This window comes from Lolium perenne, chromosome 3 (assembly GCF_019359855.2).
Source record: "Lolium perenne isolate Kyuss_39 chromosome 3, Kyuss_2.0, whole genome shotgun sequence".
Lineage (NCBI taxonomy): Eukaryota > Viridiplantae > Streptophyta > Magnoliopsida > Poales > Poaceae > Lolium > Lolium perenne.
Genome location: NC_067246.2, coordinates 305087457 through 305159545, shown reverse-complemented (window position 1 = coordinate 305159545; position 72089 = coordinate 305087457). Strand labels below are relative to the sequence as shown.

The following is a 72089-nucleotide window of genomic DNA, read 5'->3' as shown; positions in this document are numbered from 1 at the left end:
CTTTACTATGTTAGTATTAAATTGTATGAGGTGTTCACCTCATTTAAATCATTTTCTTGAATGATAAGTGTGAAGAGGTTGACCTGGGTCCACCTAGGTCACATATTATGCATAAGAGAAATTAAATCTTAATAAGATGATGAGAGGAAATTATTTCTCTAAGTATTTAAAAGTAACCCCTTATGTAGTATGAGAGGAGATTATTTTTCCTAAATAAGAAAACAACACCTTTACCCACTTAATAGTAATGAGTGGTGCTAGTTTACTTGTGTAAATTATATGAAGTACCTCACTTCATTTAAATCTTGTCCCAAGTATTTTCATATGAAGTTTGAACCCCTGGTCAAATACTCTCACATGAAATACTTGGAGATTTTAAATCATAATAGGCCTTATTAAATGTTATGAGGTATCCCTACCTCATTTAAATCATTTTCTCAAATGATGATGATGAATGGTTGACTTAGGTCAACATAAATTCATGTGTGATGATTTGAGAAATTAAATCTTAAAGAAGATTCAATGAGAGGAAATTATTCCTCGAGAACTATATGGAAACTATCATTTACATATAAAATGAGAGGAAATTATTCTTCCTCAAAGCAATACCACCAATGCACCAAATCGTATTAATTGTGTGCATAGAATAGTTTGTGTGAATATATGGGATGTTTGGAATAGCCAATGAATTGTTTGGTGATTGTATCCTCGTATTCGTATTTTAGACGCTAGTACCGGGGACTATCAAGAGGAGGAGGTTTTCTACCAAGAAGAAGGAGAAGAAGACCACTTTGATCAGTACACCACTCAAGGCAAGCTAACATCCTTGCAAACCATATTATGGCCAGCAAATATTCTTGCAAGACTACCCAAGTGCAAAGCTCCACAAGAGCAAGGCACCATTACTTTCTACTTTATGCTTATGATCCTATTTCCCAGTTTTACTTTACAAGCTTTTATTTTTGATTATTTATAACTTGCTTTTATAGTTAACTTTGGTCTAGAGATAGAATACGACAAGAGTATCAAACTTAGCCTAGCAAGCTCCAAGATATTTAGCACCCCTCAGGACTAGTTGCTAGTGCTCAATATCAAAAGTGGCTACTCTAGATGGGAACTTGTGAATTGAAATGACTTTGAAAACCTTGGAATGATGAGTCATTCTATTGAAAGATTTTGAAGGTGAATGTGACTGGTGAATGACTTGGTGAATTTTACAAAAACTGATGGTTGGGTTTGGATGCGATACCTTTCCAATTTTGCAAGTACCCCCACAATACCTGATATGGGTAGGGCTTAACTAGAAGTTTATGTATCTTAGTATGGGTTCCCTCTAAACAAGCGTCATCGGGGTTATGCCAAGGGCTGCCTCCAACCAAAGATGAAATGATGTGATATGACGTGAATATGAGGTGAATGTCCGGCCCAAGCCCTGTGCAGTTCCCAGGCTGACAGTTGGTCTTCACTGGGAGGCCAAGCTCATGGGGAGAGGTGCCTATACTAGGATATGTAAGTGAAAGGTTATGATTGGTAGTCCGCACACGGAGTGTGGTAAATCAGGGCCAGTTAACCCTGACGGATTATTGCAAATGTTGTGGCACAAGTGTACGACCTCTGCAGAGTGTAGATCTATTCGAATAGCCGCGTCCTCGGTTATGGACGGTTGGAATGGCCATACTGTTCCGTCATCAGACCATTTTCAAAATGTGACATGTGAAGGGTGACTTGAGTTTTGAACTTGAAAGGTGAATGGTGAACTTGACTTTGAATCACAACTGAGTTGTGGGAATGACACTAATGTTCCCACTTGAGTTAGTTGAGCAAATGAAGGTTTTTGATTATTAAAGTGTTTATGAAATAAAACTGGCTTTCTGCAAATGAAACTAGAGCTTAGCATCCCCTTCTATAGTTGATAGTGCTTACCTTAGTATTAGTTTGCGAGTACTTTAAAGTACTCATGGCTTTGTCCCTGGCTATTCAAATGGCCAGACTATGAAGAGGAGCACCAGAACCCGGAAGAAGGACATCAGGACGTCTACGACAACTAGGATCACTCCTGACGTCAACAGTTGCCTGTGGAATAGATGGACTACTACTACGCTACTCACTTCCGCTATGTGTTTTGTAATTGATCAATAGATCAACTAGTATTGTAATGAGACTGGATCATGTGATCCCGTGTTGTAAGACAATTATGCGTTGTAATAAATGATGTGTTGTGATATTAATCTATTATGTCTCGCAAAAACAATATTCCTGGGATTGCGATGAATGGCATAATAGGCATCTGGACTTAAAAATCCGGGTGTTGACAGCTCATCCAGCTGGGCCTTGACCATGCCAAGGCGCTAAAGGCTGCTGAAGCCGACGCAGCGGCCAAGATGCATGAAGCTCTTGAGGATGCCGGCAACTCCAATATGGTGTTGCAGGCCGAGCTGGAGGAGGCCGCCAAGGCGCTGAAAGGTGTCGAGGACAAGGCCGCGCGGCTGGAGGCGGAGCAGAAGGAGTGCAACCGGCTGGTCTTGCAAATTGACACACTTGCCTACCGTAAGTCCTTTCCTTTTGCACTTTCTGACTACTGCCCACAAGCCTTTTTTCTTCCGATCGCATTTTCTTTCCGTTATATTTCCTTCCGGTTGTATTTTCTTCCGGATTCCTTTCCTTAGCCTTTTTCTTTCTTTGCACAGGCCTCTTACCGGACTCTCAGAGGTTTGCTGTCAAGAAGGTGGACGAGCACCGCACTGCCCAGGGCCAAGAGAATCTTGGCGTGCCATGGACCCCCTACGACCATCTGGTCGCGCTGAGCGCGCGGGTGTCTCACATGCGCGCCATAGATCGCAACCTATCTGACATTCCTGATGTAGCTACCCAGCTCTTCAGGACTCTGTGGCCTGGCGAGGAGGTGCCGGATACTTTCTCACTGATCAGCGACCGCCTCAAGGGCGCCGGCAAGAGGATCCGCGAGTGGCAGTGCTCCGCTGCCCGCGCTGGAGCAGACTCTGCCCTCCGCGTCGCTTGCTCATGGTATCCGGAGCTGAACTTGGATGCCCTCACCGGAGTGCGCGAAGGCGCGGAAACCGATCTGGACCCGATTCTCACCGCTAAGCGGCAGGATCGCGCGTACCACATCGCGGAGTATGCTGACATGCGCACCTTCATCCCTCCCCCTCCTGATGTCCAAGATTATCTCGATGAGGAGGAGGATGAAGCCGAGGAGGAGCCTCTGGGCGATGCCGGTGCTGGCGATGCCCCTCCCGAAGCCCCCGCTGCCTGATCATCCACTTGGTTGAAAATTTACCTGTGTTATGTTATTTGGTCCTGCGTATCTCAGAACAATGTCCTGTTAAATTCTGCCCCGGTATGCCGGGGCTCATGATGTAAAACTTTAAGTTTGCTTTTGGTTGCTGCACAACATTTTATGCCGGTAAGTTATACCGGTAGTTAATTATCTTAAGTTTGCCTTAGCATATTTGCTTTTGGTTTTGCTTTTATCCTTCACTGCAAGGATTTCCAAATTGTTTCCGCATCCAATTCGATGCACACTTGGTTCTTTTGCCTTGGCTCTGCCTGCCTTCTCTGGGCGTTCTTTGGCGTATGAGCACAAGGTTCTTTCACCAAACAAGCATTTTCTTGAATTTAGAAATAACTTCGAAATTTTGCAAAAAACCGGTTTAACCGGGGTTAGTTAAATTTTTCCGGATTGTTTGTTCCCATTCTCTCTCTTCGCGGTTCGCGTGCTTAGTTGCTACCGGTTTATCTTGCTTGCCATGAAGCCGGTTTGCGGACAGCAGCAGAGTCGAAGACTCCGGTAGGTTTAGCACGCTACTAAACCTAAAAGAAAAAATGTTCACCAAGCAGCCGGTGAACTGAAAAAATAAACATGTTTCATGCAACTTAGGTTGGGGTAGTCCCCGAGATTCATTCAAGGTTCCGGCATCTTTTATTCATAGCAATTAAGGTACAAAAAGGAACTTCTTACACCACAACTTCAAGAGTAGAAAGGACGCAACAGAGCTACGTTCCACGGACGCTTGCTCTCCTCTCCGGACCTGTCCGCCTTTCCTTTTTTCCACTCCTGTGCATCGATCAAGTAATATGCATCATTGTGAAGCACTTTGCTTACAATGAAGGGACCTTCCCATGGTGGCAAGAGCTTATGCCGGCCTTCAGTGCGCTGCACTAGGCGTAGCACGAGATCTCCTTCCCGGAAAACCCTCGGGTTAACCTTCCGGCTATGATAGCGTCTGAGGTTTTGCTGGTAAATGGCTGTTCTTGCCAAAGCCAGCTCTCTTGCTTCTTCTAGCAAGTCCACATCATTTTCTCTGGCCTCTTTGACCTCTTGCTCAGTATAGAGCTGTACCCTTGGTGAATCATGAATGATGTCAGTTGGTATGACCGCTTCTGCTCCATAAACCATGAAGAATGGAGTGTATCCGGTAGACCGGTTTGGAGTTGTTCTTATACTCCACAGCACTGATGGTAGCTCATCGAGCCAACATCCCGGTGATTTTTCCACCGCATCAATGAGTCTTGGTTTGATACCGGAAAGTACCAAAGCGTTCATTCTTTCCACTTGGCCATTGCCTTGTGGGTGTGCCACTGAGCACAAATCCAACCGGATGTTGTTGTCCTCACAGAACCTTTTGAACTCACCCTGAGCAAAGTTGGTTCCATTGTCAGTGATGATGCTGTGCGGGTATCCATACCGCAAAATGACATCTTTTAAGAACTTCACCACTGTGTGCCCGTCACATTTTGCGATAGGTTTCACTTCTAGCCATTTGGTGAATTTATCCACCATAACCAAGATGTGAGTCATGCTGCTCCTTGCAGTTTTGAATGGGCCGACCATATCGAGGCACCAAACGGCAAACGGCCATGTTAATGGTATTGTTTTTAAACCGGACGCTGGGGTATGATTTTGCTTGGCGTACCTCTGGCACCCGTTGCATTTTCTTACTAAGTCCTCAGCGTTTTCCAAAGTAGTGGGCCAATAAAACCCATGCCGGAATACTTTTGCTACCAGCGCCCTTGATGAAGCATGATGCCCACATTCTCCTTGGTGAATCTCCTCAAGCATTTCTTTCCCTTCTTCCGGTTCCACACATCTTTGAAGGACACCGGTAACGCTTCTCTTGTACACCTCACCATTGATGAATGTATATGCTTTGGACCTTCTTTGTATTCTCCTTGATTCATTTTCGTCATCCGGCAAGGTGCCGTTGATCAGGAATTCCTTAATAGGTTTAAACCACGACGGTGTCTCTCGAACCAAAAACACCGGTGCATCTATCTCCATGCTATCTACCAGCATCGTTTCTTCCGGTATGGGTACAGCAGTCCCCGAGCTTGCCGGAGCAGTCCCCGAGTTTACCGGTGCAGTCCCCGGGTTTCCTTCATCGATATCCATGGGTACTACATGCGATTCCGGTACGAAAATTGATTCCGATTCCGGGCTTGGTTTGATCGATGGTACTCTTAAGTGAGCTAAAGCTATTCCGGGAGGAATTTCTTGCCTGGATGAGCCCAGCTTGGACAAAGCATCCGCGGCTTCATTTTCTGCGCGCGGCACATGATGAAACTCACACCCTTCGAAGAATCCGGCAATCTTTTGCACGTGAAACCGGTACGAGGCCATGTTGGCATCTTTTGCATCCCAATCCCCGGAACACTGCTGTACCACAAGATCTGAATCTCCGTAGCAAATGATCCGGTGCGCACCGATTTCTTTTGCGACCTTAAGCCCATGGATCAAAGCTTCGTATTCAGCGACATTGTTCGATGCCCTGAAATGTACTTGCAAAACATACCGAAGATGATCTCCTTTTGGTGAGGTGAGCACCACACCGGCACCTAGACCCTCTTTAAGTTTGGATCCGTCAAAATGCATCTTCCAGTATTCTATCCTCTGATCTGGCGATTTGTATTGCATCTCCGCCCAATCAACGAGGAAATCAGCCAAAGCCTGTGATTTTATGGCATCCCTTCTTTCGTACGCTGGTACATATGGTGATATCTGGATTGCCCACTTTGCAATTCTTCCGCTAGCGTCCTTGTTGCACATGATATCGGAGATTGGTGCTTCACTCACCACCTTCATAGGATGTTCTTCAAAGTAGTGCTTGAGTTTCGTGGCGGCCATGTACACGCCATAAGTCATCTTTTGGAAGTGAGGGTAGTTTTGTTTTGAGAGGGAGAGCACCTCGCTCAGGTAGTATACCGGCCTCTGGACGGTTTTTCCTTCCTCTTCTCTTTCAACGACAACTACTACGCTCACAACCCGGTTTGTTGCTGCTATGTATAATAGCATAGGCTCTCTTTCTAGAGGTGAAGCCAGTATAGGTGCTGTGGCCAGCATTGTTTTCAGTTCTTTAAACGCTGCGTCTGCCTGAGGGGTCCAGACGAACGTATCGGATTTTTTCATGAGAGCATAGAGTGGCAGAGCTTTTTCTCCCAACCTGCTTACGAACCGGCTTAGCGATGCCAAGCTTCCGGTAAATTTTTGCACATCTTTCAGTTCTCGTGGGATAGTCATTCTTTTTATTGCCCGGATTTTTACCGGATTGACTTCAATGCCTCGGCTTGACACAAGGAAACCGAGCAGCTTGCCGGCAGGGACACCGAAAGTGCATTTTGCCGGATTAAGCTTCATCCGGAACCGTCTTAGGTTATCGAATGTTTGCCGGATGTCCTCGATTAAGGTGTTCTTTACCTTAGTTTTTATCACAATGTCGTCCACATAGACTTGCACATTCTTTCCGATTTGATCGAACAAGCATTTTTGCATACAGCGCTGGTACGTTGCACCAGCGTTGCGCAAACCAAAGGGCATAGTGACATAGCAATAAGCCCCGTGCGGGGTAATGAACGCAGTTTTTATTTGATCTTCCTTTTTCAAGGGAATTTGGTGGAAACCTAAATACGCATCCAGGAAGGACAACAACTCACACCCAGCAGTTGAATCAATCACTTGATCGATCCGTGGCAAAGGAAAAGGATCTCTTGGGCAAGCCTTGTTTAGGTTGGTGTAGTCGATGCACATGCGCCACACCTTTGGAGCTTTTGCCTCCAGGTTCTCATCTTTTTTCTTTTCGACCATTACCGGATTGGCCAGCCACTCTGTGTGCGTGACCTCCACAATGAATCCGGCAACAAGTAGTTTAGTCACTTCTTCTCCAATAATCTTCCTCCTATCTTCAGCGAACCGGTGCAAGGGTTGCCGCACCGGCTTGGCGTCTTTTCGGACATTCAAGGAGTGCTCAGCCAGCTCCCTCGGAACACCCACCAAGTCATCAGTTGACCAGGCAAAGATATTCCGATTCTCACGGAGGAAGCTGACGAGCGCGCTTTCCTATGCTTGATCGAGTCCGGCACCGATGCGAACGGTGCGCTCTGGGTGAGCCGGATCCAGCACAATGTCCTTTGTTTCATTTGTCGGCTTGAATGCCGGTGAGCCCAAGCTTCCACTCATTGCCGCTAAACTCAACTGTGAGGACTGAGCCAGCGCAACCGCGGTCTGCATTCTTCTTTTTTCCTCCGCGATCACCAGCGATTCCGCTAGGTTTGATCCGGCAGATGCAGTTTCCAGTGAGACCTTATAGTTCCCCACCACAGTTAAGGGTCCACGAGGTGCCGGCATCTTCATCTTGAGGTAAGCTGTATGAGTCGTAGCCATGAAAGCTGCCAACGCTGGTCTTCCCAGCAACGCATGGTAAGGACTGTCTAGGTCCACCACCTCAAACTCAACATTTTCAACCCGGCAATTGTCACGTCCTCCAAATGCTACGTCCACCCGAACTTTTCCTACCGGAGCACAGGACAAGCCCGGAACGATTCCGTGGAACGTTGTACGCGTGGGCTGAAGCATGTTTTCTGTTATGCCCAGCGTATGCATGGTGTGCTTGTACATGATGTTTATGCTGCTGCCGTTGTCTATCAGCACCTTGCTGAATTTTACTCGAGTTTGCGGCCCTTTCATGTTTGGGTCCACAACAAGAGCATATCCACCCGGATTCGACATGATTTTGGGGTGATCCTTAAATGACCAGGTAATTTCCTGATCTGACCACAGCATGTATCTGGGAACTGCCGGCATCACGGCATTGACCTCCATGGAGCGGCGGTGCACACTTTGCCTGTCTGTTGGCTCAGTGACAAAGACAACACAACACATACGCGGGCCCTCGTAAACATTCCGGCCCAAAGGTGCCGGTGGAGGTGGTTGATCATCGTTTTGCTCCACCCGGTTAACTTGCTGGTATTGTTGCCTATTTGGCTGCTGCTGTACCGGTAAAGCATTTGCTCTGGTGAGTGGTGGCGGTGGTGGTAGTTGTTGCTGACGCAGCATATCTTGTGACGGCGGCAATACTGTTGAGCACCCTTGTGCTTGCGCGTCCTTTACCGCTCCCTTTTGCATCAAGTACTTGGTCCAAGAACAATCCTTCGTCAGGTGATTTGACGGGTGATCCGGGTTTGGCGTGTGCCACCGGCAAGGTTGATCCATGGCGGCTTCCATGGTGTATTTTACGGGTTCCTGCCAATTCTTTTTCTGGCCCCAGGGTTTCTTTTCTACCCACTGCTTTTTTGGACCCGCCCATGGCTGCGATCCGGTTTTTTGCCTTTGGCTGCCGCCGGCCTCGTAATTTTCTTGCACAGCAGCAACGTGCTGCTGAGCGTACCTTCGATCCGGGAAATCTTCCCTTCTCTTGTTGTTCCGGTTGTCCCGGTATTGTTCCTGTCGCTGCTCCGGCTCAGCTTGTACTGCTGGTTGCAATGGGTCTCCCAATGCATAGCTGTCCGCCACACGTATCATCTCTGCCAAGGTTGCTGGCATGCTTCTCTGCAGCTTCTGCCACAGCGGTGATCCTCTCCGACATCCTTGACTGAACCAAGCAATTGCTTGTGCTTCAATCACTCCTTCACACGTGTTTCTTGTTGAGTTCCATCGGGTAAGATAATCCCTGTCTGTCTCACCGGCACGTTGCTGGCATAAGGCGAGCTGTTGGGGCCGGTTTGGCCTCTTGTAAGTGCTACTGAAGTTGTTCACGAAGGCTTCCTCAAAGTCCAGCCATCCGTTAATGCTTCCTGCCGGCAAGTTGTTAAGCCAAATCCGTGCAGGGCCTACCAGGTAGGACGGTATGATTCTCACCGCCCAACGCCGGTTTACTCCACCACCAGCTACATAAACAGCTGTGACATAGTCCGCCAGCCAATCTTCTGGCTTGGTCGTGCCATCATACGTTTTTGTGTCTCGGGGCAGCTGGAAATTGCGTACCGGTGGCTCTTCTCCCATGATCCGTGGGCCAAAACATTTTGGGCCAGGAGGACCCTCAGATTCGATCATTTCGGATAGATGTACTCTGTCCAGCCTGTGCCTCGCATCCTGGTCTGGCAAACATCTTTCCCCCAGGCGATCTCCCAAGGGGTTCCGGTAGACTCTTGTTCGCTCTACTTCGGAATCTCCCTCTCCGTATCTTTCCGGTTCCGCGGCTCTTGCCTGCCGGTACCTTGGTGGTGGCATTTCCTCATACGCTGCCCTTGCAGCTCGATAATTTTGCCCGGTTTCATATCTACCGGCATGATTGTCTCCGGCATAGCCTCCTCTGGCGTAGCCTCGACCTGCCCCTTGGCTTTTTCTACCGGCATCGTGTTGCCCGGCTTGTTGTTTTCCGGCAAGAACCGGATCGTACACAGTCATCTGCTGTGCGTTCATCTCTTTTTCTCTTCTTCTGTCCGGATGGGGGGATGATGCCTGCCCATGGGATTTGCTTCCGGCATTCTTTGTTGAACGCACGGATTTTGAGGCCGCAGCCTTGTTCAGCTTAGCCAGTTGCTCAGCATTCTGCTGCTCAATAGTTTCTAGCAGCTCTCTAACACGCTCTTGCTGTTTTGCCAAAGCATCTCCGGAAAGCGATTCACATAGCTCTACTACAGCTTTAGCAGCTTTTATAGTTTTATCCGGGCTGCTGTACTTAGGTTTTTCCACGATGCTAACAGATGCAGAGGTACTTTTGCCGGCAAGAACTTCTTTGCGCAAATCCTGATATAGGTTGCGAGCTTTCAGCCGGTTCTCCGGTACTCTAGCAGCATGAGCGCTAACAAAAGCAAAGCCATGGGCAGTGTTATACTCACGTAGGGTTAGGTTCAGCTCGCGCTGCGCCCGGACGATGTCGGCGCCGTTCGCGAGCAGCTTCTGGCGTTGTGCCTCCAGCTCCGCCTGAGCCGCTGCCGGGTCGATGTTCTGCGCGATGGGCGTTGCCAGCATGTTCATCGCTGCTTGGAGTGGTGTTGCCGGTGGTGCGGAAGATGCTCCCGCAGCGCCAGCGTCGCGCTCCAGCGGTGGCTTGGCCGCACGGGTCGAAGCCGCACGACCAGCACCTTCATCCACAGCTTCTTTTCCTGCACCAACCACGCCGGTCATCATTACCTCAACGCTGCCGGCGGCGCGGCCAGCACAGAGCCACCTTGGCGGGTCCGGTGCCACTAGCACCGGCGAGAGGCGCTGGCGTAGAGGGACGGTGCCGAAGTAGACACGGTGGCTGCCAAACTCGATGATGCGGCCGTTCTTGGGGAAGATGCCGCCGTTGGCGAAGCAGCCCGCGTTGTCGTTGATGAAGTCCATGGCGTAGATGCGCTGCACGAGCGCGGACACCGTACGCTCGCCGGCGACCTCGAGGATGCCCGCCCGAATGTGAACTCCTTCAAGCGCCACTTCATGCCCCACGGTGGGCGCCAACTGTCGTCGTGGCGAACGAGCAGATGCCATAGGATGGCTTAGATTGGGGCCGAATGGACGCTAGAGGATTCGGGGGAGGGTTTGCGACTAGATGGGATGAACTTCCGGATGCTTTCCTCAAGAACACAACCAAAGGCCGGTATGCAAGAAGAGAGACAAGAGGAAGAACTCTTTACTAGATCGCATGCTTCATTGATTTCAGCATGGTTACAAGTGCTTGGATACAAGTTCTATCGTCTAATCTCCTCTGTGTCCACGCGCCTGTAAGAGGCAGTACCCCTTCTCCTTATATAGGGGAGAGGGTGGCTTACAGAACAAGGAACCCTAATGGCATCTTTGACTGGACAAACTACTTTACAAAGCTACTTTAATCACAGATGACGCCGGAGTCTTCTTTAATCAGGGACGCTGACGTCCTCCGGCTTCTTTCAGCGTCATCTCTCTCTTTGGCGCCAGGGCTCCGATTAAAGCCGCTTTGCTTAGCTTATCCTTGTCTTCTTGCTCTGAAGAGAATCTTTGACCAGTCCTGCCGACAGGCCCTTCTCTCCGGTATCTTCTTTTACCGGGTTCCAGCATACCCCCTTGGGGATACCGGCTTAGCTTCACTTAGCCCAAACTCCTACCTTTGTATTCCGGTAAGAATATTAAACCGGTATCTCGATGGCTCAAACCATCCGGTTTGGCATGCCTTTGGCATACCGGGGGTTATCCCCCCAACATGAGTTAACTCCTATGCAAGTCTTACTGATGCTTGTCTTGAAAGTACTATTCATGAAAAGTCTTTGCTATATGATTCAGTTGTTTAGTCATTATCTTTACCATTGCTTCGAATCACTTCATTCATTTCATATGCTTTACAATAGTATTGATCAAGATTATGATATCAGCATGTCACTTCAGAAATTATCCTTGTTATCGTTTACCTACTCGAGGGCGAGTAGGAACTAAGCTTGGGGATGCTTGATACGTCTCAAACGTATCTATAATTTCTTATGTTCCATGCTAGTTTTATGACAATACTCACATGTTTTATACACACTTTACATCATTTATATGCATTTTCCGGCACTAACCTATTAACGAGATGCCGAAGCGCCAGCCTCGTTTTGTGCTGTTTTTGGTTTCAGAAATCCTACACAGGAAATATTCTCGGAATTGGACGAAACGAACGCCCAGGGTCTTATTTTTCCACGGAGCTTCCAGAAGACCGAAGAGGATACGAAGTGGGGCCACGAGGCGCCCTAACCATAGGGCAGTGCGGCCAGCATGGGGCCCACGCCGGCCTATGGTGTGGGGCCCCCATGCCTCCAACGACTCTGCCCTTCCGCCTACTTAAACACTCCGTCGCGAAAACCCTATTACCGAGAGCCACGATACGGAAAAAGTTCCAGAGACGCCGCCGCCGCCAATCCCATCTCGGGGGATTCAGGAGATCGCCTCCGGCACCCTGCCGGAGAGGGGAATCATCACCGGAGGGCTCTACATCACCATGCCCGCCTCCGGACTGATGCGTGAGTAGTTCATCCTTGGACTATGGGTCTATAGCAGTAGCTAGATGGTTGTCTTCTCCTCTTGTGCTATCATGTTTAGATCTTGTGAGCTGCCTATCATGATCAAGATCATCTATTTGTAATGCTACATGTTGTGTTTGTTGGGATCCGATGATTACTGAATACTATGTCAAGTTGATTATCAATCTATCATATATGTGTTGTTTATGTTCTTGCATGCTCTCTGTTGCTAGTAGAGGCTCTGGCCAAGTTGATACTTGTGACTCCAAGAGGGAGTATTTATGCTCGATAGTGGGTTCATGTCTCCATTGAATCTGGGACAGTGACATAAAGTTCTAAGGTTGTGGATCTGCTGTTGCCACTAGGGATAAAACATCAATGCTTTGTCTAAGGATATTTGTGTTGATTACATTACGCACCATACTTAATGCAATTGTCTGTTGTTTGCAACTTAATACTAGAAGGGGTGCGGATGCTAACCCGAAGGTGGACTTTTTAGGCATAGATGCATGCTGGATAGCGGTCTATGTACTTTGTCGTAATGCCCTAAGTAAATCTCATAGTATTCATCATGATATGTATATGCATCTCTATTTGTCAATTGCCCAAGTGTAATTTGTTCACCCAACATGCTATTTATCTTATTGGAGAGACACCACTAGTGAACTGTGGATCCCGGTGTATTCTTTTACATCTGAAATACAATCAACTGCAATCACTGTTCTCCGTTGTTCTTCACAAGCAAACATCATTCTCCACACCATATGTTTAATCCTTTGTTTACAGCAAGCCGGTGAGATTGACAACCTCACTGTTAAGTTGGGGCAAAGTATTTTGGTTGTGTTGTGCAGGTTCCACGTTGGCGCCGGAATCCCTGGTGTTGCGCCGCACTACACTCCTTCACCAACAACCTTCACGTGGCCTTCGTCTCCTACTGGTTCGACAACCTTGGTTTCATACTGAGGGAAACTTGCTGCTATACGCATCACACCTTCCACTTGGGGTTTCCAACAGACGTGTGCTTCACGCGTTATCACTGTGCTACTGTGGAGGAGGCTGAAGTGTTGGCCTGCCTCGAGGGCATCCTTTATTTGGCAGCTCATCCACAGAAGCGGGGAATCCTTGAAACCGATTGTGCTCGGGTTGTGGCCGTCCTCTCCTCGACAGATGGAGATCGATCGGCGCATTGGAGTCTTTTCCAGGAGGCCAGGGGTTTGATGAATATGCTCTTGGAGGTCCAAGTAGGCAAGGTGGCTAGGGTGAGTAATAGAGTTGCTCATGAGTTAGCGCAATTAGGCAAGCGTGAGTGTGGTGTTTTGCATGGAGCTGTCCCTTCCTGCGTGTTGGGTTTGCTCATGCGTGATTGTAATAACAATGTTGCCTAATTAATAAAGCTCACCCAGGTCCAAAAAAAAGATGATGGAGAGAGGAACCGAGGAGGAAGCCGAAGCAGAGTCTTGTTCAGGCCGAAGCCATCCGTTCTGTCTAAGCCCCCTCTGGCCCTCTCCATGGCCACATCCAGATGTTTATCTGAACAGGCCGAGGCACAGCAGTGTTGGCCCAGATTCCAGCCCGATCTGAGAGTAGAAGGGTCTCTTACAGGAAGTGTCGCTGACACCACAGGTACGATAGCCGGAGAATGGTCCGCCTACTGGTCCTTGTACCGATAGAAGTTGGAGCAGACGAGGAAGTAGACGAGGTTGATCGCCCCGAACACGGCCATGGAGTAGTAGAAGTAGTCCAGCCTCCCTGCGTTGATGTCGTCGCTGACCCATCCGCCGCCGCCACGCCGCCTCGTCCTCGTGTTCACGACGTTCACCACCAGCGTGGCCAGATAGTTGCTGGCTCCCTGGGCACAGTAGAAAGCTGCGTTCCCGAGCGTGCACATCTGGTGCGGGAACTGCATGTTGTAGAACTCCATCTGCCCGACCATGCTGAACGCCGCGGACAAGCCCATCACCACGAGCTGCGGTGTGACGAGGAACACGGACAGTGGCGACGTGCCACCGTGTCCGAGCGCGGAGTCCCTACGCCGGCGCTCCACCATGGCTGCAATCACGAACGACAGCACGCTGATCGCGAACCCGACGCCCTGCCTCTGCAGCAAGGTGAGGCCGCCCTCCGTCTTGGTGAGCCGCTGCGCGACCGTGGCGATGAGCAGCTCGTAAATGGGCACGAAGAGCGCGACGGAGAGGTAGAATATGGCGATTATCGAAACCGGCGGGATGGAGAAGCTCTTGCCCATGTGGAGGTCCATGGTCAGAGCCTGCAGGAACGTGTAGTTGGAAATCTCAACCATGCCGATGAACCACAGCACGCCGGAGACCCATATAGGGATGATCTTGACGATGCACTTCACCTCCTCCACCTGCTGTACGCTGCAAAGGTTCCACGGCCGCGCTGGGAACCCGTCGGCCCGTTTCTCGTCGGCGTCGGTCATGATGGCCGCCTTGTTCAGAAAGCTGAGCTGCAGCGTGAGCGGGAGCCTGAAGACTACAACGCGGCCGGCAGCGGGAGGGGGCTCGCTATAGAGTAGCGCCTCCTGCCGCTGCGCGTCGTTGGAGTGCGGCAGCCGGAGCCTCCACTTCCGGCCAGACGCGATGGCCACCCGCGCGACGCTCGCGAAGATGCTGCCCTCGGGCGGCACGTAGACATACCACGGCGTGCCGATGAGGAACACGGCGAAGGTGGCGAGCATTAGCGCCGTTGGGATGCCAAAGCCATGCCCCCAGCTCACCTTGTCCTAGACGTACGCTATGACGGTGAGCGCCAGGAACGTGGCCATCATGGTGAAGACGTAGTACCCGCCGTAGTAGCGCCTGAGCCCTTCCTTGTGGCGCCTCTCATCGAACTGGTCCGCGCCAAACGGCAGGCTGGTCGGACTCGTGCCGCCCATGCCGACGACGAGCAGCCCCATGGCGACGTACATCACAGCGCGCTGGAGGCCCGACGCGCCCGCGCACGTGCCAGCTTGCCGCGCCAGGACGCCGCATGATGGCGGCTTGAGCTGACGGATCGTCGCGGTCAGTGTGATCGCCACCATTCCCTGCACGCGCGCATGGGCTTCCAACACATGAGAAGGAATGATTAATTAGTCGTACTTGCTTCATCAGTTCATGTCTTCATGATCGCTTACAAGGAAGCCGGCTATGGTTCCGAACAGCAAAGTCCGGAACCTGCCGCAAAATGCGTCGGCGACAAAGGCTCCGACCACCGGGGAGAAGCTGGAGGTGCCGCTGAAGATATTAGCCAGGTCTGTCGCCCCGTTCGCCTTCATGTTGTAGTGCTTGATGAGGTAGTTGGTGATGGGCTGGGAGAAGGCGCTGAACGCCATGGCCGTGGCCGTTGTAGAAAGGTTATTGGAGATTGCACAACACCAATAGGGCCGGCTGCTCATATATATATAGGCGGACACATGTACAATTACAGGTACAACCCTAAGAAAACACGGGGACCTATGTCTATACAATATGTTACTCAACACCCCCCCGCAGTCGAAGGGTCGGCACCGACACACAGACTGGAGCAAAACTTAGGAAAAGTAGTGGATGGCAATCCCTTCGTCATGATGTCGGCAAATTGCTGAGACGTCGGTACGTGAAGAACTCGAACGCGACCGAGGGCAACTTGCTCACGAACGAAGTGGATGTCCAACTCGATGTGCTTGGTGCGCCGATGATGAACAGGGTTGGCGGAGAGGTAGACAGCCGATACGTTGTCGCAGAAAACCACCGTAGCCTTGTCAACAGGACAAGAGAGCTCGGACAGAAGCTGACGAAGCCATGTGCACTCAGCCACAGCGTTAGCCACGGCGCGGTACTCGGCCTCAGCACTGGAGCGGGACACGGTGGGCTGCCTCTTGGAGGACCAAGAGACAAGCGATGAGCCGAGGTAGACGCAGTAGCCGCTGGTGGAGCGGCGCGTATCCGGGCAACCCGCCCAGTCCGTGTCGGAGTAGGCGACAAGGTCAGTCGACGTCGAGGGCGAAGCATGCAACATCAAGCCGTAGCCCATGGTACCACAGACGTAGCGGAGAATCCGCTTCACCGCAGCCCAATGAGCATCCCGAGGAGCATGCATATGCAAGCACACCTGCTGCACGGCGTACTGGAGCTCCGGTCGCGTCAGCGTCAAGTACTGAAGAGCACCAACGATGGAGCGATAGAGCGGCGCGTCAGACGCCAGCGACCCATCACTGGCGGAGAGCTTGGCCTTCGTGTCGACAGGAGTAGGCGCAGGGTTGCAGTTAAGCATCCCTGCACGCTCGAGAAGCTCGTGGGCATACTTCCGCTGATGGAGGAAGAACCCGTCCGCACGTCGGACAACCTCGATGCCGAGGAAGTAGTGGAGCGGGCCAAGATCCTTCAACGCGAACTCAGCGCGAAGGCGGTCGGTGAGCTGTCGAAGAAGACCAGCGGTGGAGGCCGTCAGGATGATGTCATCGACGTACAGCAGCAGGTATGCCATGTCGTTGCCGGTCCGGTAGACAAACAGTGAAGCATCGGAGCGCGTGGAGCGGAAACCCAGCTGATGCAGGAAGCCGGCGATGCGCTGGTACCAGGCGCGGGGTGCCTGCTTCAGTCCATACAGAGACCGAGAGAGCAAGCACACGTCATCGGGGCGCTCGGTGTCGACGAAGCCGATGGGTTGCTGACAGTACACCTGTTCCTGCAGATGGCCATGAAGGAAGGCGTTGGAGACGTCCATCTGATGTACGGGCCACGCACGAGACGCGGCGAGGTGCAACACTGTGCGGATCGTGCCCGGTTTGACAACCGGGGCAAACGTATCCGTGAAGTCGACGCCAGCGCGCTACCGAAAACCGTGCACCACCCAGCGCGCCTTGTAGCGCTCGAGAGTACCGTCGGAGCCGAGCTTGTGCTTGAAGACCCATTTGCCGGAGATGACGTTGGCGCGAGGGGGCCGGGGAACGAGCTCCCAGGTCCTATTGCGCTGCAGCGCGTCGTACACCTCCTGCATGGCGGCGCGCCAATGCGGGTCGCGCAAGGCAGCGCGAGCCGAGGTGGGCACCGGCGAAGGAGCGGTCGCCGGGCCGGTGGCAGAACCGGTCGGACCGGGCGGCAGGCCGGGTGGGCCGGCCGGAGGGCCGGTCTGACCGGGCGCTTGGCCGGGTCGGCTGGTGAAGGGGCGCCGCCGTCGTGCGGCAATATGTTGCCGCCGCCGGGCCCGTGGCGGCGACGCGGTAGACGGAGACGCCGCGCAGACATACTGGTCGGCGGGGTAGCGTGTAGATGGCTGCCGCACGCCTGCACGGGCGCGGGTGAGCATGGGCTCAGGAGCCGCAGCGACGGGTGGCGAGGCAGACGACGAAGGGGCGGCCGCCGCGGGCGATGGCGCCTCGGGCGACGCGGGCGATGGCGCCTCGGGCGCGGTTGAAGGGGACGCCGCGGGCGATGGCGCCGCGGCGACGCTGGCGATGGCGCCTCGGGCGACGCGGGCGACGGGCGCGCGCGCGCCGCGCCGCCGCGGGCGACGGGGACGCCGAGGGACCAGGCGGGGCCGGCACCGAAGGGGCCACCGCGGTCAGTCGTCGGCGCGCGGCCGCAGGAGGGCCAGCGGGCGCCGGGGGCATCGTCGGAGGTGTCGCCATGAGTCCCTGCTGAAACTGAAAAACCAACTCGTCAAAGTACACGTGCCGGGAAGTGAGGACACGATGGGAGACCGGGTCGTAACAGCGGTAGCCCTTGGTGTTGGCGGGGTAGCCGAGAAATACACAAGGGAGGGAGCGCGGCGCAAGCTTATGCACGGCGGTGGCAGCAGTGTTAGGATAACACCGGCAGCCGAAGATGCGGAGGTCATCATAGGTGGGCGGCGCACCGTAAAGGAGATGATGCGGTGTGTAGGACCAACGCACACGACACGGGCGGATGTTGACGAGGAGAGTCGCCGTGGCAAGGGCATCCGGCCAGAATCGCGGGGGCATGGAGGCATGGAACAGAAGGGTGCGGACGCAGTCGTTGAGGGTACGAAGCATCCGTTCGGCACGGCCATTCTGTGAAGAAGTGTATGGACACGTGAGGCGGAAGATGGCGCCGTGGGTGGCTAGAAGTGAGCGAGTGGTGATGTTGTAGAACTCCTTGCCGTTGTCGGTTTGTAAGGCGTGAATGGGGCAACCAAACTGAGTGGAGACGAAGGCGAAGAAGGCGGTGAGGGTGGTGGCAACATCTGACTTACGGCGAAGTGGAAAAGTCCATACAAAATGCGAGTAATCATCAAGAATCACAAGATAATAATTATAACCAGAGTTACTCGGTACCGGCGAGGTCCATACATCACTATGAATAAGTTGAAAAGGAAACGACGCGACTGTGGAGGACGAGCTAAACGGAAGGCGAACATGTTTGCCTAGACGACATGCTTCACAAGAGTGGGCATCCGTTTTATTACAAGTAAAGGAGAAGCCTTGCATTATTTGACGCAGAGTGGCGGAGCTAGGATGACCGAGACGGGCGTGCCAAAGGTCGACACCGGCGGAGAGGGCGAGTGGGCGGCCGGTGGTGGTGGAGGCCGCGCCAACGGGGTAGAGATCGCCGGGGCTGTCACATCGGTGGAGGAGCATCCGGGTACGACCATCCTTGACAGAGAAACCAAAAGCGTCAAATTCCACAGTCACAGGGTTATCACGACAGAAAGACTTAACAGAAACAAGATTTTTAATCAAGTCAGGAGAAACAAGGATGTTATGGAGAGAGAGAGGAGTGGAGGTGGAAGGAAAAGAGACAGAACCAGTGTGAGTAATAGGAAGAGCATGACCGTTGCCAACGATGATGCGAGAAGAAGTGGAAGCGGGTGTGGAAAAGGAGAGGTTACCGGGATGCGCAGCTATATGCGCGGAGGCGCCGGTGTCCATGAACCAGTCGCCACCGCCACCATACGCCCCAGCAGAGGGGGCGCTCTGGAGGGCGGTCAGGAGCGCGGGATCCCACGGGGTCGCACCCGGAGGGGCGGTGTAGGCCGGGGCAGGCTGGGGCGCCGCGTAGAACGCCTGGTGGGAGGCTGGACGCAACCCCATAATGCCCGGGTAGGGGGCGCGGCACGGGCATGGAGTAGGCGTGAACAACCCCGGTCCACGGGTTGTGACCGGCAGTCCATGGCGGAGGGGCGGTGTACTGCGGGGGACGAGGCGCGGGGGCGGCGGCATTGGCACTGCCACCGTTGCCACCACCACAGCGACGACGGCCACGGCGGCTACCTCCAGGAGGAGCTGGCTGCCCGGTCCAGGGACCGGTCTGGCCGGCCGGGGCGCCAGCGTGCCCAGTCCAGGGGCCGGTCTGGCCGGCCTGGTGACCGGACTGGCCGGTCCACGGTCCGGTCTGACCGGGCAGCGGGGCGGCGGCGGGGAAACCCGGCGGCGGACCCATAGGGCGAGGCGCAGGGGCGCGGGAGTCTGGGCGCCGCGGGAGAAGCCAGCGGCGAAGGCGGTGTGGGCCGCCCGAGCCCAGAGGTGCTTGAGGCGGCGCTCCTCGAGGCGCAGGTACGCCACGGCCTGCTCGAAGGTGGGCGTGGTGAGGAGCGTGAGGTTGGAGGCGGCGTTGCTGAGATCCTCGCCGAGACCCGCCGACAGGGTGGAGAGCATGATCTTGTCATCGATCGGGAACTCCAAGTCGCGGAGCTCATCGGAGAGACTCTTCAGCTTGAGGGCGTAGTCATCGAGAGACAAGTCGTTCTGGTGGGTGCCGAAGAACTCCTGCTGGAGGAAGGTGACCCGCTGGATTTTGTTGTCGGTGAAGAGGCCGGTGATCTTAGCCCAGACCGTGTGGGCGGAGTCGCCGTCGCGGACGACGGTGCGAAAGATGTCGTTGGAGACGGTCTGGTAGAACCAGCGGATGATGGTGGCGTCGATGGCGAGCCACTCGGGGTCGTGCGGCATGGCGAGGAGATCGATGGTGCCGTCGACGTGATCAAGGAGATCATACTCGCGGAAGAGCAGCCCAAAGTACGTCTTCCACGGGAAGAAGTTGGCATCGGTGGTGGAGAGCTTCAGCGGCACGCGCTCGGCGATGGGGATGTCGCGGATGATGGCAACGGAGGGGCCGGCGAAGGGGTTGCTGCTGCCGGAGCCGGAGGAGAAACCGGAGCCGGATGAGTCGAAGCGCTCCATGGCGGAAGCGGTGGTGGTGGTGAGTGCCGGCGGCGCCCTAGATGAGAAGGGCGGCGGCTAGGGTTGGGAGGGGGTGGCCGGCGGCGCCCCAAGGGAAGAGGAGGGCGGCGGCTAGGGCAGGACCCAAAGGGTCCCTGATACCATGTAGAAAGGTTATTGGAGATTGCACAGCACCAATAGGGCCGGCTGCTCATATATATATAGGCGGACACATGTACAATTACAGGTACAACCATGAGAAAACACGGGGACCTATGTCTATACAATATGTTACTCAACAGCCGTGAAGAATCCTACGGATATAGTAGCACAAGCAGAAGATGTAAGAAATGTGGGCTTCAATAAACGACTCTCTAGTCCTGATGAAAATTAAGCGTCCAGTCCAGGCATGCACCGATGATGAACATGACGGCCATCCATCCTCTCGGCCGCGGCGTCATCCCGCCGCCGGCCTCTTCGACCGCTTCGTTGCCGGCCCCGAACTGCTTGCCGCACGCCGTGGGAGGCACAGGTGCTTCCGGCCGGCCGCCGTCACACATCGAAAAGATACACTTTGGAATTGCAACTGATTAGATCGATGGCTACCGATCGATGGAATGGGCCGGTAAGAACTTTGAACACTTGGATGTTATGTACTTAATCTGTGCTCTCCGAGAAAAGTAAAAGGGGATATCATTGCCCCCAGTCCAATCCCGATTAACTAAGCTATGTTTAGTCAAAATGCCATTTGTAACAACCACGAGAAAAATATGACTCTCAAGAGGAAGTTTAGGTCATTGAGAAGAAATCCAACGCCGGTCGCCATCTCGACGTAGCCCGTGTGGGCTATATCACCTCGTACAAGCTGAGTCTAGCTAAGCTGACTACATACCACTTTGTTTTAATGTGTTGTGTTTGGTAGGTTGTAGCAGTTGAGCTGTGCTCAGTTGAGAGTTTGTCTGATGTCCTGTATGATTTCAGCCAGGCCGAACAAAAATAAAAAAGCAGTCGGGTCCTAAATACAAAATGAAAAATGCAATCAAGTCCCTGGAGGTCGGGCTCAGGTTCAGATCCAAGCGCTGCCGCCAAGAAACCCAAGCGCCGCTAGGGGAGGAACGCGCCACCATGAGAGGCACGCGCCACCGAGAGAGCAACGAGCCGCTGCGAGGAGAGGAACGCGTGCGGTGGGCGAGCCAGGAGAGGCAGTCGACGCGGTGGAAATCTCGGAGGGGGTGGAGCTGATGCCGGGAGAGGCCGGTGGAGAGCTCGGGGAAGGTATGGCTAATGCCGAGAGAGACGAGGTAGGGGAAATGCGGTAGCTGGAGAGGTGCGGGTCCCTGGCCCCTAGAGGGCCAAGTCGCATGCACAAATGGACTCATCCAAGCTGAGTTGCGAAGCTCGATTTCAGCTTCTCAACTCGGCATGGCTGAGGGCCTCTTTTCGTATGAGGTGGGCATTGCTCAAGTCAACCGACCCGATCTATCAAATAACAAATAGTGGGATGAGTTGGGAATATCTATGTTGAGCCGAGCTACCAAACACACGCTATGGTTCCCACTTCCCAACGTCGGGAGATTTATGAAATTTAAGTTTCTAGATTAGGTTACAAATTTTAATATACTTAGGATGAAGCACTGATGCATGTAAAATGAATACATGAACTTTGTACTTTATTGACACAAATTTCCACATATTTGCATCCATGTTTTGTATTGGTTTATGAGGATTTACCAATCATCCCCTTTATTTGGGCTATAACTCTGCAGAACAGAAAAACTTGTTTTGTGTATTTCTCACTTTCAGGGACCTATAAGGAGTCTAGTTGAGCTAGGATTTCAGAGACGTCAATATTTCACCACGAGAAGCATCTGGAGCGCTTGCACCTCACCAGGGATGGCCTGAGGCCGAAAAGAGCAGTGGCGGTGCGCCTAGTAAAGGTGGGCGCAACACCCACCCTCTTTTCTCCATCGACAGTCTGTTTCGCCTGATTCTTTCGCCCACGCACTCTGTTTGACCTAAAAACCCCTATACATATGACCCGCAGGGTTTCCTCGAGAGAGAGCCACCGAAAGACAGAAACACCAAAACAGGGGCTGCATAAGCAAAGATTGGAGGGGGAAACACCACCGGAACCTCAGCTGGAGGGATCTCCACCCTCTCCAACGTCTTCCACATCAACGCCATGATGAAGGGGGAGTATTCCATCTCTAAACTATGGGTTTGTGGAAGTACCTTGATCTATTTCTCTCTCGTTCTTCATAGATCTTAGTACCATATGACCTGCACAACATGATTATGGTTATATATGTAATTCCTATGTGGTGGATCTTTATTCTATGATATTGTGATATGAGATTGGAATCTATTATGTGTAAGATGTATTGATAGATACATATTATGTACCTTGTTCTTAAGTGTTTGTTCGGATCCAACTTGTATGCAACAACATGTGTGGGGAGATGTGTGTATTAGATGAAGTAGCATGGTTTTAGTGATTGAATAGTGACAACAAATTCATGATCTACTATGGTTTTGCCATTTTCTTTGCTGCCTCACTAGGGATAAAGTGAATGCATGCGCTATGTATATCATGTGACAATAGCGATAATCTTGTTTGCTCAAGGTAGCACATTTGATATTTAAACATCGTGTCGAAGTACTTAATGCTATGCTCTGTTAATTCTTAGTACAAGATTGCTTGGAGTTTTCCCTTTCTTGTGCAGTGTAACAGATATGTGTTGCATCATCTCTATGTTAGGACATGATGCCCATATGAATGCTTATCAAACACATATTGAAGTTCCACCTATATTATCTTATTATTATCTTATTGATGAATTGTTAGTATCCACTACAACTTTAAAAAAAGAGTCGACAAGACAAGTGAACCCATGAACCCCCGGTCCAATTTTAATCATAAGAAACACATTTTCATTGTTTTAATCATACTTTCTACTTGCAGCACTATTTTAATCTGAAAATACAAAAAACACTTCCTTTACTTAATCACACACAAAATCCAAAAACAACTATCTCTTTACCACTTTTATTTAGTTTACATAGTTTATTCAATTGACTTTACTTTTATCACTTCTTTTTTATCTATAATCACTAATACGAAACCTTATGCTTGACAACCACACGGTAGAGTTGGGAACACAAAGCAAAACTTTGCTTTGCAGGATTGCTAGAATAAAAAAAAGATAAGATACTTCTAAGTTAATTCCCCGGGAGTTCGATATAAACCCTCGAGTCACCCTTGTGGGAAAAAAATCTTCTCTACGTCATTCTACTCTTGGAGTCCCAACGTGACGACATCCGCGAGAGTCGACAGCAAGCACGCCCGTATTTTTTGTGTGATTTTTGTACAACTCTAAAATGGTTAGTTTCGAACGTCCCGCCTACTCATCTGTTCCAAATTACTCTATATCCTAGGCCTAATTTTTTTTCTAAATTAATATGCATTCTAGGTTTGTAATTAACAACCAAATAGGAAACAAAGTAGTCCTTATTCTTCTATTCGGTATCATGGATTGGTTGAAGAAAATGTTGTACTAATTTATCTGACTTTTTCTAAAATGTAGGCTAAATCAGAACGAAGAAAGTACATGCCAAAAATATATTATCTACCTGCCTAACTTTTTTTAGAAAGAAACTGGAGACACAGTTTTTGTACACTAAAAAGAACTGTACTTTCCCACGTGGGGTCTGGTCTCCTATCCGCTCGTTCAGGCAGCCCCTCCACCCCCACCGAAGAATGAATCGTGTTTGTTCTGTGTGCACGTGTCCACCCTCCATTTCATTGTGTTTGCTTTAAAATTAGCATACGAAGAGAATCTTTCACCCTAGTACCTTCTTTCTCCTTTTTATACCTTGATAGGTTTCTAGTGTTGAATTTGAAATATCCATATTTGTTGAAATATATGTCCGAACAATCTGTTTAAATATGTGTATTTCATTCGATCATATCTTTTAAATAAGCCTAAAAATGGTTCGTTTCGAAAAAAATTAAAATTCAAATCCCAAAACACATTGAAACATGATGGTACACAATAAAACTTGGGAAAATTAGATACAAAAAAATTGTGCCTCCAAATTAGACTCTAAGACAACTACCAAATGTTGTTCGAAACAGAAATTTTCAAAGAATTTTTTCACCAAGTTTCATGAAGTATCATCATGTTTCACTAAGTTTTAAAATTCGATTTTCAAAAACTTCGAAAAATTATTCAATATTTGGCTCATTTTGAAGCTACCTTCACTAGGAAACGGTTCATAAATTGAACTTCTTGGTTGAAAGATACAAACATTTTAAGTTTTACATCTAGTGTAGGTAGAAGGAAATCTAATCCATAAAATAAACGTAGAAAAAGAAGGGGGAGAGAGAGGGTGGGGAGAGTTGGATCTCTCCCCTCCCCCAACAAGTTGTTTTTCCATGCAGACCCTTGCATTTTTATTTGATGCTAAAATGTATTCAAATTTCTGTATTTTCACGTTCCATCCCTTGCAATAATTTCAGCCCTCAGATTTCTTCAATTAGCCTCCTCAAACATTTTTCCTGCTTTCGCCCTTGCTCCTATCTTCCTATTGGTTGGCAAGTCGGGTACGATTTAGCAGAACAATTTACTTCTGGTTCCTATAAGGCACTTCTACTTGATGAGATTTTGGAGCAACACTACTAGAAATAACCTTATAGCCGCACTTATTATCGCCGGCGAGTTCGATTTGAAGATGCCGGCGGTAGTGTTACCGCCGACGAGTTGAAACGGTTTTGCCGGGGGTAGTGCAGTTACCGCCGGCGAAATGTAATCGAAAATGCCGGCGGTAAGGTGGGCCGAGACCACCCAGACGGGCCTCCAATTACCGCCGGCGATTTGGACTCGAAAATGCCGGGGGTAATATAATTACCGCGGGCGAAATGAAGTTGCATCCGTCGGGGGTATTTGGCCTGTTATGGGATATTTTGGGCCAAAATTAAAATCACGTGGCTGTCATCCTGTACGCTGTGAGGACCACAACACGCACATGCCAACTGCTTTTCCGTTCTTCTCCTTTATCTCATCCCCAACCTCATCCGGCCATCCCCACGAATTTAGATCGAGCAGCACGAAAAACTAATCAAGATTGAGCGCATCGACCAAAGCGCATCGACGACGACGACCTCCCCCGGGCCTTCCTCGACGCCGACCTCAGCGCCGACCTCGTCGCGCTCTTGAAGCTCCCGGCGCTCGCGGCCTTCTCCTTCGCGGCCGTGCCCGCGCTGCTCGGCTATCTCGGCGACGCCGCAGGCATGGAGCGCGTCCCCGCCTGGATGCCCCTCGCCTACGGCCCTACCCCCTCGCCTCCTTCCTCCTCGGCTCGCTGCGGAGGATGCCGTAGCGGGGGCCGGCGGCCGCGCCCGCGTTCCTTGACTCAGAGGAGGTGCTGCAGCGGATGCCGTAGCGGGGGCCGGCGGCCGCGCCCGCGTTCACCGCGGCAGGCAAGGCGGCGCTGCGCGCCGTCGGGGAGGCGAACGGGGTCCACGACCTGCAGCCGCCGGTCTGGGTGACCTGCAACTCGTCAGGAACATCCACGACGTTGCGCTCCGCGCCGACGACCGTGACCGCGGCCAGATTTTTTTTTTAAATCCGAAAATACATACCGTCGGCGGATTGGGCAAAGACGCCGGCGCTAATCTGGGTTACCCCCGGCGGTTTGCAAAACGCCGGCGGTAAGGCATTATCACCGGCGAGGTGATCGCCGGCGAATTGAAACGTGCCGGCTGTAGCAAATTCAGTGCGCCGACGGTAAGCAAATTCCTAGTAGTAACATACCTTGATTAAATAGAAATACAAAAGTTTTTAGAAGCCGTCTATTAAAAGTACATGAGCACATGTCTCATTAAGCTCATAAGCATCTTAATAGTACCCGCCCCAAACAATCCTACCAAAACATATAAGATCACCAACGCTTTGGAGGATAATTGGTCATTTATTCTTCATATGTGTTGTAGCAAGAAATGTTTAGGATGTGATAGCATATGTGCACTTGATTACTCCTCGTCACAAATCTCCTTCATTTATCACGTGGTCTATGGGCAGTGGGTTCTCTTATTGGTAGCACTCTCGATGTTGATTTGTATTCTCTTTGGAGTCAGGGGATTATTCGTGTTCTTGTGGCTATGCGTGATCCTACAGCTTTGGAGAAAGACAATGGTTGCATGGAGGTGATTGCACTGCTACAGCTAAATGGATACAGGTTTCGCTTCAGTCGAGAGACAGTGGGGTTTCAGCCCGACTCTCGGTTCCGGCCTTTTTTCTGGAAGGACGGAGGGGATGATGATGGTTCGCACGGCTTTGAGGAGGAGAGGTATGATGAGGCCACAGCTGATGTGGCGCCGGAGGCAGCTAGTATGGCACTTCGGCGGTGCCGTCTACGCAGGTGGCTTTGACTCCTTTCAACCACTCACCGATGACGGACAAAGGACGTCAGATTGTGGCTCGTGCTAGAGTCGAGTATCCACACTTGGTCGCTTCACCCCCGATGGCTACAAGGGATCCTTCAACTTCCAGAGTTCGGACTTTTATGCAGGGTCGGACTCGTCCAGGTACCTCTTCACCGATCTCGCAGCGGGGGCCTCCGGCTGCGCCTTTTTCTTTGACATAGACAGACTCGGGGCCGCAGCCGATGCCGGTGGTGCAGCCACCCCTCTCGTCCTCGGCACGACAGGACGGGCTGCCAGGTGCTTCGGCGTCGTCTACGCCGCCTTCGCAGCTGGCCGTGGAGACACCACGCACGCTGGAGTCGGCCGTGCTGCAGCCGGCTATGCCGCCTCAGCAGGCCTCGTCACCACCACTTCAGCGGGCCTCGTCGGCATCACCTGAGCGGCTCGCCACGCAGCAGCCGGACACGGCGACCCTGGCCACGGCGTCGCTGCAGCGGCCCATGGGGCAGCCGACCATAGGGCCGGTACACCAGCCGGCCTTGCAGCAGCCGGCCATAGGGTCGGATCACCAACCGGCCTTGCAGCAGCCGGCCACGTCGCCATCTTCATCGCTGCAGCGGTCTTCGGAGGACGTCACACATCGCCGTGTTGTGGAGGAGATGCAGGCGTCCCCTCAGGCTCAGCGGCACCAGAGTGTCATGGTGCTGGAGGAGGTGCAAGTCGACACGCATCTGCGCCACCTTGCTGCGGGGCAGCGGACCCTCGGGGCCTCGACGTGTCCGACGGCCGGGTCCTTGGAGTCTGCGGTTCGGCCCCCTCGGGCGGAGGGGCAGGCTGATGGGGAGGAGGAAGCTCCTTCCTCGACGCTGCTTTTCCCTGCATTGGGCGGCTCGCCAGGGGCTGGAGTGATACAGGGGGCTACATCACTTTCTACCCCTGTATCGACGGCCTCTCCTACTCCACCAGCATTTTCTACTTCACCAGCTGGGTCTCCATCGCGCTCGACTTCTCCATCGCCGGTCTCCACCCTGCAGCAGCTTCCGCCCATGGTTCATCCTCCCGTTGTTCAGCCGACGGTGAGGTGGAGCGGGAGGTACACGCTCTCGCGGAGGATGGGGCGGGGGCGACGGATGAGGACGTCATGCAGAGAGCTATGCGACGCAAGGCGGAGAAGAATCTCGACACGGAAGGTACTAAACAACCGTCCAAGTCTTTTTTTTCTTTTTCAGATACTCGTATTTCTTCAAATTTGAGTAGCTTAGGGGTTTCGATGGGTAGTCGGTCTGAGGAGATTTCTGTTTCGGCCAATGTGTTGAGACAAACGGAGCTTGACCGTTTAACGGTTGTTCTGAATGTTTCCACTAGGCCTGAAACAACTATAGTAGATGATGATGAAGAGGATGACATCCTAGATGGTCAGCTTCTCTCGGCTATTATTGGTAATATTTCAGAAGTCAATTTAGAACACGCGGAGCTTAGTTCTGATCTACAAGCTTCCGAACGTGGCTCTCGATCGTCGGCTGGAAAGAAATCTCGTAGATATGGCAAGAACACTAAATCTAAAATAGTTTCTTGATGAATGGCATGTTCCAGAATAGCAGAGGTCCTCGTGACTTGGCTAAGCATTCTCACATTGCCGATGGTTGTAGAGATTATGATTTAGATTTTATTGCTATATCAGAAACGGGTAGGCGAAATTTCTCACAAAGTTTTCTCGACCGATTGCCAGACGGGATTAACTTTCAGTGGTTTTCTCGCCCGCCTCGTGGCAGATCCGGGGGCATTTTACTTGGCGTCCACATAGACACCGTGACTGTCGTAGCTAGTTCTGATGGAGAGTATCACATTAAGCTCGACATTCAGAATAAAGCAGACGGTTTCATGTGGAGTCTGGTCGATGTGTATGGTGCCGCTCAGGATGGTTTTAAGGCTGACTTTTTACGTGAGCTGGTAAATCTTACAAAAGATAATCCTTATCCGATTTTAATCGGAGAAGATTTTAATTTGTTGAGATTTCCTCACGAGAAAAGTAAAGGCTGTTTTGATGGACATTGACCTTTCTTGTTCAACGCTGTCATTGATAGCCTTGATTTAAGAGAGGTGTTTATGTCCGGTCGACAGTTTACTTGGGCCAACAGCTTGCCTGAACCCACATACGAGAAACTAGATCGCGTGTTGATGGATACCGAATGGGAAAATAAATACCCAATGGTGTCAGTCCGTGCACTAGAACGTATCGAAAAACTGTCTGACCATGCTCCCATCCTCCTAACTACTGGGAACCCCCGCCCCGTTTGTAAACGACCGTTCAAATTTGAACTTGGCTGGCTACATCGAGAGGGATTTCATGATATGGTTAAGAAGGTTTGGGAGAGACCAATCGGGGGCAGCACTCCTATTTTGAGATGGAATAATAAGATGCGGACAATGTGCAAACATCTCTCTGGTTGGGCTGCCCATACGGCTGGTATCCTTAAAAAAGAGAAGTCTCGCTTACCAAATGTGATTGATGAGCTTGAGGCTGTTGCGGAGGTTAGACCGTTGTTTACGCAAGAGATTGAACTTAAAAATCAATCCAATGTGCAGATGGCGAGTCTTCTTCGTGAGGAGGAGATCAAATGGTATCAACGCTCCAAAGCCCAATTCATATTGGAAGGAGACTCGAATACGCGATATTTCCATGGCTTAGCCAATGGAAGACATCGGAAAAAACGTATTCACTCTCTTATTCAAGATGAAGGGTTGATTGAAGGCCATGAGCAACTCAAATCCTACATTACTAATTATTATAAAGGGCTATTTGGTCCTCCGGAGGAAAGTACTTTTTCTCTTAATGAGGACCTAACGGACGATATACCCCAATTTTCTTTGGAAGAAAATGGCTTACTAACCGCACCTTATACTGAGGAAGAGGTTCAGAAGGCAATTTTCCAAATGGAATGCAACAAAGCACCGGGTCCAGATGGTTTTCCAGTGGAGTTTTATCAAACTTTCTGGGATACGATTAAATCAGACCTTCTAGAATTGTTCAGTGCCTTACACATTGGACAATTAGAATTCTTTCGTCTAAATTTTTGTGAAGTAATCTTCTTACCGAAAGTTAATGAGGCAGAAAGGATTCAACAATATAGATCTATTTGCCTCTTCAATGTAAGATTCAAGATTTTCACGAAAGTGGCCACCATCAGACTTAATACGGTTGCGGATCATGTTGTTCAGCCATCACAGACTGCCTTTATGCAAGGAAGGAACATCCTTGATGGAGTGGTGGTTTTACATGAGGCGGTACATGAGATGCACTCTAAGACATTAAATGGGGTTATTTTAAAATTAGATTTTGAAAAGACGTATGATAAAGTCAAGTGGTCTTTCCTACAGCAGACGCTCAGGATGAAAGGTTTTTCTCCAGAGTGGCGTGCTCTAATAAATGATTTTGTGTATGGAGGTAGTGTAGCAATCCGGGTTAATGATGACACCGGCCACTATTTACAAACACGAAAAGGGTTACGCCAAGGGGATCCGTTATCACCAATGTTGTTTAACATTGTGGCGGATATGTTGGCTATACTCATAGAGCGGGCCAAGTCTGATGGCCAGATTGAAGGGGTGATTCCACATCTGGTTGATGGTGGTTTATCTATCCTTCAATATACCGACGATACAATTCTATTTATGGATCATGATCTTGACAAAGCTCAAAATCTGAAATTAATTTTGGCGGCTTTTGAGCAGTTGTCGGGATTAAAAATCATTTTCCATAAAAGCGAATTGTTCTGTTTCGGTGATGCTCAAAATGATACGGATCTGTATACAGAGCTGTTTGGTTGTGGGCAAGGCCAATTTCCTATTCGTTATTTGGGTATTTCGATTCATTATTGGAGACTTACAATCGCGGAATGGAAATTAGTGGAAGAAAGATTACAAAAACACCTAAGTAGTTGGAAAGGTAAATTGTTGTCCCTGGGAGGAAGATTGGTACTCATTAATTTGGTACTAACAAATATGGTACTGTATATGTTATCATTCTTCATTCTACCAAAATGAATTCTGTATAAACTCGATTATTATCGATCTAGATTCTTTTGGCAAGGGGACAACGAGAAAAAGAAATATCGACTGGTTAAGTGGAGTATAGTTTGTAGTCCCAAAGATCAAGGAGGGCTTGGAGTTCATGACCTGGAGGTCAAGAATTCGGCCCTTCTGGGTAAGTGGATGTTTAAGCTACTTACAGAGGATGGGATTTGGCAAACTATTCTTCGGAGAAAGTATATCGGCTCGAAGACATTATCCCAAGTGGTTTGGAAACCGGGGGATTCACACTTCTGGGCTGGTCTTATGGCGACAAAAAATATCTTTTTTCGCCATGGGACTTTCTCAATCAGGAATGGAGCACAGATACGGTTCTGGGAAGATGCTTGGCTAGACAATGCACCCTTAAGTGAACAATATCCCGCTCTGTATAGGATTGCTCGTCGCCAAGGTGATACCATTGCCACTGTATTGGCTACCTCACCTCCGAATGTGACGTTCAGAAGGGTTTTACTTGGACAAAGACTTGTCGCATGGAATACCCTAATTCACCGGCTCGAGGATATTCACTTATCGCCTGAGCCAGACGAATTCAGATGGAATCTTCATGTAGACGGTACTTTTTCTGTAAAATCCTTATACAATGCGATCATTCTTTCTGATTTACCAGTTGATAACAATAAGAAGATTTGGAAGATGAAGATACCATTAAAAATTAAATTTTTTGGATGGTATCTTCGGCGCGGGGTTATCCTCACCAAAGACAATCTTGTTAAGCGGAATTGGCACGGGAGTACAAGGTGTGTTTTTTGTCATCAGGATGAAACCATCAAACATTTATTCTTCCAGTGCCAGTTCGCGAGATCTATATGGTCAGTCATCCAAATAGCGTCTACCCTGTATCCGCCGACTAGTGTCGCCAATGTCTTTGGCAATTGGCTTCATGGTATCGATTCAAGGTTGAAGTTGCTTCTTAGGGTGGGGGCGCTAGCAGTTTTCTGGGCGTTTTGGCTATGTAGAAATGACAAGATCTTTAATGATAAAAATTGCTCTTTGTTGCAAATCATCTACAGATGTACATGTATTCTCCGTTCGTGGTTACCTCTTCAGCGAGTAGAGAACCGATACCTATTTACGGAGGTCTGTACATGGTTGGAGGATACGGCGAGGGATACTTTTTTCCTACATGGGTGGCAGCATAGTCTACGGATAGAAGCTCCACGTACTCCTTAGGCGATATATGATTCATCGTTCCGATATGTATCTCGCCTAGTTTTCTTTATATATGTTTTTTGACTTCCCAAAGTAATAAAGCATCCTTTATCAAAAAATATGTACACTTGATATCCAAGGGCGGTGATGGTTTGGCAGGGGATAAAACTTCGAGACGACGAGACAAGCAGTGTTGCAGAGCCAAGTTGTCACTGGTGGTTACGCATGAGAAATTCTATCATAACAAATGTTGGAGCCGGTGACAAAGCTAATGGTGAACTGATAACAAATTAACAATCTGGTTAGTTAAAAGACTATATGGAGAAGTGTTTTGTACACTACGGTTGTGTTGCCTTGTTTGCTTTAGATGTTTCTAGTTTCCTTTGGAGTTGCCTATGTTTACTGTCATCATCGTGAGGGAAGTTTTCCTTCTCAATATTGTGTATCTCCTTTGTATCATACTGATGCTACTTTAACGGACAAGGCATGTCTGAATCCGGATGTAGATGGTCGTGCTTGGAATTTTTTTTAAAAAATAGCAAATAAATTCAAAAAAATCTGAAACTTTTGTACAGTGAATATGAACAAGTGTTCTAACTGCACGCCAAAAATATTCGTAAAAAGGCATATTTAGTGGTCTATGGAAAAAAAATCGGAGTGATATAAGCAATAAATCTAGATGTTACAATCAACACCATGTTTTGTCTTTTTTGCGCGGATTATTAATACTCCCTCCGTCTCAGATTAACAGGCACGTAGTTTAAAAAATTGCTTTGACCATTATTTTAGTCAATAAAATATGAAATATATGACACAAAAATTATATCATTGGAAAGATTTTTTGCATACGAATCTAACGATATATATTTTATAGACATAAAAGTTATATTTTGTTGACCAAATCAATGGTCAAAGTTTGTCTTGAATTGCGTGCATGCCTGTTAAACCGAAACGGATGTAGTAGGTCTTTTCTCGGAGACTTTTGGTGTGCAGTTAGGACCCTTATTCATGTTCATTGCCCAATTTTTTTGATTTTTTAAACTTGTTTTCTATTTTTTATTTTCTTATTCAAGCAGGAGCATCTACACTCTAGTTTAGAACTGGTTTTTGGTACTTTGACATCTTTCTTAATGAAAGCTGGGTGACGTGGTCGTTCACTCGAAAATAACATTGCATTCTCACCTACTGGCGTGCGTCCTAACTTAGTTGAAATAGAAAGTACTAGAAGGTGACTCCTGCCTCCGTCATGCCGCATTTTTTCATTAGCGGTGGTATTGACAATGTCTTGACGTGAGAACATATAGTAAAGTAAGAGTGCAGCCAAGGATGCATGGCAAATTGACCGTTCAACCCGGCTGCTAGTGAACTAAAATAATCATATACTCCCTCCGTCGCAACCCCCGGCTGGTCAATATATCCACGTGCAGTTCAAAAAAGAAAAAACCACGTGCCGATTGGGAACATAAAGTCACCACAAGCTTCATCTTCCACAGTTCTCGATATATTGTCATGTCAAACACATAACCCCTGTGGTAGATGGTTGGTGGGACAGTACTGTTTCTGTCGGGTGCAGGCGAGCTGCACATATTTTCAAGTTTTGCTCCAATACTCTCTTTTATTCGAAAATAGGGTTCCTATAATATTTGGTTAAATTTAAACTTCTCAAAGTTTGATCAATTATATAAAAAATGTCAACATTTATAATCCTGAATTAATATTTCTAGAACCATCATGAAATAGATTTTCATATTACGTACATTTAAAATTTTAGATGTTGATATATTTATGTATATAATTGCTCAAACTTTAAAAAGTTTAACTTTGGCTGAAAAGTGAAAACTATAGGCATCCAAGTTTCGGAAGGAGGGAGTACTAGCTGGTAACATTTGCATGCACGGCTCCGTTTTTGTTGTTACGTATGCTTTATATTTCGTTTGTCATCTTAAATGTGTATTAATATTAATTTAGGTGTTTGCATAAATAGCATACATCCTGCGGTCACTACAGGAATCGAGCGCTGCGCCGATGGGAGCGAACCCTCGGCGTAGCTGTAAAGGCCATCTGCGTAGCCTACGCCGACGGCCTAGCCCTCGGCATAGGAGGACGCGTGCCTCGACCAGGGGTGCCCTAGGCAGCCGCTACACCGACGGCAATACCCTCGGCATATCGGTGACCATTTGGTCGTGACCAGGGGCGCCCTAGGCAGCCGCTACACCGACGGCAATACCCTCGGCATTACCGGTGACCATTTGGTCGTGACTAGGGCGTACGCATAACGCCTACTCTCGGCATACCAGCGACCATTTGGTCCTAGGCACAACATACACGATAAGCACGTCCTAGTTGTTGCATGCCAAAGGAAACTTATTCACGATAAGCACGTTTTGGCATTTTAAATTCATGCCTAAATATCTACATCTACATTTATCTACACTATTTAAAAAGGAGGAACATGTTCCCTATTCTGCCAATACGTCAAAACTTTGGTCGTACTCCCGGTCCGCACTGCGTCGCGCTCGCGCGTCATTCTCCCATGAATGGGCCAAGCCCAACAAATCACTAGCATACACCTTCCCTATGCCTCCTTCCCTGCACGCGTAGTCAATGCCCGAGCTGATCGTCCTCGCCCTCTCCCTCTAGATCCCAGATTGTTCCTCGCCGGCACGGCCCGATTACCGGACACATGCCCCATGTTCTCGCCGGCACCGCCCGATTCACCGGAGACGGCGATTCCTCATCCCCGGCGGTCTCATGAACGGAGTCGGGAAGGGCATGGAGGCCGTGGGTAGGAGGGAGTGTGATCCTCCACGGGTGGTCTGTGGACACTACGGCATCTCCGTGGGTTCCATGCCCGCCGCCTCGATGCGCATCCTCCAGGGTCGTGGGCGACCACGATGCTGCGAACCCGGTGGCTATGCTGGAGTATAGGGAGCACCTGGTGCGGGAGAAGTGGATCCAGATCGCCGAACGCCTCCGCTGGATGTGGTTGTTCCTGCAGAGCGCCGACTTGGATGGGGTGGCGTGCAGATACAGCTGCTCCTGATGCTACTAGGTATTGTTGGAACACGCTAACTTTCATCTACTCCATTTTTAGTAGAGATAAGTCGTCGGGCACCTAAATTGTCGGCCAGGCGCCGACTTGGATGGGTTGGCGTGCAGGATGCAGCTATGCTTCAACGTGCCATAGCTCTGGACTCGACACTGGCGCGGCACCTAAATTGACGGACAGGCTCGGAGGATCTCTCCAGCGGCACCATGTCCAACAGGAGGCACTGACCTCTGACGATGCAGCCGCAGCCTCGAGGAGGGCTTTCTCCTTTGGTTTCGGTGTCGCCGGAGGGCGGTAGCTCTGTCCCTCCTCCGCCGTTTGTGGTGGCAGGCGGGCGGCAGCGCTCCCGCCTGAGCTCTCTGTTCTGGTCCGCTGCAGGGAAAGGAACGAGCGATTTGGGGATTCTTTGGTTGATCAATCGACAGATCAGGTTCTGCCCAGCCAGGTTTTTTTTGCCAAACGGTACAAGTACTGTATTCCTCTATGTATTGGTTTTAAAGAAAATAATAGAGCTGTAAAGAGGGAAAGAGGGCAAATTAGAAATGAATCAAATCTAATGTGTGGAAAATTATCAAATGCTAAGTAATGTGTGCCAAATTATAGAAGTCTAAAGTAAAACGTGGCAAATAGTAAAACCTCCCTGCATCCTCCAGGTCAATTAACAGTTCGTAAACTCTCGCTCCCATCTGTCATCTACACGTCTCACTTCACATGGTGTACTTTAGAATATTCAATCTTCTTCACGAAACGTATATATGGTAGTATTGTTCATTTCTTTCACTTGCAGCCCGCAGGAGCATTCTTCAGACCTTTGCAAGAGGCCAGGCTGTCCACGATCATGTTCTGAAGAAAGTTAGTCACTGTTTTACTAACAAATCTGATCAACTGCGATATGAAATTGGAGAATTGGCTAATAACTTTGTCAAATTTGGGTGTCTTTTTATTCAGGTTGAAGAAGGGATTGTGCAACGATGACAAGGTGCAGAGGCTCGCACGGCAGCATTGACTCGAAGTGTGAGTGTCTCATCAGTTAGAAACATGTCGTAATACTTCAACTTTTGACTCGTGTAATGTTTTATCATGCCATGAGCTCATGCCTATATTGAAATTGGTGCAGATTCACCCACGGCACCACAACGGTCACGACCTTACTACTAGGCTCCACTACGAGAGCAAGCCATCTTTCTTCTACCGGTAATCTGGTATGTTATTTACTGGATAGATTTTTTGAACTTTTCAGCCAATGTTTAGCTTCAGTTATGTGGAGCATGTTGACTCTTGATCAGAAGGAGGTTGTGTGTTTACAATATTGCATAAGAAGCATTTTCTCTGAGTTAGTTTCTTGCAACCAATATATTGTAATTGGTTCAGTGATCTTTTTTATTTGCATAACACCTTTTTTATACAAGGCAATGTAGATTTTTTTTCAAGAAATGGGATGAACACAGCGTATCGAATTCTGTCCGTTGTTTGCTGCTTCTTAGCAGCATATCATGTTCCTTTCGGTAAGTTTTTGGGTTTGTTATTACAGAATATGAAATGGACGGATGCTTCAGTTTTTGTTATCTACTTAGGAACCAGTAATAAAGGAGGATGTCGAGACTATTCTCCTTGGTCTCCTTTTAGTTTTCCGATGATTGCGTACTTTCTTGTTTTTTTTGTTGTACATATATGTTACTAAGTTAGATACTTTCAAAATTTGGCTTTATGTTTGCTATCACACCTCCATGTAAATGGTACATAAATACTCTTGAACTAAATAACACTTGCTATACAGGTATGGTTATTATTATAGACCTTTATGTTTGGCTATGATTGGTAATGGAGAATTAATGAAATCAGAATGTCCAGATAAAGTCATATGCAGATCAAGTTTATAAATAGATGCTCCTATGTCATGAGCGAGCAAGTAAATGCATTTTACATGTCTCTTGATGCCCAAAAGAAGATTATCTTTTACAAGGCATCATGATGCAGACTAAGTATATAAATTGATAACGGATTCTCAAACAGCCGTGAAAATTTCATGGAGCCAACAGAAAATTAGAACAAGTTCAGTATAATCTGAATTTCTATCCTCCTTTTACGTAATAGAATATAGTATTAGATTCGATTTTGTTTCTATATTTTTGGACGTAGTTACCGCTCTTCTTCCTGTTTTAGTCGGTACATTTTATTTAAACAAATTTGTGGTTCCTTTGTTTGGTCACCTTGATGTGTTTGTGCGCCCACTTATCTAGCAGAACAAAGTAGCAAAGGTCCTCACTGTTACCAGTTCAATTGTAGCTTCATCTACTGGTTTGGTGGAAACACGAAAGCAAGGATTGGTAAGTAATTTCCGAATTGCATGGGAAGATTATTGCTATATAAAAAACCATTTTACTGATCAACAAGATGCACCAAACTGTTTTTAGTTGATAGTCTTTCCATTTGCCGACCACCATATTTTGTACATACTTCTTGATTTGTGAAATTCTACGTGTTGGTCGATATCTTGTGTATGCAAAAATCGTACACTTTTGGTGTCACTTCTTTTTTTTGCAAGGAAAGAGGTTTCATTAATTAAACAGGGGAAATACAATCAGCCTTGATCGCTTCAGCGATTTCAGGCTGGTAGTTCTGTAGCCAAACACCAGATCGTTCATGTACTCTCCCTAACAAGGCGAGGCCATGGCTTGCACCATTGGCATCCCGACTTACCTTTTGTAAACCTACCTCTCTTTCCCTAATTCTATCACGAATCAATTTAATCCTCATAGCATGGCGTGACAAGTTCGGGGTTCCTTCCTTCGCGAGCATTAGTGCGTCCGCGCTGTCAGACTCAAGGATGAAAGGACCTGGTTCCCAGGCCAGGCCTAGTGCCAGGCCTTCTTCCATAGCTGCTATCTCCGCTTCAAGGGCGTCAGCATACCCATTCAGCTGCCTGCAAGCTGCAAAGACCACGGAGCCGTCACTCCTCCTCATGATCATGCCCGTCCCCGCACGCCCATCCATCGAGAACGCCCCATCGACGTTTAACTTGGCAACTCCCTCATCAGGTGGCCTCCACTTATCCTTCACATGAGGCCTTTTCTCGGCTGGTTTCCCATGCTTGCTGAAACCTTTCAGTTGGTCCACACTCTGTTTGCCCTTCTCTAGATCAACCACTACATTTTGCTCGATCAACAATAGCGATTGTACATAGCTCATCAAAAACCGCTTTGAGGCTTCAATAGGAGCTGGTTGCTTCTGATGTGTAAGCTCGTTATGTATGTGCCAAACTCTCCACATGGTCATAAGAAAGAACACCCTCTGATCAACATCCAGGCGCTTGAGCGCATGCATAAACCAGTCCGGATTATGCTCAAAGAGCATCTCCTCTGTTGGCAGATTCCACACCTCACGCATAACGCTCCAAAGGCCGCGAGCATGTGGACACTGAATCATTGCATGGTAAGTTGTTTCATCAGCATTACCACATATTGTGCAAGTTGCAAATGTTTCCATCTTCCGGTGTGCCATATTAACTTGGGTGGCCAGCGCATTCCTCGCCAATTTCCAAGCAAAGATACGGACTTTGGGTGGTACTGGAGTTTGCCAAATCAACTTCCAGTCTGTACTGGTTCCTAGAGGGTTAGCACTTGTGGCCTGGCGTCCATCAGAGCGAAGTTGCTCGTCAAGGGCAAGCCGGTATGCACTTCGAACAGTGAACGCACCAAATTTTTCTGGGTGCCAGGCCAGGAAATCATCCTCATTTCTGCCAGACGTATGGATCTTCAGGATTTCTGAAGCCTGCATCTGCCTTTCTTACTGATCGGAAATAGATATGATTCTCTAGGAATCCATGGTGCTCGCCAGGCCCGGACGCTTGCGCCATTACCGATCCTCCAAATAATTCCTTTTTTGACTAGCTCCAGGCCATATTCGATGGCTCGCCAGGTAGACGAAGCGTTACCGGCGAAGACTGTATCCGTAAGCATGCCATTGGGGTAGTATTTTGCCTTCAAGACCTGGGCACAACGGGTGTTTGGCTGTTGTAGGAGGCGCCATGCCTGGCGTGCGAGTAAGGCCTGGTTAAACAATCGCATATCCTTAAACCCAACACCACCTTGGTCCTTCGGCCTCATCATGCTGTCCCATGATATCCAGTGGGTCTTTCGCTTTCCATTCTCCGCACCCCTTTTGGTGTCACTTCTAATTGCTCTTAATACAGAATTAGAGGGCAGTGAATTGTTTGTTCATATTTCACTAACCACCTCCTTAGTTGTTTTACCTGATAGAATTACTGAACTTTTAATCAGAGTGAAAATTCTACCGGATGCTTTAAGCCTTTAATTACCCGTCTAATAATATGATTACCTAAACAAAAATTAACCACAGGATGTTTCAGTGCCCTCTATGTGTTGCACAGAGAATAAAATGCATGTGTGTGTGCCTGTGTGTGTGTGTTATTTTACTCTTGCAATCCTTTTCCACTGAATTGCATGGCTCCAGCTAATACTGCAGATTTATTCTAGGAACAAAATTTGTAAGTACATGCTACAAAATATTCCTAATATCTTTTCCATTTATACTGAATTGGTTGGTTAGTTACTTTGCCCTCTTCATTGCCACCCGTCTCTGTTTTAAATTTCATATCAGCAAGCAAAGCAACACGTTCAGACACCAACTATTCCATTTCTATTATCTTCTATAATACTCCTACTCAGCCTTTGCCTTCACCTCCCAATTGATTTAGATGAAATTTTCTATCTTGCTTCGTCAGGTTTTAGTCAAAAATTGTTCTGGCATTACTGCTTACTGTTTGTTGTCAACTAGAGTACTACTGATAGGATTTTCTGAAATCAATTGGTTGATAAACTATCCTATTACGACGCTTAGATTAAGCTTTATTTATGTAAATCATTGCAGGTCATCTTCACTGCCTTAGCCCTTCACAGTGATGGTATGTCTCTTCTGGTAGCAGTTGCCTAAATAACAAATCAGTGACTCCATAAAGAGCTATATATAGGTATTCCAATCCTAGATGCGTTACTACCAATGCTTTGTGCATTCATTGGTCATACATTCGTTACCTCAACACCTGGTGAGCTCTTGAAAAACATTTCACCGTCTACAGCTGCCGGATTTTATATTGTAAGCTGCTCTTAGAATGTAATGCAAATACTGACAAATAAGGTCAACCAGTCACTAAATTCTCTCTCCTTTTATACCAACCAAAGACAGCTATTGGCTATGTTATCTTAAGCCTTTATTTGCATTGGAGCCTAGAATATACTTCAGATTCGTTGTTCCATTTTATGGTATCTCTGCTGAGTGTTACATTTCACCAAGGATATTTGATTTAGAATAGATAACGCATGTAACTTTTCTTTACTTATGATGGGGAGAGAAAGAGGAGCATACCGAAATAGAACTTATCCTCTTCTGCCCATGCACCATTCCTGCCACCGCCTATTGATGCAGGAATACTCGATTCCCCCACTCTCCTTAGCTTCCAGCCTCCCACGACGCCCTCTCTAGCAGTCCACTCCTACACCTCTATGCATGGTGCCTGCGCTGCACCAGCGGCAGAGTCGCTCCTCCCTCTAGATCTGCCAGTGGAGTCGGTGATGCGTCACACAGAGATGCTGATGGACAAAAGATCCCAGTGGGTGCTTGCACGGAGGATGCCGTTGGCGATGCCCCTCTACTGCGCCTGGTGCAGCCGCCTTCGTCTTCTCCCAAGAGAGCTAGAGCTGCCCCAAGGAACATCACTCAACCCGGGCCCGCCAAGTCTCTGAGCTTGACTTCAATTGTTGTTGGATTTTGCAGTGGAGCAGAGAGCGACCCCCTACTTCCTTGCTTTCTGCCATATACTCTGCTCCTAGGTATTGTATCTAAAGCGGCAGTAGGAATTCATCGCCACATACCATCATAGCGGAGCTTCTCACTTTATGCTCTCATTCTAACATGAGTTTGCAGCTTTTGCTCCTAAATCTGTTTGTTGATCAAATGACTTGGTATTTTCGTGTTTGGTGGAATTTTTGAAAAGAGTGCAATAAATAATTATTAATAAATATAATTAGTCTATGGTGTAAATATAAAGTATAAAGATAACAATTGGGCATGTGTTGGTTGTTAGGTAGATGAGGGAGAAGACAAGAACAAATGTTGATGTTTGCCCCGGTCGACCAAACGTATCACCGCCATCCTCCCTTCGCAGCTTTATCGCTTCGTCGCTGATGACTCGTAGAACCACAACCCAAAGTATGCAGCTTCAAGCCGCTGCTCATATTCCATCTTCTTAACCCTTGATGGGACGCACGGCTCTAGTAGAGGTGGAGCATGGTATAGCGTCGATGGGAAGACGACCAACCGTGCACGACGTCCCCGTAGCGGTGCGTGGCTCGTGCTAGAGGACCCCCTCCCCCCCCCCCCCCCGCGCGTTCTTGTCCTTTCCGTCACAGCGATAGAGTGATGTGGCGCAGGGAAGGGAAGTTGCGACGTCCACATCCCCGCGTTCTTGTCCTTTTCGTCACAGCGATAGAGTGATGTGCCGTAGGGAAGGGAAGTTGCGACGTCCACATGATTAGGCTCCATCCAACGACGCGCCACCCAGAGGTTGAGAGCGGCGCAGCCTCCTGGCGAATTGGATCCTTTATATTTTCAGATAGAAGCAGTAATATATTTTTGTTTCCCCGTAGCAACGCACGGGTAAATTACTAGTGAAATATAAAAAAGGACGCGGCTAGGATCAGGCAACTGAGATTTAATACGTCGGTGTTTTTTAGCCTTTGTTACTCCAGTGAATCAGTCTGCCGCTCTTTTCTTTTCTTTATATATCTTGCCAACTTGTAACATACGGCTTTTTTTGTTCTTCGTGTCTTAGGTGTGCCTTTCCTGCCCGTGATCGAGTGGGCGTCTAGAAAAATATCCGTTCTCAGCTAACAGTTGCAACTCCCGTGTAACAAGCTTCTTTTTTACACTGGTGGAAAAACAGGCTTCGGATGAGCTCCATAAGTCGCGATGCTGCAGGAACCGCGACTAATGGTACCTTTAGTCGCGGTTCGGGAGGAGAACCGCGACCAAAGGCCTGGGCCCAGGGCGCTCGGTGGCCAGCCGGTGCACGTGGGGGGTCTTTAGTCGCGGTTGGCCAGGCCAACCGCGACTAAAGGTGCCCGAAGGCCTTTAGTCGCGGTGGGCCAGGCCAACCGGGACTAAAGCCCCTCCCCTATATATACCCATCCAGCAGCCAACACTTAGCCATTTGGTGCCATTCTCTTCACAAGCTTCACAAGTGGGTGTTAGGTTTGCTTTTGGTTCCTCTTATGCACATAAGGTGTTTGATGAAATGCCCCAAGAGCATGAAACAAACATGATATGAAGTGTTGGAGCCACACTTGAGCTTTCTCATTTATTTTTTCCTCCTCGATCGCGGTTAGCAACTTGAACCTTTGATGTGTCGTTGATAAAATGTGCATGTGTGTGTAGTTCATTGTTTAATTTATATTGTTTGTAGCTAGTTAGTTTAACAAATGCATGATGGTTAATTATATATTTTATATTATAATAATGCAGATGAATCGACAATGGATGTACGGTAACCGACTCTCCGGCGAGTTCAGTGCGGGTTTGAAAGATTTCCTCGTAGTGGCTAATGCGAACAAGCAGGGGGGTTTTGTTATCTCATTCCATGTGTTAAATGTAAGAATCGAAGGGTTACTCTTCCTCAAGAGATGTTCACATGCACCTGCTTCGGCACGGTTTCATGCCAAGCTATAATTGTTGGACCAAGCATGGAGAAAGAGGGGTTATAATGGAAGAAGATGAAGAAGGGGATGATTTCATCGATGAAAGCTATCTTGCTCATTTCGGTGATACTTTCATGGAGGATGCTGAAGGTGAAGGGGAAGGTGAAGGGGAAGGTGAAGAAGAGGCACGTGATGATCCCGTTGATGATCTTGGTCGGACCATTGCTGATGCACGGAGACGCTGCGAAACTGAAAAAGAGAGGAAGAATTTGGATCGCATGTTAGAGGATCACAGGAAGGCGCTGTACCCCGGATGTGATGATGGTCTGAAAAAGCTGGGCTGCACACTAGATTTGCTGAGATGGAAGGCACAGGCAGGTGTAGCTGACTCGGCATTTGAAAACTTGCTGAAAATGTTGAAGAATATGTTTCCAAAGAATAACGAGTTGCCCGCCACTACGTACGAAGCAAAGAAGGTTGTCTGCCCTCTAGGTTTAGAGGTTCTGAAGATACATGCATGCATCAACGACTGCATCCTCTACCGCGGTGAATACGAGAATTTGAATGAATGCCCGGTATGCACCGCATTGCGTTATAAGATCAGAGGCGATGACCCTGGTGACGATGTTGAGGGCCAGAAACCCAGGAAGAGGGTTCCCGCCAAGGTGATGTGGTATGCTCCTATAATACCACGGTTGAAACGTCTGTTCAGGAACAAAGAGCATGCCAAGTTGTTGCGATGGCACAAAGAGGACCGTAAGTCGGACGGGGAGTTGAGACACCCCGCAGATGGAACGCAATGGAGAAAGATCGACAGAGAGTTCAAAGATTTTGCAGCTGACGCAAGGAACATAAGATTTGGTCTAAGTACGGATGGCATGAATCCTTTTGGCGAGCAGAGCTCCAGCCATAGCACCTGGCCCGTGACTCTATGCATCTACAACCTTCCTCCTTGGTTGTGCATGAAGCGGAAGTTCATTATGATGCCAGTGCTCATCCAAGGTCCGAAGCAACCCGGCAACGACATCGATGTGTACCTAAGGCCATTAGTTGATGAACTTTTACAGCTGTGGGGCAGACCTGGTGTCCGTGTGTGGGATGAGCACAAAGAAGAGGAATTTGACCTACGAGCGTTGCTTTTCGTAACCATCAACGATTGGCCTGCTCTTAGTAACCTTTCGGGACTGTCAAATAAGGGATACAATGCATGCACACACTGCTTACATGAGACTGAAAGTGTACATTTGCCAAATTGTAAGAAGAACGTGTACCTTGGGCATCGTCGATTTCTTCCGAAAGGTCATCCAAGAAGAAAGAAAGGCAAGCATTACAACGGCAAGGCAGATCACCGACCGAAGCTCGGAACACACCGGTGCCGAGGTATTTGATATGGTCAAGGATTTGAGAGTCATCTTTGGAAAGGGTCCTGGCGGACAATCAGTTCCGAAGGGAGCCGACGGGCACGTAGCCATGTGGAAGAAGAAATCTATATTCGGGAGCTAGAATATTGGGAAGTCCTAGAAGTCCGCTCTGCAATCGACGTGATGCACGTTACGAAGAATATTTGCGTGAACATCCTAAGCTTCTTGGGCGTGTATGGGAAGTCAAATGATACAAAGGAAGCACGGCAGGACCAGCAAAGTTTGAAAGACCCTGATGACCGGCATCCGGAACGGTTTCAAGGTCGTGCCAGCAACGCTCTGCCCAAAGAAGAGAAGGTCCTCTTTTTGGAAGGCCTGAGCACTACGACGGTCCCGTCAGGATTCTCGTCCAATATAAAGGGAATAATCAACATGGCGGAGAAAAAGTTCCAAAACCTGAAGTCTCACGACTGCCACGTGATTATGACGCAATTGCTTCCGATTGCTTTGAGGGGCTCCTGCCGGAAAATGTTCGAGTAGCCATTGTGAAGCTATGTGCATTCCTCAATGCAATCTCTCGAAGGTAATCAATCCAGAAGTTCTACCACGGTTACGTAACGATGTGATCCAATGTCTTGTCGGTTTCGAGTTGGTGTTCCCGCCATCCTTCTTCAATATTATGACGCACCTCCTGGTTCACCTAGTCGATGAGATTTCCATTCTCGGTCCCGTATTTCTACACAATATGTTCCCCTTCGAGAGGTTCATGGGAGTATTAAAGAAATATGTTCGTAACCGTGCTAGGCCGTAAGGAAGCATCGCCAAGGGCTATGGAAATGAGGAGGTAATTGAGTTTTGTGTTGACTTTGTTCCTGACCTTAAGCCGATTGGTCTTCCTCGATCGCGGCACGAGGGGAGACTAAGTGGAAAAGGCACGATCGGAAGGAAATCAATGATATGTATGGACGGCCATTCTCTCGATCAAGCACACCATACAGCTTCGACCAATTCCAGCTTGGTGGCTCCGTACTTTGAGAAACACAAGAATATTTTACGCTCGGACAACCCCGGGAAGCCCGAATCCTGGATTAGGAAGGCCCACATGGAGACTTTCGGCAGTTGGTTGAGAAAACATTTAATGAGTGACAATAAGGTTGTAGATCAGCTGTACATGTTGGCCAAGACACCATCTTCGACTATAACGACTTTCCAAGGGTACGAGATAAATGGGAATACATTTTACACGATCGCCCAAGATAAAAAGAGCACCAACCAAAACAGTGGTGTCCGCTTTGATGCAGCAACCGAGAATGGGCAAAAGGTCACATATTATGGTTACATAGAGGAGATATGGGAACTTGACTATGGACCCTCCTTTAGGGTCCCTTTGTTCCGGTGCAAATGGTTCAAGCTAACAGAGGTGGGGTAAAGGTGGACCAGCAATACGGAATGACAATGGTGGATTTCAACAATCTTGGTTATCTTGACGAACCATTCGTCCTAGCGAAAGATGTCGCTCAGGTTTTCTATGTGAAGGACATGAGTAGCAAACCGAGGAAACGGAAAGATAAGAAAACGATCAGTACATCATGCGATGATTCAAAGCGCCACATTGTTCTTTCAGGGAAAAGAAACATCGTGGGAGTGGAGGACAAGACAGACATGTCAGAAGATTATAATATGTTTGCTGAAATTCCGCCCTTCAAAGTGAACACCGACCCAAGCATTAAGTTAAATGATGAGGATGCTCCATGGATACGGCACAATCGTAAGCAAGCAGGGACACAAGGGAAGAAATGATGTGTAATAATTTATTGTACCAAACTTTGTTGAATGAATCATGTGAATTATATTACCCGTGATGTGTTTGGTGTCCATTTTCGAATGATTCAATTGACTCGAGATAGCACCGATGATACATGAAATTTGGAGTGACTAAGTCATACTCCTGCATGCATACATGAAATTTGGAGTGACTAAGTCATACTCCTTCATACAGAAATTTGGAGTGACTAAGTCATACTCCTGCATACATGAAATTTGGAGTGATTTAGTCATACTCCTGCCTAGGCGTATAATATGCATACTCGTAGTCTTCATAGCCGCCGCCGTTGTACTGGTAGTCGTTGCCTTCTAAGTTGCCGGCGTCGTCGTCGCTTGTCGTCGGCTGCGTCGGGCGGCGCTCGTGGCTCGAATCGAGGGTAGCGCAGCGGGGATATCGCCGGCCGTGATGTAGTCCATGACGCTCTGCGAGTCCGGCCGTACCACCATAGCCGACGGCCGGCCTCGTGGAAGTTTCCGGGAGGCGGACCGTCCTCCTCATACTCGGCGAGTGCCCTCTCACGCCGATTGATGAAGAAGGCGTCCCAAGTATGCTGGTTATCGGGATGCCAACGGGGATTCATCCGCTGCTCGGCGTGAGGTCGAGGTAGTAGTGGTTCGTGATGGCCGCCCGGCGCGCAGCACTCGAGGGACGGGAGGGACCGGCACGCCGCCGGCGCTTAGGCTCCAGCCGGCAGGACGCGGTAGCCCGGAGGGCAAGGGTAGTTCGAGGCGCAAAGCTCCTCCACCTGCTGGTAGGTTAGAGTGGGTGCGGTGGAAGCCATGAGAGAGTGATGAGAGATTGTAGAGATGTGATGCTGGCCAAGGCGGGCTACCTATATGTAGTGACAAATGGCGGGAAAAATGGGAGCGGGAAGACAGGAGGCGGGAAGAAAGAGGCGGGGAGAAAGTGGCGGGAAGAAATTGGCGGGAAAAAATTGGCGGGAAGAAAGAGGCCGGAAGAAATTGGCGGAAACAATTGGCGGGAAGAAAGAGGCGGGAAGACAGGGAAGAAATGGCGGGAAGACGAGGAGGGAAGAGGGGGTCGGCGGAAAGAGGCGGGAAGAGGGGGCCAACGAACTTTTGAATTGAATTAGTTTTATTTTTATGAATTTTTGATAATTTGTATTTTTAAAATTTTGAATTGAATTAGTTTTATTTTTCTGAATTTTTTGATATATTATTTGTATTTTTAAGATTTTGAATTGAATTAGTTTTATTTTTATGAATTTTTTGATATATTATTTGTAATTTTAAGATTTTGAATTGAATTAGTTTTATTTTTATGAATTTTTTGATATATTATATGTATTTTAAACATTTTGAATTGAATTAGTTTTATTTTTCTTAGTTTTTTGATATATTATTTGTATTTTTAACATATTGAAATGAATTAGTTTTATTTGAATTAGTTTTATTTTTCTGAATTTTTTTGATATATTATTTGTATTTTTAAGATTTTGAATTGCATTAGTTTTTTTTCTGATTTTTTTGATATATTATTTGTATTTTTAAAATTTTGAATTGAATTAGTTTTATTTTTCTGATTTTTTTGATATATTATATGTATTATATGATTTTCAAAAAAGAAAAGTATTTTCAAAAAAGAGCTTTAGTCGCGGTTGGCCTGGCCAACCGCGACTAAAGGTCCTTGCGCGCGGGAAAATAAAAACCGGGCGAAAATACCTTTAGTCGCGGTTGGGGTCCCCAACCGCGACTAAAGGTACCCCTTTAGTCGCGGTTGGCGACCCCAACCGCGACTAAAGGGGGTCCCTATATATTCCCGCAGCGTGAACCGCCGCGCCACGCTTTCTTCTTCCTCCGCCCGAATCGCTGATCTGAGACGCTGTCGCCGTCGTCATCGTCTCCGCGCCGCCTCGTCGTCTCCACGCCGTCGCCGGCGTCATCGTCTCGCGCCGTCGCCGCCGTCGCCGCCATCGCCGCTCCTCCATCTTCTCTTCTCGCCACGCCCGTAAGGATCCAATCCAAAACGTACCGCCGCCGCCGTGCCGCGCCGTGTCGCGCAGCCGCCGCGCCATCGAGAGGAAGGGCGGCGCCGCACGAGAGGAAGGGGGGCGGCGCCGCGAGAAATGGTCCGGCGCGCCGCCGGCCAGAGAGAGGCGCGCGCCGGCCAGTACAGGGGCGCCGCGCGCGCGGCGCACCCCCGGCCAATTTTTTTTTCTTTTTTTTTTAGTTTTAGTTCTTGTTAATTTCGAAATTAAAATTAACTAAAATTTGACTTAAAAAAAACTAAAAATTGAGACTTAAAAAACTAAAAGAAGACTTAAAATTTGAGACTTAAAATTTGAGACTTAAAAATTTGAGACTTAAATTTTGAGACTTAAAATTTGAGACTTAAAATTAACTAAATTGAGACTTAAAAAAACTAAAAATTGAGACTTAAAATTTGAGACTTAAAATTTGAGACTTAAAAATTTGAGACTTAAAATTTGAGACTTAAAATTTGAGACTTAAAATTAACTAAATTGAGACTTAAAAAAACTAAAAGAATAACTACAATTTGACTTAAAAAACAAATAATTGAGACTTAAAATTTTGTGTCAAAAAGAACTACAATTTACTTAAAAAAATTGTGTAAAAAAAGAACTAAAATTTGACTTAAAAAAACTAACGCGCGCGCCGTCGTCCTTCCCCACCGGCGCCGGCGCCGCCTCGCGCACGCCACACAGACAGGGGGAGAGGGAGGCCGGCGGCCGGCCGGGGGCACGCGCCACACACGCACACATGCAATAGCTAGGCGGCGCCGCCGCGCACCCCCGGCCCCTCCAATCTCTCCCGGCGCACACACGCGCTCTTCTGCGACACCCTCTCCCACCCCTTCTAGCTCGCCGGCCCCCTCCTTTTGGCACCGCCCTTTCGCCACCGCCACCGCCCCCCTTCTTCACTTAATTAATTTGTTTTTACTACATGTTTTCAGGACTGACATATGGCGGACGATAGAGCTGACCCGATTCTGGACAACTATGATCCGGACGCTGAAGACCATATGTTCGGCATCATAAAAGGCGATATTCCATATGTGCCGACCGGAGAAGAAGAAGATGATATCTCTTCTTATCTGAACCTTGAGTGTGAAGATGAAGGGCGCCGTCAGCAAGCAGATGATGCCGAAGAAACGTCGATAAACGACGATCTTCAATTGGAAGTAGCAACCACCTCCGGCGCCGAGGTATATATATATACATATTGAGCGTCTGGTGATACAACTAACTGATTTGAATAAATGTGTGTGTACTAACGCGCGCGACTCTCTTTCTTATTTTAGCCCTCGGCCGGATCGTCGAAAAAATCGAGTACGTCGTCAAAGCGTGGCGCAACCAAGACGATGAAAGCAGGAGAAACATGCACCATCGATGTTGTCGACGAAGAAACCGGCAGGCCGCTGGAGCCCAGCAAGAACGCCACCAAGTTTGTCAGCCAATGCGGAGCCGTTGTTAGAGACAACGTCTCGATCACCCGCCAGGAGTGGAATGAGCCAAAGAAGGCACGTGTTGGTTTCACTTTTGTCGATAAGAGAGAAAAAAAAGATTGCTTCAACAAGCTTATGGAACATTTCGTTCTACCTCCGGAATACCGCAAATACGATGAGGAGGGTAACAAGATTGCGGAAAACAAGAAGAGGCGCAAGCTAGTCAAACAGTTCGCTCTTTCTAGGATGGCCAACGCATTCCGGAAATACAAGCAAAATCTAGCCCATGACTTTGTCAACCAGGGCAAGACTCCGGATTTCAAAGGACAATATGAGAAACTGCAACATGATTGGCCAGAATTTGTGAAGCAAAAGAAATCGGAGCAGTTCCTTGAACTATCGAAAAAAAATAAGGAAAATGCGGCCAAGAAGGAGTACAATCATAAAATGGGGCCAGGAGGGTATCGCTTTTGGCAGCCTAAGTGGGAGAAGATGGAGAACGAGCTGAGGGCGCGAGGAATCCGTCCAGGTACGGAGGGATGGGACCCAAGGGCCAAAAGCTGGTGGTACGGGCATGGGGGATCGCTGAACCCGGAGACAGGGGAGTGTGTTTATCAGGGCAAAAAACACCCACCCAAAAGCTTATTGAGGCAATGAGGGAGGCTCAAGAGGGGAGGATCAGGTTCAACAGAGAGAACGACGCCCTGACAAAAGCCCTCGGGAATCCTGAACACGGAGGACGTATACGAGGCATGGGGCCCATTCCATGGAAAATAGGGTTCCCCCAGAACGATGACCCGTACGGTTACAGAAGCCGTAAGAGAAAGATGGATCGGGATGCAGATGTTGTGGCGAAGTTGGTAACGGAAATGGATGTGATGAAGAAAATCGTGAGTGTACTAGTCGCCGAAAGAGATGCAGCTCGGGCGCAGCATGCTGAAGATCATCCAATGGATCTCGGAAGCCAGCAGCGGAGAAGAAGCAGCGTGGCTTCCACGGAGGCCTCACCGGCTGGTGCACCGACGATCGAAATTACTGCACCGGAGCCTCTGGTGGTCGAAATTACTGCACCGGAGCCTCCTCGCTACCCCGTGGACGATATAAAGGAGATGAAAGCATGTCATCTGTATTATCCTATCGGGAACATGTCCATGAAGGTAGCCATCGGCAGTGCTTTGCCACCTGGAGCACTCCACCACAACAACCCCATTCAAGATGGCTATGCTCGTGTGACGGTGGAGGAGATAGTCCAAGGGTTTGAGGACCTGGACATTGACATTGCTACACCTGAAGGGGTGAAAAGACTTGGAGATGTCAAGCGCCGCTCATTCTATGGCGAAGAAGTTTATCAAGTTTCCAGGCGAGGCGCCAACAAGTCCACCCCCCTACGGTGGTGGTGGTGGCGGTGGCGGTGGCGGTGGCGGTGACGGTGGCGGTGGCGGCGGTGGTGGTGGTGCTTCACCTAATACACCTCCTTCACGTCAGCCGACGCCGCCCCCCAGTCCTCGTCCGGCGGGTAAGCAGACGCCGCCCCCTAGTCCTCGTCCGGCGGGTGATCAGCAGACACCGCCCCCCAATCCACCTCCGGCGAAGAAGCAGAAGCAGTCCTGGGTTATTAACCCGGACCCTTATGTACCTAAGAAAACAAAGATACCAGAGCCATCACTGAAGCCTCTCATCCCGAGGCCTTGGGAACTTAGTGTCGAGGAAAATGCAGCGGCCGTGGCTGCTCAGCATGAGAAATGGAAGGAGGAGTGCAAGAAGAAAAGAGAGGGCGAGCCCAAGCCGTATATTCGACAAGCAAAAGCAAGTGGGCTAAGTCATTTTTGAACACACCGTCCCAAGCCGCGAAGAATCTGCCTGACGACTATTTACGTGAACTTCGTAGGCAAGCACTCGCGTTCAAGAGGAACCAAGAGTTGGCGGAGAAGAAAGCCTTGGAGGACAAGGCCGAGTCAAAATTAGAAAAGGGGAAAGAAGTTGCCCAGCTCGGGGAACAAAGTAAACAATCGATCGCCCCGCTCATAGTGCAAGCCGCCGATCCGGATGCCCCCGATATCATAGCAGCTGCGGCAGCACATGGATTGACTGTAACGAGTGCCAGAGAACAAGCGGCCGAGTTAGGTATCACTCTTCGTGCACTGCTAGGCCTTGATGAGGCGCCAATGAAGGACGTAGTATTTACATATGTGAAGAATGGCCCTCTCGTCGAGCCTGCGCAGGAAGAGGATCTACCTCGACAAATGAAAGGTCTGCTAAATTGGTACAAGGGTTACATAAAACATAAAAACGCCAAAGAGTATATCTATGCGGAAGTTAGATATGAGCATCACTTCAAACATTACTGGGTACAAATTCATCTGAGTGAATTGTTCCAGCTGTTCAATCTGCGCGACCTCGACAAATCTATCATCAGTTGCTACGTTCTGTAAGTGATTTATTAATTTCTACCCCATCTCGTTCATTGCCTGCACTGTCCTAACTATCTTGTTGTGTACGCTATTATGCAGAATGAAGAAGCGGGAAATGCGAATAAGGAACATCCATGATGTTGGGTTCATTGACCCACACATCGTTAATTCACATGTGTTAGAACACCACCCCGCCGACGTGGAGGATGACCTGTGGCGGTTTATTAGAAAACAGCAACAGAAAAGTGATATTCTATTTCCTTACCATTTTGGGTGAGTGTTTCTGTCTCGAGCATATTCTCTTTTGTTTACTCCATGCATGGTATGTGGCTAATCGATGAGTTATGCATGACTGTGCATGTATCTTGTCCGCAGGTTCCACTGGATTCTTATGGTAATTAAAGTTCAGACCTCCTCAGTTCTCGTCCACGACTCTCTGAATATGGATCCGGCGCTTTGGGGCGACATGAGAAAAATGATGCAAAAGTAATTATTTTCATTCATTTGCGCTCTATATCGATCGGCCTATTTCGTTCATCATTTCCTAATATCAAGTAACTAATTAATAACTCTCTTGTTTATTTAATTTTCTTTGCCTCGTAGGGTTTGGAGACGGTTCGTAGATACCAAGGTCGGTGAATTCAAAAAAGAGCTACATTTTAAAATGGCAGTGCGGACGACTGGGGATATTCAGCCACCGGGGACCAATCTATGTGGATACTATGTTTGTGAGAGGATCCGGAGATACTGCAATGAGCGGGACCAGACGTGTGAGAACAACATCCTGAGGAATAACCTCCGGAAGACGCTTAGTCCAGAAGCTCGCTTCCGACCACTTCAAGAGGAACTAGCTGGATGGTTGGCGAGGGAAGTCATCGATCCTAGAGGAGAACACTATTACGATGACGTAGAACTTTATATGCACTAGAATTTGTAACTAACTTGTTCAAAATTGTATATGGTCATCCGATATTGAATATATATTGTATATGGTCATCCGATATTGAATATATATTGTATATTCCTCTTGAATTCTTTTTGGTTCTAATTTCAAATTTGTTTGAAATTGTACATTCATATGCATGTATGTATACAGTACCGTAGAATATGTGAAATTCCTTCAAAATTAAAACCCAAAAGAAATAAAACAATACAAATTAAAAAGAAACCAGATTTAGGGGGAGGGGGGCTAAAACCCTAAACCCTGCGGAGGCCTTTAGTCGCGGTTGGCCAGAAGAACCGCGACTAAAGGTCCTCCGCCCTGGCGCTCGCCTGCGGCCCACGTGGACGGGCCTTTAGTCGCGGTTCGTAAGGAACCGCGACTAAAGGGGGGGGGGGCCTTTAGTCGCGCTGCTTTGGTCGCGGTTGCGCCACCGCGACTAATGGCAGTTGCCAACCGCAACCAAAGCCCTTTTTTCCACCAGTGTTAATTACATCCTATAAGTTGCGACTAACATACAATTGCAAAAATCTCATTTGTGACCCATATGCATCTAAAAAATATCAGTTGCGACTCAAATGTAATTGGGAAAACCTCAGTTGCAACTGGAAAAATTTCACTTTCGCCCACATGCAACTGAAACCTCAGTTGCGACCCAAATACAACTAGGAAAAATATCAATTGCGACTCACGTGCATCCGGGAAAAATCTTAGTTACGATCCACATATAATTGGGAAAATCTGAGTTGCGACCCAAATACAACTAGAAAAAATCTTAGTTGTGACTCACATGCAACTAGAGTAATTCTCGGTTGCAATTCACATGCAACCGAGAAAATCTTAGTCGCCACCCAAATGTAACTAGGTCCGTTCAAAAAAATGCAAATAGGAAAAATTGTAGTTGCGACCCAAATGCAACTCGGAATTAATTTCTCAGTTGTGACCTACATGCAACTGGGGAAAAACTCAGTTGCAACCACATGCAACTGGGGAAATTTTTTAGTTTCGACCCACATGCAACTTGAGAAAATCTCAGTTCAGACCCACATTTAACTCACAAAAGTCTGCGTTGCAACCAATGTGTTATTCCTTAACTAGGATGAGTCAAGATGTAACCCAATGGACTCGAACATTTTTGTCAGCTGCAACTCATTTGTCGCTATTTTTTTTGTTGTTGCAAAGAACAAGCCAAGCACACACAAAAAAGCTAAAAGAAATGTTAAATGCCATGCTACACAGGCACGACAAATAAGCGAAGCAAAAAAGGCAAGAAACTACCCACGAGTGACAGCCTGAGGCCAAAAAGGTAAGCGTAAATGACGCCTCACACAAAACTAAGAATTGCACAAATTTTAATGCACTTAATCCAATAACTGATTAAGTGAGGTGCCTTATTTCTATGAATTCCGATATCAAGTTCCGATATCAAATCCTCCGATCCCCCGGGTGGAGAGAGTGACATTTGTCCTTCCTCTCCAAAAAAAAATCACGGAAAAAGCCAGAAACTACCTCTCCCGCACATGGTGCTGTCAAGAAACAGCTCTCTTCCCTGCGCTATATCGGCATTGCTCCTCCCATGAGGCATGGCCATCGCTAGACAGCACACCGCAGGCGTCGCCGGAGAACCCATCAAGCCATCACAGATGCAGCTTTTTCTCCCCGCGTCGTAAAATCCTCCTCCAAACACGTCAGCGTCGGTCTTCCGTCGGCCACGGCCGTCGTCGGAGAACCATGACACGACGTCATCGGTTCGGTGGCAGCGTCATTGGCCCTTTGTAGCACCACCGGTAGCATCACCTCCCTCTGTTTGAAGCTACGCTGTTGCACCATGGTAGCAACTCCGGTTGCCACTGATGACAAACAAGTATAGGGGATCACAACAGTCTTCGAGGGAAGTAAAACCCAATTTATTGATTCGACACAAGGGGAACCAAAGAATATTTGTAAGCCTTAACAGCGGAGTTGTCAATTCAGCTGCACCTGGAAACAGACTTGCTCGCAAGAGTTTATCAGTAGCAACAGTTTTATAGCAGTAGCTGTGGAATATAAGCAGCAGTGTAATAAAGACAGCAGTAGTGATTTTAGTAAACAACAGGATTAAAATACTATAGGCATAGGGATGGATGAACGGGCGCTGCATGGATAAGAGAACTCATGTAATAATCAAGACTAGGCATTTGCAGATAATAATAAAACGGTATCCAAGTACTAAACAATCCATAGGCATGTGTTCCGTATGTAGTCGTACGTGCTCGCAATGAGAAACTTGCACAACATATTTTGTCCTACCAGCCGGTGGCAGCCGGGCCTCTAGGGAAACTACTGGTAATTAAGGTACTCCTTTTAATAGAGTACCGGAGCAAAGCATTAACACTCCATGAACACATGTGATCCTCATATCACAGCCTTCCCCTTCGGTTGTCCCAATTTCTGTCACTTTGGGGCCTCGGGTTCCGGACAGCAAAATGTGTATACAACTTGCAGGTAAGATCATAAAACAATGAATATCATCATGAATCAATAACATGTTCAGATCTGAAATCATGGCACTCGGGCCCTAGTGACAAGCATTAAGCATAACAAGTTGCAACAATATCATAGAAGTACCAACTACGGATACTAGGCACTATGCCCTAACAATCTTATGACTGTTACATGATCAATCTCATCCAATCCCTACCATTCCCTTCAGCCTACAACGGTGGAATTACTCACACATGGATGGGGGAATCATGGATGGTGGATTGAGAGGCGTCGGTGGTGATGATGGTGATGATCTCCTCCAATTCCCCGTCCCGGCAGGGTGCCAGAACAGAGTTTCTGATCCCGAGATGGAGTTTCGCGATGGCGGCGGAGTTCTGGATGTCTTCTGGAAAAGTGGTTGAACCCCCTGGCGTTTTTAGGTCGAAAGCCTTAAGTAGTCCAAAGGAGAGCGTCGGGGGGCGGCCGAGGCGCCCTCACCATAAGGCGGCGCGCCCCCCTCCTTTGCCGCGCCAGCCTATGGTGTGGGGTCCGTGGGCCCCCCCGGCTTGCCCTTTTGGCCCCGTAAGTTCTCTGTGAAAATAGGCCCATTGCGATTATTTCCGGGGATTTTCCTGAAAGTTGAGTTTCTGCATAAAAATAAGACACCGGGGCAATTCTGCTGAAAACAGCGTTAGTCCGTGTTAGTTGTATCCAAAATACACAAATTAGAGGCAAAACAATAGCAAAAGTGTTCGGGAAAGTAGATACGTTTTGGACGTATCAACTCCCCCCAAGCTTAGCTTATTGCTTGTCCTCAAGCAATTCAGTTAACAACTGAGTGCGATAAAAGAACTTTCATGAACACATTTGCTCATATGATGTAAATATTCTCATTATATGGACTAGTAATTAGGCAATTCATAATAAGATAAATGCAAATAAAGTCATCTAATAGTTGTGTCAATCATGAAAGAGATACCAACAAACTAATAACCAGCATCATGAAACACTTCTATAAGCAGGATTGCAATGTTCATATAAAGATATGATAAAGTGGTATCTCGCTTGCCCGTATTTGTACAACAAAACATAAATGCCCAGGCACCTCTGAAGTTCATGGGAATACTAGAAATAGAGACTATCAAAGATAAAAACATCAAAGTCATACCACAGTTAACTATATTCTGGGACAAGCATATTACACTAAGAATGACAATTATGTTCTCAAGAAGGTGCTCAAAGAAAGGATGGTGACTCAACATAAAAGTAAAAGATTGATCCTTCGCAGAGGGAAGCAGGGATTAACATGTGCTAGAGCTTTTCATTTTTGAAATAGAAGTAAAATTGTTTTGAGAGGTGTTTGTTGTTGTCAACGAATGATAGTGGGTACTCTAACTATCTTGTCAACCAGACTTTCAAGAGCGGCTCCCATGAAGGATGCTATCTCTACCAGCAAGGTAGATCATCCCTATTCTCTTTTGTTTACACATGTACTTTAGTTTTATTATGGATGACACTCCCCCCAACCTTTGCTTACACAAGCCGTGGCTAACCGAATCCTCGGGTGCCTTCCAACATTCCCATACCATGGAGGAGTGTCTATTTGCAAATTAAGTTGCTTACTAATAAATCAGGGCAAAACACGTGAATATAATTATTAATGAAAGTTGTAATTAATTGGGACTGGGCACCCCGTTGCCAGCTCTTTTTGCAAAATTATTGAATAAGCGGATGTATATGCCACTAGTCCATTGGTGAAAGTCTGACTGACAAGATTGAAAGGTAAAACACCACATACTTCCTCATGAGCTATAAAACATTGACACAAATTGAGAAATAGTTTGAAGGTTTTAAAGGTAGCACATGAAAATTTACTTGGAATGGTTTGAAATGCCATGCATAGGTATTTATGGTGGATACTTTGTAATAACTTGGTTTTCAGGGATTTGGAAGCACGAGCAGCATTCCCGCTCAGTACAAGTGAAGGCTAGCAATAGACTGGGAAGCGACAATCAAGAGAGCAATAACTGTCATAATCATGCTTGCGACAAAATAAAATTAACGGAGGCATAAAAGTGATACAAGAACTCTGAAGCGAAATAAATCATCGAGGCTTAATTGACCTTTTGTTTTTCAGTCTATGCATGCGCGAGCATGTGCCAAGTTGATCCAAATGAATTATTCAGAGGAGGATACCACAATGTCATACCTATCTATGAATAAAACAATGCAAGCAGATATTCATGACATGCTACTCATTATTAATAAATTGGAACTAAACATGAGAGATCATGAACTACTAGACTTTCATTAAATGACATATACCTCACATGAACCAACTAAGAATGCTCACATGGATGAGTATATGTACAAAAATGAAAACAAATAGAGTTCATACCAGCCTCTCACCACAGTCGAGTTGCCGTAGATCGTCATTATTGCCTTTCACTTGTGTGGCTTGAATAATATGGAATGAAAACCAAGCTCCAACCACCGGAGACCGCTGAACTCCCTAATAAACTTTACAAAACCAAAGAAGAACAACAAATATTTTTGGCGTTTTCGATATTAGAGTCACCGAATGAAAGTAAAATCTTTTTGGATTTTTTCATAGCAAACCAACAATAGCAAACAAAGCAAAATAGGAACAAGGAACCAAATAAACAAATGATAAAGAGAAACAACAGAAATATTTTTGGTCTTTTTGTGTTTTAGGAAAGAAATAAAGCAAAAACAAGAGAAAGAAAACTAAAAGAATCACAGAAAGCAAAGCGGCAGCAATCTGCCAAAACTTGACAGCAGTGCAGTAATCATTTTTTACGAAAATCTTCTGCTGCTCAACTCAAAAAGTGCTCACTAATGAAAGTTAGATAACAACCTGGGGAACATGCACAAAAATTGGCAGCTCAAAATAACGTTCTGGGTACTCACAGGATTTTTTTTAGTATCAGCCCAGAATCTGTTTTTTAGACAGCACTTCCCCAAATATCATCTTCCTCATATTAGAGGCACCCATCGGCACACAAATGAAATAAAAAAGTAAAAGTAAAGATTACTACAGTAGTAACAACCTTCAAAAACTAAAAATGAAATCTTACTGAAATAAAAACAAACGAAAGAGAAACAACTAAAAGAAGTGAAACAAGTATATACACATGACCGGCAATTGTAAATGCAATGAATGAGTGTTGCCGGCATACCTCCCCCCAAGCTTAGACTTTTGGCCTAAGTGGAGGTCATTCCCACGGTGCCCATGAGGTGGCGCCTCCGTAATATGATGAAGGAGGATCCTGTCCTTGATACCCGCTGGAGGACGCACCAGGATATGTGACCGTGTACCCGTCAGAAGGCTCGGCATCCTCGGAGTCGTGCTGCTGGTGAAAGCCAAGTATCCTCAGCTGATCATCCACCTCCTCCTTGGAGCGCGACCACGGCCTCCTGCGAACACTGAACAAGTCGCCCTGCGGCAAAGGGATTTCTCTCTCATCCCCGTCAATAAACAACATTCTATAGACAATATTTCCTAAATTAGAGTCAGTTGTGACAAATTGGTGACTCTTCATGGCAGCAATATCAAGCCTAACAGGGGTTAGTGACATGGGTATACCCTTCGGGTACTCATTATTAGTATACCTAGCTCGGCTCGGCCCAATATGGAGAAGGCCCAACAAGGCAACCCGAAGAAGTAGTCGACTAGGACTCTTGTAAAACCCTAGGCTGGTTGCATATATAAAGCTAGCCAGGGCACCCGAAATAAAGGGGCCAAGATATAGACATAGAGATAGACAACATAGCTCCGTCTACGGCGGCACCCTGTAAAGATACTGATGATCATATAGTAGATTGCTAGCAGCACGTAGGGATCCTCCACCGAGGGGACCCGAAGCTGGGTATATCGTGTGCCCAATCTCGCTCCCGGAATCTCCATCGTCGCTCTCTCCCGAAATCCAAGTCTACAATACGTAGGCATTGACGAGGTGATCCCTCGTCAATTGGCGCTGACCGTGGGGATTTGCGACGACTGGATTTCGTCATCCGGGCGAGATCCGTCAAAATTTCGAGTTCGTCAGTAACATCATCAACAAGATCGAGGAAACGGAAAATTCAGCGCGCGGCCTGTTGGGGGGATAACCCCCGGTATGCCAAAGGCATGCCAAACCGGATGGTTTGAGCCATCGAGATACCGGTTTAATATTATAACCGGAACACAAAGGTAAGAGTTTAGGCTAAGTGAAGCTAAGCCGGTATCCCCAAGAGGGGTATACCGGAACCTGGTAAAGAAGATACCGGAGAGAAGGGCTTGTCGGCAGGACTGGTCAAAGATTCTCTTCAGAGCAAGAAGACAAGGATGAGCTAAGCAAAGCGGCTTTAATCAGAGCCCTGGCGCCAAAGAGAGAGATGACGCTGAAAGAAGCCGGAGGACGTCAGCGTCCCTGATTAAAGAAGACTCCGGCGTCATCTATGATTAAAGTAGCTTTGTAAAGTAGTTTGTCCAGTCAAAGATGCCATTAGGGTTTCTTGTTCTGTAAGCCACCCTCTCCCCTATATAAGGAGAGGGGGCACTGCCTCATACGGGCGCGTGTCCACAGAGGAGATTAGACGATAGAACTTGTATCCAAGCACCTGTAATCATGTTGAGATCAATGAAGCAAGCGATCTAGTAAAGAGTTCTTCCTCTTGTCTCTCTTCTTGCATACCGGCCTTTGGTTGTGTTCTTGAGGAAAGCATCCGGAAGTTCATCCCATCTAGTCGCAAACCCTCCCCCGAATCCTCTAGCGCCCATTCGGCCCCAACTTAAGCCATCCCATGGCATCTGCTCGTTCACCACGACGACAGTTGGCGCCCACCGTGGGGAATGAAGTGGCGCTTGCTGGAGTTCACATTCGGGCGGGCATCCTCGACGTCGCCGGTCAGCGTACGGTCTCCGCGTTGGTGCAGCGCATCTACGCCATGGACTTCATCAACGACAAAGCGGGCTGCTTCGCCAACGGCGGCATCTTCCCCAAGAACGGCCACATCATTGAGTTCGGCAGCCACCGCATCTACTTCGGCACTGTTCCTGTGCGCCAGTGCCTCTCGCCGGTGCTGGTGGCGCCGGATCCGCCAAGGTCGCTACATGCTGGCCGTGCTCCAGGGAGCGTGGAGGTGATGATGGCAGGCGCGGTCGACGCCGGCAAAGAGGCTGCAGAAGAAGGCGATGGGCGTGCGGTTTCGACCCGTGCGGCCAAGCCACCGCTGGAGCGAGGCGCAGGCGCAACGGGAGCATCATCCGCGCCACCGGAAACACCGCTCCAAGCGGCGATGAACGTCCTCGCCACCCCCATCGCACAGAACATCGACCCGGCAGCGGCTCAGGCGGAGCTGGAGGCGCAGCGCCAGAAGATGCTCGAGAGCGGCAAGGACATCGCCAGAGCGCAGCGCGAGCTGAACCTAACCCTATGTGAGTACAACGATGCCCATGGCTTTGCTTATGTTAGCGCGCATGCTGCTAGGATACCGGAAAACCGGCTTAAGGCTCGCAATCTAGATCAGGACCTACGCAAAGAAGTTGCTGCCGGTAAAAGTATCTCTGCATCTGTGAGCATTGTAGAGAAACCTAAGTACAGTAGCCCGGATAAAACGATAAAAGCTGCTAAAGCTGCCGTAGCGCTGTGTGACTCGCTTTCCGGGGACGCTCTGGCAAAACAACAAGAGCGTGTCCGGGAACTTCTTGAAACTATCGAGCAACAGCATGCAGAGCAGCTTGATAGGTTAAACAAGGCTGTGGCTTCAAAATCCGCGCGTTCGACAAGGAATGCCGGTAGCAAGTCCCATGGGCAGGCTTCGTCCCCCCATCCGGACAGAAGAAGAGAAAAAGAAGTGAATGCGCAGCAGATGACTGTGTACGATCCAGTTCTTGCCGGAAAGCAACAAGCCGGGCAATATGATGTCGGCAGAAAAAGCCAAGGGGCAAACAGAGGCTACGCCAAAGAGGGCTATGCCGGAAACAATCATGCCGGTAGACAAGAAACCGGGCAAAATTATCGGGCTGCAAGGGCAGCGTACGATGAGGAGGAAATAGATCCCCCGAGGTACCGGCAGGCAAGGGCCGCGGTACCGGAATGTTATGATGAAGCTGATTCTGCAAGACCGGCAGCATACCGGAACTCGTTGGGAGAACGCTTGGGAGAAAGGTACCTACCGGAACGGGATGCGAGGCACCGTCTGGATAGAGTGTACTTGTCAGAAATGATCGAGGAGGAAGGTCCCCCAGGCCCAAAATGCTTTGGCCCAAGGATCATGAAAGAAAAACCACCAGTTCGCAACTTTATGTTGCCCCGTGACACTGTTGCGGTCAGAAACCCACCGGCGAGTAGCGACGGGCAACACGGTAGAGCCGGGAGGCTCCCAGGACTGCGGCTGGCCCTGGTCCCTCCGAGCGACGGCCCGCAAAGACTCGGCACGCACGTCCGATGCTGGTGCTAGGGCGTGCCACCTGACCTATACCTGGTCAGGAAGGTGATGGATGTGCCTCGCTTAGTTTCCTGCATGGCATACACGTAAACATTAAATACGAGCCTCGATCGGCTCTCAGGTTGTCCTATGAATCGGCTCAAAGAGCCGATCCACCCATGATCCGTACGAGGTGTACGAATATATGGTGGTCCTGCTTGATCAAAATAAAGCTAAAACGACCTACTACGATTTAGGGTTTTCACCACATAATCAGAACATCCTACTCGTGATTGAGCCTGGCGGCCACGCACGGTGATCGTAAACCGACCCTAGACAGGGCCTAAAAACCAACACGAGGTTGATCCCCGGAACATCCTGTCTAGGGCTAGCAAACTACACCCTACGCGCCACTGGATCCTTCAATCCGTTTGTAAGGCCTAACTATGCAGATATTAAACTAATCCTTGGAGAACAAGGAGCAATCATAACGGATCGGATTTACTAAATAATGATCAAGCGGGGTGCCGCCCTTACACCTAAGATAGGCGTAAGGGCGGCTAGACGTTTCAGGGTTGCACGACGACAGCAAATGATACGATGAACAATGCTAACCCTAACACGTCTAAGATAACTACGTTGCTCGCCATCAAAAAGGCTTCAGTACGAGCAACGCATGAACAGCGAATAAACGTGTACTGCCTAGATCGCAAGATGCGATCTAGGCATCATGATGCTTACCCGGAAGAAACCCTCGAGACAAGGGAGTTGGCGATGCGCCTAGATTGGTTTGTGGTGAACGTGATTATTGTTTATTTCATAAACCCTAGATTCATATTTATAGTCCGTAGACTTTCTAACGTGGGAATAATCCCAACCGTGCACGAGCCAAACTCTATCTAATCGATACGTATCCTACTATATTACAGATACACGGGCAAACTAGCCCAAACTTTGCATATAAGGCCGATTCATGTATTCCTTCCATATATATTCTTCAAGCCCATCTTGATCGCGGCCCACCTCTGATCCGGTCAAATTCTGGTGATAACACATGCTCCACTGGTTTTGGAATTTATAATTCCAAAATCACTCTGCTTTTTCTTCGTCGGGTCACGTCGTGGCAGAACTGTCGCAGTATCCTTCATCATGATGCCTTGCCTCCTCAACTTCTCCGCGTGACCTGGCAATTTTTTTTTCTCTTTGGGCACCACCTCCTCGGAAACTGCTGTGACATTGGATCTCCACTATATCCCCTTTATTCAACCGCTCTGAACCGTTCGCCACTTCATCCCCTTGCTCTGTTCTGGCCATCGGCACCAAGAAAACCCCCAATCTCAGAGCAAATGTCTTCCTCCTCTTCCTCCTCATCGGACCTCTCCTCCCAGTCCTACTCCTCCTCATCCTCCTCCTCCCGCGAGCCCACACCAGAATGGGATCCGGTAGCGGCTCAGATGGCGGCGTACAACGAGTGCGCCCCAGAAGAGTGGGACCAGGAGGACTACGCCTCCTCCGTCTGGTCCGAGGACGACAAGTCCTTGACCAGCGGAGATGAAGATATCCAGTTCCTCGCTGATGGGGAACTGGAGCCATGGAGCGAGGATGACTCGTTCTCCTGGGACGATTACACCTCCTCCAAAGCAGAGGAGGAGGAAGTCGACGACGACGACTCCCTCGAGGATTACCCGCCGGCGAAGCGGTTCCGTGCCGGGTCAGACGATGATGACGACGACGACGATGATGAATATGAGGAGGCCCCCACTGGGGGCCGCTGGAGCAGCGACGAGGAGCCCGCCGGCAGCAGCGCCGACGAGAGCTCCGACGACGACGAGGGCAGCAACGGCCCGTAGACTAGGACCTAGTAGCATAGGCCTAGTAGTAGTAATAGATCGGCCAGTAGGCCTTTCTTTTGTTCTTCCTTTCTTGAGCAATCGGCTCTTTTCTTTGTAAGAAACCCTTTATCGATTTTGCCGATTATCAAACGAAGTTGATGTACAAAGAGCCGATGGCAGGGCATCGGCTTACGCCATAAACATGCTTTAAGGCCATAACAGTTGCCTATTCATATGGCCAACAGATCCAATTCGTGTCCACACCATCCTCCGATCTCAAACGCACAGATACAGCAAATCTAATAAGAGAATTATCTCAGATGCCATGAACTCTGGCATGAAACCGATCTGTTAACCTGCTCCATTGAGCTTTGTTCCTCTAGAGTTGATGGCAACGCATCGGCTTTTCATTATTCTAAAGTCGATGTCCGTGCATCGGCTATACTGGTATCCATATTTCTCAAGTCAATGTCTGCGCATCGGCCATGATTTGTATATAAAAAATGTTTTTTACTGGCCGATTTCCAATCGCCCCCCCCCCTCATACTTCATTTACTGGTCATCCCACATGCTTGGGAAATACTTCTTGAGGTGTTGACTATTGACGGCTACTGGGAACTTAACGCCGTCCAACTGCTCCAGCATGTATGCATTACCCTTCAAGGCCTGGACGACTTTGTACGGACCGTGCCAATTAGGAGACCATTTGCCATATGCTTTGTCCTTGGTTCCTAATGGCAACACAGCTTCCCATACTAGATCACCAACTTGAAACTCCTTTGGTCTAACCTTCTTATTGTATGCACGAGCTACCCTGGCTTTGTTCTCTTTAATCTTCTCCAACGACCAAAGTCTAAGTTCCGTTGCATCCTCAATAGTGTCACTCATCAAAGCTGCATATTCTTCAGCTGTTAGATCATTCTGAAACGTGACACGTCTTGATCCAGCCGTAATCTCCCAAGGTAATACGGCTTCCTGTCCATAGACGAGCTGGTATGGCGAAGTTTTTATAGCTCCATGGCATGACATGCGGTAGGCCCACAAAGCTTCTGATAACGTTTCATGCCAATCCCTAGGGTTTTCGTCAATTTTTCTCTTGATCAGCTTGATCAGGCTCTGATTGGACGCTTCAGCTTGCCCGTTGGCTTGGGCATAGTATGGAGATGATCGGATCAGCTTAATCCCCATGTCATCACAGAACTTTCTGAATTCTTTAGAAATAAAGACCGAACCTCCATCGGTCGTGATGGTTTGGGGAATCCCGAACCTATGAATGACGTGTTCTTTCACAAACTTGATCACATCTTCTGATTTCACCTTCTTCATAGGGACGGCCTCCACCCACTTGGTGAAGTAATCTGTAATGAACAAAATCCATTCATGTTTTTTACTCGACGCCGGATGGATTTTGCCGATCATATCCATGCCCCACCCTCGAAACGGCCAAGGCTTGATGATAGGGTTCATTGCTGATCCGGGTACCATCTGAATCTTCCCGAACATCTGGCACGCTTGGCACCCCTTGTAGTACTTGAAGCAATCCTCAAGCATGGTGGGCCAATAAAACCCTAATCGCCTAATTAGCCACTTCATATTACGAGCCGACTGGTGAGTTCCACAGGCGCCTTCATGCACCTCATGTAAGAGCCGATTAGACTCGGTTGGTCCCAAGCACTTGAGTAGTAACCCTTCCAACGTCCTGTAGAACATGTCGTCTCCTATGAGGACATACTTCATGGCCTTGTATCTTATCCGTTTAGGTGCCCCCCGAGCCGAATCTTTTAAGTAATTGAAGATTTCGGCTCTCCAATCATCCTGTTCCAGGAACTGCACCTGAACCTCTGACCCGTCTGATATGTCCTTATAGCCTGACGCCATTTGTGCGAGATCGTTGGCCTCGGTATTTCGGGATCTTGGGACCCAATTAAAGTTGATGTACCGAAACTGTGTCATCAACTCACGGCATTCCATCCAATATGGGAAAAGCGATTCACTCTCGCACTTATATTCATCCGTGAGCTGGTTAATCACCAACTTCGAGTCTCCAAAAAGCTCTACCGCTTCTGCCCCGGCTTCCAGCAACAACTCCATTCCCTTACGTACTGCCTCATACTCAGCGACATTGTTGGTGCAAGGGGTAGATAGTCTGATGGAGAAGGAGTACGTTGCCCCCGAGGCGACACGAGCAGAATGCCGATGCCACAACCATCATCACAAGCCGATCCATCAAAGAACATAGCCCATGCACGTATAGATAGTGCTGCCATATTGGTATTGATCCGTTCAGCTATAAGATCGGCCAACGCTTGCCCCTTGACTGATTTCGCAGGCTGATACCGAAGATCGAACTCCGACAACGCAAACATCCACTTACCAAGTCGGCCTTTCAAAACAGGGGCCGACAGCATGTGCTTAACAACGTCTGACTTGCATATGACGATGATCTCTGCCGTCAAAAGGATGTGATGAAGCTTGGTGCGGGTGAAGAACAGGCAAAGGCAAAGCTTCTCGACCTCAGGATACCTTGTCTCCGCATCCAACATCCTTCTGCTGAGGTAGAAAACGACCTTTTCAACACCCTCATAGAGTTGCACCACCACCGAAGCGATGGACGTGTCAGTTACTGATAAGTAGATATAGAACGGCCTGTCTTGTTGGGGCGGAACTAGCACAGGCGGCGTTGTCAGATACCGCTTAATCTCATCAAACGCCTGCTGCTGTTCTACCCCCCAGTGAAACTCGTCATCAGATTTAATTTTCACCAGTGCTATGAACGGCTCGATTCGTCCTGATAGGTTAGAGATGAATCGTCGGACAAAGTTGATCTTGCCGATAAGACGTTGGAGCTCCTTCTTCGTGGTGGGCGGCTGCATGGTACGCACTGCCTCTTGACTTTTCAGGCCGATCTCAATTCCCCGTTCATGAACCAGAAAACCTAGGAACTGACCAGTCGTCACACCGAAAGCACACTTCTTTGGATTCATTCTCAGTCCGAACTTCCGAGTTCGGTCTAGGATGCGTCGCAAATCATCTAAGTGTCCCACCATGGAGACAGATTTGACTACCACGTCATCGATGTAGATTTCCACCAACTTGCCAATCAGATCGTGAAATATATAATTCATGGCTCTTTGGTACGTTGCACCAGCATTCTTCAACCCAAAGGTCATGACTACATATTCAAATAAGCCTACTGCCCCTGGTACTCTGAATGCGGTCTTATGTATATCTTCTGGAGCCATGAAGATTTGGTTATAGCCGGCGTTGCCATCCATGAAGCTCAACACCTTGTGGCCAGCAGCTGCATTGATCAACGTTTCTGCCACAGGCATCGGATATTCATCTTTTGGAGTGGCTCTGTTGAGATCTCATAAATCGATGGCCACACGCCATCGGCCGTCCTTCTTTTCTACAGGAACGATACTGCAGATCCATTCAGCATACCTGCATGGCCTGATGAATCCGGCGGCCAACATCTTCTCGATCTCTTTCTTGACCTCTTCCAGAATTTCGGCCTTCATCTGACGTGCTCGTTGTTGGAACGGCCGAAATCCCTTCTTAAGGGTTAAGGGGGAGCCGATGTTCAATGATGCTCCTGTCTAACCCAGGCATCTCTGTGTAATCCCATGCAAAGCAATCTGGGTATTCTTTTAACAGAGCTATCATCTAACTCCTAAGGTGTGGATCTAACTTTTTGCTGATAAAAGTTGGTCGCTGCTTATCCCCAGGTCCGATGTCGACTTCTTCTAGCTCATCAGCCGATGTAAACCCATACCCTAGCTTTCCGTCACCTGTGAGGTCGACACTAAATACAGGGGGAACGTGTGGTAAGGATAATACGGGCCGATTGTTGGAATCGGCCTTCATCTTGACTGTAGCCAGGATTTTTTGGAAGTGTCGGAGCCGATCGCGTGGAACGGCTTCCTCCTTGTCCTCGCTATGAGAGCAGCTGCCCTCGTCTCTGTCCTTACCAGGGTGGCGCCCAAGTCCTACCATGTTGATGTTGAACGAGAATCTTGGCTGGCACCTCCCAGGGTACATGCATCCCACCATGTCAACGGCGTATGCCGGTGACTTCGGCACTTCTGATGCTGCCAACGCGAATGGCAGCGGTGGACGGAACTGGAGTGGCATTTCTCCTTGGTAAGTCCCGAGAGCTGGTCCTGACGGAGAGTAATGATGCCTCATTATTTCCTGGATCACCCGAAGAGCGACACGCTCCAAAGTGTTCACCAGGCTCTCAGAATGGCGGTGCAGCGAGTGAGCTACCATGAAGTTAATCTCCTGACGCAGGGACCTGGTGCGTTCTTCTGACGGGGTGGACAGGTCCACTCCATCAAGCGCGCCTTCAGGTGAGAACCCTTTCCACCTGATGCCATGTGAGCGGGTTCTGTGAAAAGAGCCGATGAGGTCAGCTTCGAGGATTGCTTTGACCTCGTCATACTTCTTCTTGAGCTCCTCGGTCAGATCCTCGTACGTGACTGGGGTGTCTTCCGCCATCTCAGATGTAGATGGCAATGCGGTTGATGTCGAAGATTGTCCCACCGGGCGTGCCAGAATGTGTTGCGGTCAGAAACCCACCGGCGAGTAGCGACGGGCAACACGGTAGAGCCGGGAGGCTCCCAGGACTGCGGCTGGCCGTGGTCCCTTCGAGCGACGGCCCGCAAAGACTCGGCACGCACGTCCGATGCTGGTGCTAGGGCGTGCCACCTGACCTATACCTGGTCTGGAAGGTGATGGATGTGCCTCGCTTAGTTTCCTGCATGGCATACACGTAAACATTAAATACAAGCCTCGATCGGCTCTCAGGTTGTCCTGTGAATCGGCTCAAAGAGCCGATCCACCCATGATCCGTACGAGGTGTACGAATATATGGTGGTCCTGCTTGATCAAAATAAAGCTAAAACGACCTACTAAGATTTAGGGTTTTCACCACATAATCGGAACATCCTACTCGTGATTGAGCCTGGCGGCCACGCACGGTGATCGTAAACCGACCCTAGACAGGGCCTAAAAACCAACACGAGGTTGATCCCCGGAACATCCTGTCTAGGGCTAGCAAACTACACCCTACGCGCCACTGGATCCTTCAATCCGTTTGTAAGGCCTAACTATGCAGATATTAAACTAATCCTTGGAGAACAAGGAGCAATCATAACGGATCGGATCTACTAAATAATGATCAAGCGGGGTGCCGCCCTTACACCTAAGATAGGCGTAAGGGCGACTAGACGTTTCAGGGTTGCACGACGACAGCAAATGATACGATGAACAATGCTAACCCTAACACGTCTAAGATAAGTACGTTGCTCGCCATCAAAAAGGCTTCAGTACGAGCAACGCATGAACAGCGAATAAACGTGTACTGCCTAGATCCCAAGATGCGATCTAGGCAGCATGATGCTTACCCGGAAGAAACCCTCGAGACAAGGGAGTTGGCGATGCGCCTAGATTGGTTTGTGGTGAACGTGATTGTTGTTTATTTCATAAACCCTAGATACATATTTATAGTCCGTAGACTTTCTAACGTGGGAATAATCCCAACCGTGCACGAGCCAAACTCTATCTAATCGATACGTATCCTACTATATTACAGATACACGGGCGAACTAGCCCAAACTTTGCATATAAGGCCGATTCATGTATTCCTTCCATATATATTCTTCAAGCCCATCTTGATCGCGGCCCACCTCTGATCCGGTCAAATTCTGGTGATAACAGACACAAAAACATATGATGGCACCACGAAGCCGGAAGATTGGCTCGCGGATTATGTGACCGCAGTGTACGTCGCAGGCGGCGGAGGAACCGTAGCAGGAGGAGGAAATCGACGATGGGCCGTGAGAATCATACCATCATTTCTGGTTGGGCCGGTAAGAATCTGGCTAAACAACTTGCCGGCAGGAAGCATAAATGGCTGGCTGGATTTTGAGAAAGCCTTTGTGAGCAATTTCAGCAGCACCTATCAGAGGCCAAACAGGCCGCAGCAGCTCGCTCTGTGCATACAGCGCCAGAACGAAACAGACCGGGATTATCTGGCCCGGTGGAACACCACAAGGAACTCCTGTGAAGGGGTAATTGAGGCACAGGCCATTGCTTGGTTTAGCAGTGGGTGCAGGAGAGGTTCACCGTTGTGGCAAAAGCTGCAGCGGAACATGCCGACAACGTTGGCAGAGATGATACGTGTGGCGGATAGCTATGCGTTGGGAGACCCAACGCAGCCGGCAGTGCAACCTGAGCCGGAACAGCAGCGCCAAGAGCAACACCGGGATAACCGGAATAACAAAAGAAGGGAAGATTTTCCGGATCGAAGGTACGGTCCGCAGCAAGTTGCTGCAGTGCAAGAAAACTCTGAGGCCAGCGGCAGTCAGAGGCAGAGAACCGGATCGCAGCCATGGGCGGGTCCTAAAAAACAGTGGGTAGAAAAGAAGCCCTAGGTTCAGAAAAAGAACTGGCAAGAACCCGCGAAGTACACCATGGAAGCTGCCATGGACCAACCTTGCCGCTGGCACACACCGAACCCGGCACACCCGTCAAACCATCTGACGAAGGATTGCACTTGGACCAAGTACTTGATTCAAAAAGGAACGGCAAAAGATGCACAACCACCACAAGACATGCCGCGGCAACAACAGCTACCACCACCACCACCGCTTACCGGGGCAAACGCCTTACCGGTGCAGCCAAACCGGCAGCGATGCAGCGGAGTTAACCAGGTGATGGAGGGCAATGACCAACCACCTCCACCGGCACCTTTGGGCCGGAATATTTACAAAGATCCAGATATGTGCTGTGTTGTGTTCGTAACTGAGCCAACTGATAAACAAAGCCTGTATCGCCGTTCTATGGAAGTGAACGCAGTGATGCCGGCAATACCAAAATATATGCTGTGGTCTGATCAAGAGATCTCGTGGTCATTCAAGGATCACCCTAAGGTCATGCCGAACCCGGGTGGCTATGCCCTCGTCTTGGACCCAATCATGCAAGGGCCAAACGCTCGAGACAAGTTCAGCAAGGTGCTGATAGACAATGGGAGCAGCATAAACATCATGTACAGGCACACCATGAACATGCTGGGCATAACAGAAAACATGCTTCAGCCAACGCGCACAACGTTCCATGGAATCGTTCCGGGACTGTCCTGCGCACCGGTTGGAAAAGTCCGGGTGGATGTGTCGTTTGGAGGACGTGACAATTGCCGGGTTGAAAACCTTGAGTTTGAGGTGGTGGACTTAGATAGTCCTTACCATGCTTTGCTGGGGAGACCGGCGTTGGCTGCTTTCATGGCCTCGACTCACACGGCGTATCTCAAGATGAAGATGCCGGCACCTCGTGGACCCTTGACTGTGGTGGGAAACTACAAAGTCTCGCTGGAAACAGCTTCCGCCGGATCAAACCTGGCAGAATCGCTGGTGATTGCTGAAGAGAAGAGGAGGATGCAAACCGCGGTTGCGCTGGCTCAGTCCTCGTAGCTGAGCTTGGCGGCAATGAGTGCAAACTTGGGCACACCAGCGTTCAAGCCAACCAAAGAGACAAAAGACATCGTGCTGGATCCAGCTTACCCTGAGCGCACCGTTCGTATCGGTGCCGGTATGAATGAGGCATAGGAAAGCGCGCTCGTCAGCTTCCTCCGTGAGAATCGGAATATCTTTGCCTGGTCTACTGATGACTTGGTAGGTGTTCCAAGGGAGCTGGCTGAGCACTCACTAAATGTCCGGAAAGATGCAAAGCCAGTAAGTCAGCCGCTACGCCGGTTTGCTGAAGACAGGAGAAAGATCATTGGAGAAGAGGTGACAAAGTTACTGGTTGCCGGTTTCATTGTGGAGGTACTACACACCGAGTGGCTAGCTAATCCGGTGCTGGTCGAGAAGAAGAAGGAAGAAAACATGGAAGCAAAAGCTCCAAAGGTGTGGCGCATGTGCATTGACTACACCAACTTGAACAAAGCTTGCCCGAAAGACCCTTTCCCCTTACCCAGGATCGATCAAGTGATTGATTCCACTGCAGGATGTGAGCTGTTGTCTTTCTTGGATGCTTATTCCGGTTTCCACCAAATCCCCTTGAAAAAGGAAGATCAAATAAAAACTGCGTTCATTACCCCGCACGGGGCTTATTGCTATGTCACTATGCCTTTCGGTTTGCGCAACGCTGGTGCAACGTACCAGCGCTGTATGCAAAAATGCTTGTTTGATCAAATCGGAAAAAATGTGCAAGTGTATGCGGACGATGTGGTGGTGAAAACTAAGGTAAAGGAAACCTTAATCGATGACCTCCGGCAAACATTTGATAACCTAAGAAGGTTCCGGATGAAGCTCAATCTGGCAAAGTGTACCTTCGGTGTCCCAGCCGGCAAGTTGCTTGGCTTTCTCGTATCAAGACGGGGCATTGAGGTAAATCCGGTAAAAATCCGGGCAATCGAAAGAATGACAATACCGCGCGATCTAAAAGACGTGCAAAAGTTTACCGGTAGCTTGGCATCGCTAAGCCGGTTCATAAGCAGGTTGGGAGAAAAAGCTCTGCCACTCTATGCTCTCATGAAAAAATCTGACACGTTCGTCTGGACCCCTCAGGCAGACGCAGCGTTTAAAGAACTGAAAACAATGTTGGCCACAGCACCTATACTGGC

General features: G+C 48.6%; 1 protein-coding gene and 1 pseudogene across 1 annotated transcript; both read right to left on the bottom strand.

Annotated features, from left to right (window-relative positions):
* Nucleotides 1-13894: 13894 nt before the first annotated feature.
* On the bottom strand, nt 13895-20907 carry LOC127345319 (protein NRT1/ PTR FAMILY 2.13-like; annotated as a pseudogene).
* A 16716-nt stretch (nt 20908-37623) lies between these two features.
* LOC139838240 (uncharacterized) lies at nt 37624-38838 on the bottom strand. Its single transcript, XM_071827624.1, has one exon. It carries the CDS (start codon nt 38836-38838, stop codon nt 37624-37626), a length of 1215 nt encoding a protein of 404 aa, XP_071683725.1.
* Between the last annotated feature and the right edge of the window lie 33251 nt (nt 38839-72089).

Excerpts from the sequence above, each read along its gene's own strand:
- LOC139838240 (XM_071827624.1), bottom strand. The coding sequence starts at position 38,838 with ATGCAGGCTTCAGAAATCCTGAAGATCCATACGTCTGGCAGAAATGAG.